Genomic DNA, 72,089 nt, shown 5'->3' on the forward strand with positions numbered 1-72,089 from the left:
CGACGACAGCAACAACGATGACGACGACGGCGATGATGAAAAGCCAATGGTCAGCAGCAAGAAGCATCCTCGCTAAGACGATGTCGCGGGGCTGTCCAATAATAAGTGAGAAGAATAAGGACTAAATTAAGCAGACTGTATATATCTCTATTTCTGTTCCCTCGTATTAATTCATTATCTCTGTTTCCTCTATCAATATCATTGCAGACGGTTGTTACGTCTCCAATGTATCTATAATTTAAGAAGTATTCATGCCATGTTTCCAACAATTTTATATAATTCTAGTATGATTTGAATGTAACTAACCTGGACTAACGTTGTTTTCAGCCGAACTACCATGGTGTTGTTTTTGTGCATAAATCAAAGTTCTCCAAATGCAGCGAAACTTTTTGACGATTTTTTGGAACAAAAAAGGCACTAGAAGCTTCATGGGAGTACCAGAAGGGGGAGGAGGTGGCCACTAGGCACCAGGGCACGCCAACCCCCTCTAGCGTGCCCTGGTGGGTAGTGGGCCCCTGAGGCCCATCTTCGTGTGAAACTGACGCCAAAAAATCTTATTAATACAGAAACCCCCATAAATAACCTTAGATCGAAAGTTCCACCGTAGCAGGCCTCTATATCCATGAAAAACAAATCTGAACCCTGTTCGGGCACCCTGGCGGAGGGGGAAATCATCACCGAAGGCCATCTTCATCATCCCGGCGGCCACCATCATGAGGAGGGAGTAGTGACTCTTTGTGTTTAATCATCCCGGTAGCTATGTGTTTAATCTCTCTCTCTCTCTTGTGTTCTTGAGTTAGCACAATCTTGATGTATCGCGAGCTTTGTTAATATAGTTGGAACATATGGTGTTTACCCCTCTCTATCTTGTTGTGATGAATTGAGTTTTCCCTTTGAGATTTCGTTATTACCGGATTGAATACTTTTATGGATTTGAGAACACTTGATGTATGTATTGCTATGAACACATGTGATGACAATGGGGTATCATATTGATTCACTTGATGTATGTTTTGGCACACAACTCATGGATTCCCGAGGTGACATTGGGGTAATCTATGCATAGGGGTTAATGCAGGTTTTCGTATTTGTTTCTCCGGTAGAAATCTTGGGGCACTCTTTGAAGTTCTTTGTGTTGAGTTGAGTATTATGAATCTGAAGTTATTTTGGTGTTATTTTAGTATGAACTCTAGGGTTGTTTGTGGCACTTATAGGAATAGCTCAATGGATTGATCGGAAAGAATAGCTTTGAGGTGGTTTCGTATCCTACAAATTATTTCATCTTATGTTCTCTGCTAGATAAGAACTTTGGAGTGACTCTTTGTCGCACATTGAGGGAATTGTTATATGATCGAATTATGTTAGCATTGTTGAGAGAGTGCACTAGTGAAAGTATGAACCCTAGGCCTTGGTTTTAAGCATTTCAATTCCATTTGTGCTCCAATTTATCATTTCCTACCTTGCTGTTTTTATAATTTCATATTACAAAAACCTATATCTACTATCCATATTACACTTGTATCACCATATCTTCGCCGAACTTGTGCACCTATACAATTTACCATTGTATTTGGTGTGTTAGGTACACAAGAGACTCTTTGTTATTTGGTTGCAAGGTTGTTTGAGAAAGAATATCTTCATCCTATGCCTCCCACGGATTGATAAACCTTAGGTCATCCACTTGAGGGAAAATTTGCTACTTTCCTACAAAACTCTGTGATTGGAGGCACAACATGAGTCTACAAGAATAAAGTTCCATAGTAGACATCAAGCTCTTTTCTGGAGCCGTTGCCGAGGATGTGAGTGCTTGAAGGTATATCTTTAGTTCTTGCAATTGAATCTTTTAGTTTCTTGTTTTATCATTAGTTTGGTCTATGAAAGAAAACTACAAAAAATAGAATTGAGGTTGCCTTGTATTATTCGTCTTTATCATGTCTTTATTGAAAATGATGGAAAGGAAAACAGTGCTCAATTGATAGAAGAAGAATTCGATAAAATGCTTGGCACAAAATCTTTGAACGATGAGCATGATTGCAATGTTGCTAGTACGAATTCTTTGAATTTCCATGATGTTAATGATATGAAAAGCCATAAGCTCGGGGATGCTATGTTTGATGAAAATGGTATTTTTATTCCCCCAAGTTTTGATGAGAAAATTTATTGTGATGATTGCATGCACTGGTACAGCGAGGTCCTATACAAACGGTTTTTAACCCCTTTCCACAACGGCATTCTAAATCGGCGCCGAGTGAGTGTGTGCCATAGGGGGTCCTTCCCAGACAACCCAGAAACCGTCGGGGATAGGCCCTCCTGGCACACACGCTCGGCAAAATGAGGCCGTGTGCGACGGGCGAGGGATCAAATACGGTTATACATACAGCTGTGCTAAAAAATACAATTATACAGGCCAAATCATTTCCGGTCGCAAGTACATCCCACACAGTCAATCCCGGCTAAACATTTCCATCCGTATGTACATTCCATGTAGTCAATCCAAGGAATACATTTTAGTTAGTATGTACATCCCACACAGTTAATCCAAGAAGTACGTTTCCATTCATATATACATCCCACACAGTCACTCCAAGGAAAATGTTTCCGTTCGCAGGTACATCACACACAATTTTCCCCATTAAATAGTTTGTGATAGCATTGCCATTGCAGACGATATTAACAATTTTATCGTTTGCGTTATTAAATGCAGCACACACGATGCATAGAAGAAACTGTGTGGCAAAGGTTGTCCATGACACACACTTTTTATGTGGTAAACGTTTGCGCAAGGTGGTCTAATGCAAACAGTTTTCAAGAGGATGTCATGTGTGATTGTTCATTGGTCCAACACGTTTTATTCCTACAAACTGTGTGCGTTGCCTGAGGTCATCACCCACGGTGTTTTCTCAATAACCATTTGCAATAGAAAAACCCAATTAGCAGGCTAATTGTCCTATTATTAATAATCCATTTATTAATCTAATTGACATTTCATATTAAGCACACAATATATTTTATTTTCATATTAAGGAAGCAGGATTTCATAATTGGAATACATCAAAGTACACCATCATATAGCTTAAGCACTCAGCTGCCCCATTACACAATTGCACCAGCACCAAATTTCACATGCAACATCCATAACCTTTCAAAATTAGCATCATAGACGGTACATAGACAGATGAATCTCTTCTAGAAAACTGCTGAAGCGGAAGGCGAATATTGAGCCTTCATCGATGTTGAAGGTCTTTGCAACTTTAGGCCAGTGCATGTGGATGATTGACTGTCCATCCTTCATTCTCTTCAGGAACACTTCATGTTGTAGGGTGAAACCCTAAGATGGATCTTTTCACACTTGGTGGGGGGAAAAGGAGATGAACAACAAGAACACAAAGAGGAAAATCACTCCAACAATACCCAATTACACATCCACTAGAATAGAAAACACAAGATCCACAAGTTCACAAACACAATCAAAGGAAAGATACAATGATAAGGTTCTTCCCACTCCTAGGAGATGAGGTCTTGAAGGTACTCTTCTCCTTGTAGAGATCTTGAAATCCACAAGGATTCTTCCCTAAGGGGTCTTGATCCACAAGAGGGAAGGTAGAAGGAGCAAAGCTCACAAATATCTCGTCTAATACTTTGCTAACCCTAAACATAACCCTAGGTACAGAATATATAGGCTTGGGGTCGAAGTGGATAGAGAGGGGCTTGAATAGGTAATCACAGTCATCCATCCTGGAGAGCCCATGCGCACGGGGGTCCCATGGGCACGACACACACCCGTGCGCACGGGGTGCCCCAGCGCCAATTCCCTAGATAGTCTGTGGGCACGGGGTCTCAGGGGCCCGTGCGCACGGGGTCGCCTGGGACCTCCAGTGTTGTTGCTGTTGCGCTCCGTCTTGCTCCGCGTGGCCTTGGGGTGGTCGTCGTCCTTGGGGATGCTCCTGAGCTTCTTGGTGTTGTTCCTCTTTGTACCTAATGGGACATAGAGTATTTTGGTGAGGTAGCAACCAAGTTCTGTTTCTGTCCATATGCATGTCAAGTAGGAAGGAGTTCACCTCGGTTTCCATTGCATGTGCTCTAGCTCTTGTCCACGTGGGGCTTGATGTGTTGATGTAGAGTCCGTGGGGATGATGGGTCGCATCATCCCCCCCCCCTTGGGAGAGATCCGTCCACAGATCGTGATATTCGTCACCATGGTACTTGGTCAAGTCTTTGACGTTGAAGATGTCGCTTACATTGTACTTGTTGGGTGGGATGTCAATCTTGTAAGCGTTGTCGTTGTAGCGTGCTAGCACCTTGGAGGTCCATCGACGCATGGTAGCTTTGACTTGCGCTCATTGGGGAAGCAGTCTTTGCGAAGATGGAGCCATGCAAGATCGCCTGGTTGGAACACCATTGGTGTCTTGTTGATGTTGAGCTTGGTGGCGATGCGGTGTACTTGACGCTCGATTGTTGCCCTTGTATCCTCGTGCATCTTCTTGAGAAAACTTGCCCTTGCACTAGCATCCATGTTTGCGTGTTCTTGGAGCGGAAGAGGTAGAATGTCCAATGGGAACAATGGGTTGAAGCCGTAGACAACCTTGAAGGGGGACTTGCCGGTAGTAGTGTGTCGACCTCGATTGTAGGCATACTCGGCGATGGGTAAGCACTCCTCCCACTCCTTGATGTTCTTCTTGATCAACATACATGGGAGAGTAGATAGCGTCCGGTTGGTGACTGTCGTTCGGCTATCGGTTTGAGGATGATATGCCGTTGAGAATAGAAGCTTGATGCTGAGCTTGGCGCAAATGGTCTTCCAAAAGTAGCTTAAGAACTTGACGTCGCGGTCTAACACAATGGTCCTTGGCACTCCATGCAACCTCAAGATTTCCCTACAAAAAAGATTAGCAACATGTGAAGCATCGTCTATCTTGTTGCATGGTATGAAATGTGCTATTTTTGAGAATCGGTCCACAACAACAAAGATGGAATCCTTTCCATTGCGAGTTCTAGGCAAATCAAGCATGAAATCCATACTAATATCCTCCCATGGTTGATATGGAATTGGAAGGGGCATATGTAAACCATGAGATTGGGCTTTGGACTTAGCTTTGCGACATGTAGAGCATTTGTTGGTGAAGCGTGCCACGTCGCGGAACATCTTTGGCCAAAAGTACTTGAAGGAGAGTGCGGCGAAGGTCTTGTCACGTCCAAAATGTCCCAAGAGGAACATCTCTGTGAGCCTCTTGCAAAAGCAACAAACAAAGAGAAGACTCGGGTATACAAAGCTTGTTAGCGCGCATAAGGTAGCCATCTTTGAGATAAAAGTTCTCCCAACAAGTATGATGAGGACATCAATACCATTGTTACACCCATAGCCCCTGCTGCTGTACATACTGGACCAATTACTAGAGATCGCGCACGCCAATTGAATTATCAGGTACTTTCGTTTCTTGGTAACGATTCTAATGTTCATGAGAATATGATGTTGCCTAAATTGGATACATTTGTCTTTCTTACAAATGAAGGGCCTAGCTTGGACAAGAAAGATGAACCTTGGAACAAGTTCAAGCGTGGAGATGATGGCATGCGCAAGGGGATAAAGAACGGAGTTACAAGTGATGATTTCAGGACTTTGAAGCCACCATAAGGAGTGCCTGAAGCCTTGGACGAAATATACAAGATGTCACTTTATAAATTTCGTCCAGAGGCTATTCTAGGTGATGCGTCACCTTATTATTGGGCCAGGCCCATGTATTTTCGAAATACTTAAGTATAGGCTGTTTTTAGAGTCCGTATGTGTGGGGAAACAAGAGTTAGGGTTGGTTTCGGACCCCTTCTCCAAGGGCCACGAAATTCCCCCCTCTTCCTCCATATATACAGCCCTTAGGGCGTCGTTTAGACTTTGGGTTTTGTTTAGATTAAAAGTTCACCATAGCTGCAACTTCTCGTACTTCGTTTGTGTCCAACGACCAGACCAAGACGTCACAGAACCCCACCTTGATCAATAAAGCTTTCATCTTATATTCGCAATATCCAGATTGCAATGTCAGTTTCTTGCTTGTTCTTCGTTTTCTTGCAGGAAACAGACCCTCGTGGTCAGGTTGATCATGCTCCGGCGTGGTCAATAACCCCTCGGAAGTTGGTTTAGCGATTGCTAAGGCGCGACGTCTCGCACGTTCGTAGTCGGATCATCAAGGTCGACTCCCACAGAAACGATAGCCACCATCTCATCGAAACATCGGGACACCTTTGCCTCTATCAAGTGGTATCATATTTTCAGGTTGCTCCGTGAGATTTTCCAGTTTTTCATAGTTTAGATTGAGTCTGTTCTTCATACCTACAGTCCACGAAAAAAGCCAAAAAAAATTAGGGTTAGTTCATCATATCTGAACCAATCTGAGCCTTTGCATAGTCTCGTTAGTATTTTGCTTTGTTGAATTTGCGGTTGCATCGTCGTGTCTAGTTGCTGGTCTTAGAGTCTAGTCTTTTAGAGTTTCGAGTTCTGGCCATCAGTTGTCACGCCGCCGCCGCACCATCATCATCGCTCCTGCCATATACCACCACTGCTTATCCGCCATCGATCTGTATCCATATACCACCACCAATCCGTCATCGTATACCACCACCAATCCGTATCCATATACCACCACCGCTGCCATATCCTACCATCATATATCCACTACCAATTCGAGTTCCTTTCATATTAGGTTTGTTTTCGAGGTCCGTCTAATTTCTGATTCGTGTTTCCTTGCCTGAGTAGGTCTCGAAAAAAAAGAGTCTAGAGACCCCCGGGCAGTTTTTAGGCCAAAATTTTCATAGGCAAATTTTTTTCCTATCCTATTTTTAGGCTTTTAAGAGTCTTTTGAGCCACGTGCCATCATAGTGATTTTTTGTCGCACTTTTTCATCGTCGCTGCCCTGATTTCCGAAAAAAAGTCAAAAAAAATTCCGTGCCCATCCTATCAGTTTGACGAGGGAAGTGTTTTGAGACACTCGCCATTATAGCGATTTTTTGCAAAAAAAAAAAAGAGGAGCGCAAAAAAAGAGCGAAAAAAGAAGTTCCAGAGTGTGCTTTTCCCTTGTTTACGTGCAGCGCCGTGATTTTGTTAGTGTTCTAGGCTCGCGTCTCTAGCACGGTCTAGCCTAGGACTAGCACAGTACCGTCATTGAGCGTTTATTCAACTTTGCATCTCTGAATTGATTATTGCTGCCCCTTTTGCTACCATATTATAAGCCTTCCAAGCTCCACATACATCTACATCGTGCGTTTGACTCTCCCTGGTAATCGCTCTATCCAAGCTTTGAGAGTTTTGACTAGGACGGTTGCGGATCACCGCCTGCTGCTGGGTAAGAACTGGTAAGAATCTGAGATTTGCTTGACGGATTTGTGACACCACCACCACCTCTTGTTAGTATTCTGTAGGATCGTATTCTTATGTGTTTCTATTGTTGCTAGCCATGGCAGGATCACAAGCCGACGAGACTGACTGGGAGAACATGACGAATAAGGAGTTGCATGATAAATTTCAGCAAATGATGAGTGTACAGGTGCAAGATATGCTAAACAGATTTGAAGAGGCCATGGAGAAGATAGATGACATGGAGAAGACGTTCGAAACAAAGCTCGATAACAGGTTTAATGAATTGCTCGCGCGTCTTCCACCACCACCGGCTGCCCCTAACGCACCTCTACAACAACAACAACAACAACGTCGCTTTCCAAATCAAGTGGGACGAGCACATCGCATTTGTTGGTGCTTCTGCCGCTCCTGCTGCTACTGCAGAGGTGGAGGACCATTACGAGGATGAGGTTGACCAAAATTAGAACTACGCGCAACTTCCAGCACCACCACCACCAGGTCGTCCTCATGCATATCATCGCAACGGTAGGGATGCACCACCACCTGAAGTACATGACCATCTTCCTAAACTAAAATTGAATATTTCACCATTTGAGGGTAGATATGTTCCTGATATATATCTTACTTGGGAATTATAAACTGAACAACGATTTACATGTTTACAATATCCTGAGGAGAGACGTGTTCCTGCTGCTGTTTGTGCTTTCACTAGCTTTGCATGTGTTTGGTGGTCTGAACATTGTAGATTATATCCTATTCCAGCTACTTGGGCTGCTTTGAAAACTGCTATGCGTACTCGTTTGGTTCCACCATATTATCAACGTGAATTACTTCAAAAATTGCAGCGTTTAAGACAAGGAAAAAATTTTGTAGAAGAATATTATCAGGAATTAAAAACTGGCATGATTAGATGTGGTATTGTTGAGGAGAATGAAGCTATGCTTGCACGTTTTATGGGTGGATTAAATAGAGAGATTCAGACCATTCTAGAGTATAAGGAGTATACTAATATCACTCGTTTATTCCATCTTGCTTGTAAAGCTGAACGTGAAGTGCATGATCGACAGGCATTGGCGCGAACTAACTTTTCTACAGGTCGATCTTCATCATGGACACCACGTGCATCCTCTACTTCCACTCCACCAGCACCTCCATTAGGTGCCACCTCCAGCCGTGATACAAGAAAGCAGGCACAACCACCACTATCTGCCAAGAGCACACCTGCCGGACCTGCGCAGAGCTCTTCTTCTTCCATGGCATCAACAGGGCACACAAGTGATATTATTTGTCGTCGTTGTAAGGGAAGAGGACATTTTGCGAGAGAATGCCAATCTCAGCGTGTGATGATTGCTACTGAGGATGGTGGGTATGAGTCCGCTAGTGACTATGATGAGGAGACTTTGGCACTTATTACACATGAAGAACATGGTGGAGAGCATTCTGATCATGAAACACAATACATGGCTGTTTAAGATGCTGACATGTATGAATGTTTAGTTGCTCAACGTGTTTTGAGTGTGCAGGTTGCACAAGTTGAGCAAAATCAGAGGCATAATCTGTTCCATACAAAGGGAGTTGTGAAGGAACGTTCTGTTCGCGTCATCATAGATGGAGGGAGCTGCAATAACTTGGCTAGCATGGAGATGGTGGAGAAGCTATCTCTCACCACAAGACCACATCCACATCCTTACTACATCCAATGGTTCAACAAAAGCGGCAAGGTTAAGGTAACACGTATTGTTCGTGTGCATTTTAGTATCTCTACATATGTTGATTATGTTGATTGTGATGTGGTACCTATGCAAGCATGTTCCTTATTACTTGGTAGACCATGGAAATTTGATAAAAATTCTATACACCATGGTAGAAACAATCAGTATACTCTTGTTCATAAGGATAAAATATTACTTTGCTTCCTATGACTCCTGATTCCATTTTGAAAGATGATATTAATAGAGCTAATAAAGCAAAACAGGAGAAAAATAAAAGTGAAAATCAGATTGTGGCAAAAGAATTTGAGCAACAAATGCAGCCTAATAATAAACCATCTAGTGTTTCTTCTGAAATTAAATTGAAAAGTGCATGTTTACTTGCCACCAAATCTGATATTGATGATTTAGATTTTAGCAAATCTGTTTGCTATGCTTTTGTGTGCAAAGAGGCATTATTTTCATTCGAGGACGTGCCTTCCTCTTTGCCTCCTACTGTCACTAACATTTTGCAGGAGTTCACTGACGTCTTTCCACAAGACGTACCACCGGGATTACCACCTATTCGAGGGATTGAGCATCAAATTGACTTAATTCCCGGTGCATCATTACCCAACCGTGCCCCATATCGTACCAATCTAGAGGAGATGAAGGAGATTATGCGTCAAGTACAAGAACTGCTCGACAAAGGTTATATACGTGAATCCCTTAGTCCTTGTGTTGTTCCTATCATTTTAGTGCCAAAAAAGGATGGTACGTCGCGTATGTGTGTTAATTGTAGAGGCATTAATAATATTACTATTCGTTATCGTCATCCTATTCCTAGGCTAGACGACATGCTTGATGAATTGAGTGGCTCTACAATATTCTCCAAAGTTAATTTGCGTAGTGGATACCATCAAATTCATATGAAATTGGGAGATGAATGGAAAACGGCATTTAAAACTAAGTTTGGTTTATATGAGTGTTTAGTCATGCCTTTTGGGTTAACTAATGCACCTAGTACTTGCATGAGACTAATGAACGAAGTTTTACGTGCTTTCATTGGAAGATTTGTGGTAGTCTATTTTGATGATATACTGATTTATAGCAAATCTTTGGAGGAACATTTGGAACATTTACGTGTTGTTCTTATTGCTCTACGTGATGCATGTTTGTTTGGTAACCTTGGAAAGTGCACCTTTTGCACCGACCGAGTATCTTTTCTTGGATATGTTGTTACTCCACAGGAAATTGAAGTTGATAAAGCCAAGATTGAAGCTATTGAGAGTTGGACGCAGCCCAAAACGGTCACACAAGTGAGGAGTTTCCTTGGCCTCGCTGGTTTCTATAGGCGTTTTGTGAGAGATTTCAGCACCATTGCTGCACCTCTCAACGAGCTTACAAAGAAGGATGTGCCTTTTGTTTGGGGTACCGCACAGGAAGAAGCCTTCACGGTATTGAAAGATAAGTTGACACATGCTCCTTTACTCCAACTTCCTGATTTCAATAAGACTTTTGAGCTTGAATGTGATGCTAGTGGAATTGGATTAGGTGGTGTGTTATTACAAGATGGCAAACATGTTGCATACTTTTCTGAAAAATTGAGTGGGCCTAGTCTGAACTATTCTACTTATGATAAAGAATTATATGCTCTTGTTCGGACCTTAGACACATGGCAACATTATTTATGGCCAAAGGAATTTGTTATACATTCTGATCATGAATATTTGAAACACATTAAAAGTCAAGCAAAACTGAACCGTAGACATGCTAAATGGGTTGAATTCATTGAGACTTTTCCTTATGTCATTAAACACAAGAAGGGTAAAGAAAATGTTATTGCTGATGCATTGTCTTGTCGTTATACTATGCTTTCACAACTTGACTTAAATTTGGTTTGGAGACCATCAAAGATCAATACGTGCATGATGCTGAATTTAAAGATGTATTGCAGAATTGTACTAAATTTCTTAGCCACTTTTGGAGATGTTTATGGGCTAAGTTGGGGACTAAACTGCTTTTTAGTACTACTTGTCACCCCCAAACTGATGGACAAACTGAAGTAGTCAATAGAACATTGTCTACTATGCTTAGGGCTATTTTGAAGAATAACAAGAAAATGTGGGAAGAATGCTTGCCTCATATTGAATTTGCTTATAATCGTTCAATGCATTCTACTACTAAGATGTGCCCTTTTGACATTGTGTATGGTTTCCTACCTCGTGCACCTATTGATTTGTTGCCTCTTCCATCTTCGGAGAAGGTTAATTTTGATGCTAAAGAACGTGCTGAATTGATTTTAAAAATGCATGAGTTAACTAAGGAAAACATTGAGCATATGAATGCTAAATATAAACTTGCTGGAGATAAGGGTAGAAAACATGTTGTGTTTGCACCTGGAGGTCTTGTTTGGTTACATTTGCGTAAGGATAGATTTCCTAATTTGCGCAAATCAAAGCTAATGCCACGTGCTGATGGTCCTTTTAAGGTGTTAGAGAAAATAAATGATAATGCATATAAACTTGAGCTGCCTGCAGATTTTGGGGTTAGTCCCACTTTTAACATTGCAGATTTGAAGCCTTATTTGGGTAAGGACGATGAACTTTCGTCGAGTACGACTTCATTTCAAGAAGGGGAGGATGATGAGGACATCAATACCATTGTTACACCCACAGCCCCTGCTGCTATACATACTGGACCAATTACTAGAGTTCCTGCACGCCAATTGAATTATCAGGTACTTTCGTTTCTTGGTAACGATTCTAATGTTCATGAGAATATGATGCTGCCTAAATTGGATACATTTGTCTTGCTTACAAATGAAGGGCCTAGCTTGGACAAAAAAGATGAACCTTGGAACAAGTTCAAGTGTGGAGGTGATGGCATGCGCAAGGGGATAAAGAACGGAGTTACAAGTGATGATTTCAGGACTTTGAAGCCACCATAAGGAGTGCCTGAAGCCTTGGACGAAATATACAAGATGTCACTTCATAAATTTCGTCCAGAGACTATTCTAGGTGCTGCATCACCTTATTATTGGGCCAGGCCCATGTATTTTCGAAATACTTAAGTATAGGCTGTTTTTAGAGTCCGTATGTGTGGGGAAACAAGAGTTAGGGTTGGTTTCGGACCCCTCCTCCAAGGGCCACGAAATTCCCCCCTCTTCCTCCATATATACAGCCCTTAGGGCGTCGTTTAGACTTTGGGTTTTGTTTAGATTAAAAGTTCGCCATAGCTGCAACTTCTCGTACTTCGTTTGTGTCCAACGACCAGACCAAGACGTCACAGAACCCCACCTTGATCAATAAAGCTTTATCGTATATTCGCAATATCCAGATTGCAATCTCAGTTTCTTGCTTGTTCTTTGTTTGCTTGCAGGAAACAGACCCTCGTGGTCAGGTTGATCGTGCTCTGGCGTGGTCAATAACCCCTCGGAAGTTGGTTTAGCGATTGCTAAGGCGCGACGTCTCGCACGTTCGTAGTCGGATCGTCAAGGTCGACTCCCACAGAAACGATAGCCACCATCTCATCGAAACATCGGGACACCTTTGCCTCTATCAAAGTATGAGTAAGACATTTGGCATAAGGAAGTGCAAAAGAAGGATAATTCGCATAAAGATCTTTAATATGCTCAAAGCCAATAACATTCAACTCTAGATGAGTAACAAGCATGCATATGTGGGAAAGAGCATCTGCCACAACATTTTCTTTGCCCTTAATGTACTTGATCACATAAGGAAAAGATTCAATAAATTCACTCCATTTAGCATGTCGTTTATTCAACTTGGTTTGGCCTTTTAGATACTTAAGTGTCTCATGATCGGTATGTATGAAAAATTCATGTGGGCGAAGATAATGCTCCAAAACATGCAATACTCGCACTAAAGTATACAATTCTTTGTCATATATAGGATAGTTAAGTTGAGCACCGAAAAGTTTTTCGCTAAAATATGGAACGGCTCGCTTTTCTTACATCAAAACTCCACCAATACCATGACCGCTAGCATCACAATGAACCTCAAAAGTTTTGTTGAAATCGGGTAAAGCAAGAATTGGGGCATGTGTAAGAAAAGATTTGAGTTCATCAAAAGCGGTAGATTGAGTTGGTCCCCAAACAAAAGGTGCATTTTTCTTACTCAAGGCATGCAATGGTGTGGCAATAGTGCTAAATTCCTTCACAAAGCGACGATTAAAACTCGTTAGACCAAGAAAACTATGCACTTGTTGCAAATTAGTGGGTTGAGGCCAAGTTTTAATTGCTTCAATTTTAGACACATCTACATGAACTCCCTTGGAAGACACAACAAAGCCCAAGAAAACAATCTTGTCAACACCAAAAGTGCATTTATCCATATTAGCATAAATACGTTCTTTTCAAAGCATTTTCAAAACGGCCTTAATATGATTGACATGCTCTTTGAGGGATTTGCTAAACACAAGAATGTCGTCAAATTAGACTACAACAAACACATCAATGTAAGGGCGAAGCACATAATGCATGAGACACATGAAGGTACAGGGTGCTTCTGATAAACCCATAGGCATAACTAACCACTCATACAACCCAAACTTAGTTTTGAAAGTGTTTTTCCATTCATCACCCTCTTGTATGTGGATTTTATAGTAACCACTTTTTCGATCATTTTTCTAGAAAATTGTGGCACCGCTAAGCTCATCTAGCATATCATCAAGGCGTGGAATGGGATGCCTGTATCAAATGGTGACAGCATTGATAGGTCTACAATCGGAACACATGCGAAAGCTACCGTCTCGTTTTGGCACAAGAATGACCGGTACGGCACAAGGACTCAAACTTTCATGCACATGTCCATGGTCTATGAGGTGTTGGACTTGCCTTTGTATTTCTTTGGTTTCTTAGGGGTTGACGCGCTATGGTAATTTGTTAGGAAGGGGTGCGTCGGGGATGAGGTCGATCCGATGTTCGAGGCCACATAGAGGAGGAAGAACGAGAGGTAGCTCATCAGGAAAGACATGCTCGAAGTCCTACAACAAATTAGACAACACTATAGGAAGAGGATTAGGAGTGTTAGTCTTTGCCACCTCATCTTTGTATAGTAGGACATAATGGATGACACTCGATGGGTTCTCACACACTTCTCTTATCTCTCTCTTTGTGGCTAGGAGGATTAAGTTTTTCTCTCTTGGCGAAGCGTGGCTCAATTTTGGCTTGTGGCGCTCACTTTCTTTTTGGTGGTTCACTCTCTCACTAGGCTCCCCTTGGTGTGTGGTTGCTTGCTTGCCGGCGACCACTTGGCTTGGAGACATAGGTTGTAGCATGTACTCCGTTCCCTTCATCTTGAAGCTATAATGGTTTGTTCTCCCATTGTGGATGACACTGCGGTTGAATTGCTAAGGTCTTCCCAATAGGAGATGGCACACGGTCATGGGAAGTATGTCACACTCAATGGTGGCCTCGTAGGCGCCAATATTGAATGAAACGTGCATGGTGTGCTCCACTTGAATTGTGCCGAAGTCGCTTAGCCATTGAACTTTGTAGGGGTGAGGGTGCTTCTTCTTGACCAATTGAAGCTTGCAACATAGCTCTCCGCTTGCCAAGTTATGGCAACTTCCTCTGTTGATGTTGACTTTCACGGAGTGCCCATTGATGCCGACCTTGGTGTGGAAGATGTGACACCGTTGGTATTTGTCTTGTTGGTGTTGAAGCGTCAAGATCTTGGAGACCACAAGAGCAAGACTTGAATCGTTGTCACAATAGACTTGAGCATCTTCTTTGTCGTTCACTTGGCGGTGCATGGAGACGTGCTCGATAGCTTCCATCTCGTCTTCCCTCATGGAGTCGTACGTGCCATCAATCATTGGTGATAATGGTTTGCTTGTTGATGCATTGGAAAGACTTGTGTCCACGGCCACCACATCTGAAGCACTTAATTGAACTTGTCTTGGCGAGATCGTCTGGTGGTGCCGAAGAAGAAATCTTGTTCTTGTAGTTGCTTGCCGGAGGACGAGATGAGGAAGGGGTCGCTTGCTTGAAACTTGACTTGTCGTCGTTACTTGGTGATGCTCTAGTCGAGGTAGGAGGTGTCGAAGCCAAAGTAGGTGTAGCTTGGTTTTGGCAGTGTCGATGTTCTTGCACTAGAAGTTTCTCATGAGGATTGATGTCGTGAAGAGGATTGCGGTTTTCTTGTCGGTCTTGGCGCGCGGCTCGTCGAAGAGTGTTAGATGTCGGAGTACTTGAGCCGGAGATGGTGTCGTCAGAGTGTCGACTCGATCGACCCCGTCTTGAGTAGGACGACGAAGTAGAAGAGCGGTTGACCAACAAGGCACGAATCTCGTTCATTCTTGCATTGATCTCTTGTTTTTGTTCGTCGATCTTTTTGTTGAAGTAGTCTCTTGTACATTGCTCGGAGAGGCGTAAGTCGGCGGCGAGATGGTCGAGCGGTCGCTCATTTCTTGTTGTTCTTGATGTAAAGCTCGTTGTGCACTAAATAGGTGTTGCTTGGTGACGTAGGAGGTCATGTCGTCATCTTGCTCGATGAAGAGTGGGTTGGTAGAGGAACTCAGCCTATCCATCATGTGAAAGTTGTGGTGAGTAGGAAAATGAGAGAACAAAACCAAAGTTAGCTTTTCCGAAGATTGTGGATGTAACAAGTACTATCGCACATGATGATATAATAGGATAATTGGTACCGGGTATTGTTTCTCACACCTACAAGTAAAAGGCTTATGGAGGGAGTCCTAGATTAGGGGGTGTCCGGATGGCCGGACTATACCTTCGGCCGGACTCCTGGACTATGAAGATACAAGATTGAAGACATCGTCCCGTGTCCGGAAGGGACTTTCCTTGGCGTGGAAGGCAAGCTTGGCGATATGGATATGTAGATCTCCTACCGTTGCAACCGACTCTGTGTAACCCTAGCCCTCTCCGTGTCTATATAAACCAGAGAGTTTTAGTCCGTAGGACGAACAACAATCATACCATAGGCTAGCTTCTAGCGTTTAGCCTCTCTGATCTCGTGGTAGATCTACTCTTGTACTACCCGTATCATCAATATTAATCAAGCAGGACGTAGGGTTTTACCTCCATCAAGAGGGCCCGAACCTGGGTAAAACATCGTGTCCCCTGCCTCATGTTACCATCCATCCTAGACGCACAGTTCGGGACCCCCTACCCGAGATCCGCCGGTTTTGACACCGACATTGGTGCTTTCATTGAGAGTTCCTCTGTGTCGTCACTTTTAGGCCCGATGGCTTCTCCGATCATCAACAGCGATGCAATCCAGGTGAGACTTTTCTCCCCGGACAGATCTTCGTATTCGGCGGCTTTGCACTGCAGGCCAATTCGCTTGGTCATCTGGAGCAGATCGAAAGCTACGTCCCTGGCCATCAGGTCAGATTTGGAAGTTTGAACTACACGGCCGACATCCGCGGAGACTTGATCTTCGACGGATTCGAGCCACAGCCGAGCGCGCCGCACTGTCACGATGGGCATGATTTAGCTCTGACGCCGAACAGTGCCCTAGAGGCCGCACCTGTGTCCGCTCCGACCCCTAGCTCGGAGCCAATCACACCAATCGAGGATGGGTGGTTAGACACCACCTCGGGGGCTGCAATCTCTATGGTGATCGAGCCGAACACCAGCCCTATTCTCTGCGAAGCCCGTGACTCCAAGGAGCCAGACTCCTCTCCAGACTTCGAGCCCTCCGCGCCCCGACCGATCGAACCCGATTGGGCGCCGATCATGGAGTTCACCGCCGCGGACATCTTTCAGCACTCGCCCTTTGGCGATATTCTGAATTCACTAAAGTCTCTCTCTTTATCAGGAGAGCCTTGGTCGGACTATGGTCAACAAGGTTGGGATGCGGATGATGAAGAAATTCAAAGCCCACCCACCACCCACTTCGTAGCCACAGTCGATAATTTAAACGACATGCTCGACTTTGACTCCAAAGACATCGATGGTATGGACGACGATGTAGGAGATGAACATGAACCAACGCATATAAGGCACTGGATAGCCACCTCATCTCATGATGTATACATGGTGGACACACCCAAAGGAAGCGACGACGAGGAACACATGGATGCAACGAGGGATCGTTCACTCGAAAAGCAATCAAAGCGGTGACGTAAGCGCCACTCCAAGCCCCGCCTCGACAAAGACAGCAGCCATACAGACCCAGCCATAGAGCAGGACGAGCCGGCGGAAGACGAACATGCCTTCGAGCAAGCGTCCGAACAGGAAAACTTGGATAAACAAACCGAACACCCCGTCCCCGGCGAAAACAACAGTCCGGACGACCTTACGCCGGATAAACTCATGGAGCAGAAGAACCTCCACAAAAGGCTCGTCACCACTGTGCATAGCCTGAAAAAGCAGAAGCGGAAGCTCAAACTGCGGAAGATGCACTCAGAATCAGATGGAGCAAAGTACGCAACACCGCAAACAAATATGCCGGCAGTCGCCGCACAAAAAGCTATCCAAAGCGAAAGCTACTGCCTGAATTTGACGAGGAGGCCTTAGAGCCCCCACAGTCAAAAAATAGGAAAGCCATCCGGTCGGATGGACGACCACATGGCCAGCATGGAGCGGCAAGCGGCGCCGCACACAAGCCGGCACGCGATCCACCAAAGGATCCGCATCAAAAAGATGGCCCAGCCAGATCTATATACAGGCCAAGAAAGCAAGCTCTAGTAAGCAATGCAACACAACAAATATCTGAACATCACAGCACACCCAAATACAGGGGTGCCGCACACCCCCTATGTTTCACCGATGAGGTGCTGGACCATGAATTTCCAGCGGGATTCAAGCCCGTAAACATAGAGGCGTACGACGGAACAACAGACCCTGGGGTCTGGATCGAGGATTATATCCTCCACATACACATGGCCAGAGGAGATGACCTCCACGCCATAAAATACTTACCCCTCAAGCTTAAAGGGCCAGCCCGGCATTGGCTCAAAAGCCTTCCCGAAAACACCATTGGAAGTTGGGAAGAGCTTGAGGATGCTTTCCGGGCAAATTTTCAAGGGACCTATGTCCGCCCTCCGGATGCAGACAATCTCAGTCACATAACTCAACAGCCCGGAGAGTCAGCCCAGAAATTCTGGAACAGATTTCTTACTAAAACGAATCAGATAGTCGACTGTCCGGATGCCGAAGCCCTAGCAGCTTTTAAGCACAACGTTCAAGACGAATGGCTCGCCAGACACCTCGGCCAAGAAAAGCCAAGAACAATGGCCGCATTAACAAGCCTCATGACCCGCTTTTGGGCAGGAGAGGACAGCTGGTTGGCAAGATGTAGCACCAGCGACCCAAGTACATCCGAAGTTAGGGATGGAAACGGAAAACCCCGACGCAGCAAGGACCAGCGCCGGAATAAGGGAAACAGCCCAAAGAGCACGGCGGTCAATGCCGGATTCAAAAGCTCGCGGCAGAATCAGAGAAAGCCGCCCTCAAGGATAACAGGGACGAGCTATCCAACTTAAACAAAATCTTGGACAAGATATGTCAAATACACAGTACTCCCGGGAAGCCTGTGAACCATACCCACAGAGATCGTTAGGTTTTCAAACAAGCCGGCAAACTCAACACCGAACACAAGGGGCTCGACACACCAAGTGAGGACGACGACGAACCCCACAAGCAGAGCACCAGAAAACAAAAGGATTTCCCACAAGAAGTCAAAACAGTACACTTACTTCACGTAATGAACAGAATGGCGCCACAAGAGATACGTGCCATACAGCCTATCCCAAAGGAGTCTCGCCAATGGTTGCTAAAACCGATCACCTTCGACCATCAGGATTACTCTAGAAGTATCCGGAACATAGGCTGGACTGCCTTAGTATTAGATCGAATAATCGGCGGACTCCATTTTACAAATGTCCAAATGGACGGCAGCAGTGGTCTAAACCTGTTATACCAGGACACAATCCGCAACATGGGGATAGACCCAACAAAAATTCGCCATAGCAAAACCTCCTTTCAAGGGGTAACGCCAGGCTCGGATGCCCGTTGCATGGGTTCTCTCCAGCTAGAAGTTATGTTCTGCTCCCTCGATAACTTCTGTGGCGAACAGCTAACTTTCCACATCGCCCCATTCTCAAGTAGCTATCAAGCACTGCTGGGACGCGAAGCTTTCGCCCGCTTTAACACAATACCGCATTATGCATCTCTTACGCTTAAGATGTCCGGTCCACGAGGCATCATCTCATTAAAGGGAAAACATTGAGTGTTCCTCCCGTGGGGAAAACAGTGCGGCTGCCTTGACAACCCCACAATAAAGCAGCTTCACCAGCCAAAGCATCTAAACAGGTCGTGAAGACCACGGACACGGCTAGACGAGTCCGGCATAAACATACAATTGATAAAGGCTTAGTAGCCGTACACCCCTGTACTAGGGGCTCTGCGCATATAAAACAAGAGACAACAAAGCTCAATTTTACCCATTTCGATTTATACTTTGTTTATTTAGTATAACTCATGTTCGGCATGATCTTTCTTTAACTAAGTTCCTCTCTTTTACAAATGAACACCGTGCTACGCCCGTCCAGGATACGGCACAACGGAGACACAGACGCAGACGTGCAGCAGGGACCCGTTCCAAGGATTCTTTTCAGATTAAGACCCTGCGTAAACCTTTTTTACTGTCTCTTGTTGATACACATCCCCTGGTTTCTTGGTATAACCAAGGAGGAGGCTGGCGTTTTGGCATGTGGCCATGTCAGAGTTTTGCACGTACCTGGACACTAGGGGCTTATTACTAAGGGCTTTATCTCGCCCGCCCTCATAAAGACTGAATACCTTAGGGAGTGTTCGGCGTCGCGAGTTTGGCCTTATATGCATCAGCTCCGAATCATGTCTTTGGTCAAATGTTGGGTTTTTCCGGCTCCTGTGTTTTGCTGCCTTACGTTCCACTCTATCGGCTAAGGCGGCACCAGGAGAACTACTGCGATTGTGCCCCGGTTCGGCCAGGCGAGCACCTCAGTAGAGAAAGCCGAAAACTGACTGTCCTGATATAGCGTGAGACTGGTCAACCACTCGATGACATACCGGAATCTTTAGGATTCCTCCGCATTAACGAAGGGACGTTTCCTGGCCAGGCACATACGCGCCCCGAGTTTGGGCGAGTGCAAGCGCCACCAGGGGCTATATAAGTAGCCTCAATGTCAAACTCCTATGGCTAAGTGAAAGTGATAAAGCATCATAGTCTGATTGCCTAGTTCGCTGCGCCATCACCTCCTTTGTAGGACCAAGACGTTGGATCAAGTGTGAAAATGCGCCTTCTGCGAGCACCCCCGCATTATGTGCGTGGGGGCTGAAGCCGACGACTGCCATCTTTCAGATTATATATATGTATATGTTAAACAGCCGCACAGGAGGTATTCCAATACTTGCAGGCACAAGTATAAAAAGCTTCTACAATTTATCAAAACATTGTTTTACAATAATACATGCTATTCGAATATAGTATCCTTCGAGCACTGCGTCTCTATTAAACGAGCGCCTTGCAGAACTTCCTGAAAATAGCGCTCGGCAGGTACTCGGCTTCCATCCGAGTCTGGGGATGCAACAGCGGTAGCTTCCATTTCCGCCCAGTATGTCTTGACACGGGCAAGAGCCATCCGCACACCCTCTATGCACGCTGACCTCTTCATCGCATTGATATGCGGCGCCGCACCAAGGAACTGCTGCACCAAGTTGAAATAACTTTTCGGCTCTGGCCTCTCTGGCCACTTTGGCCACAGATGACTCATGACATACTTCATGGCGAGTCCGGACAACCTATTTAGCTCGGCCCATTCGGCCAAACGATCGGCTAATGACAGTGGACGCTCTGGATTGTGGAACTGCGACCAGAAGAGCTTTTCCACTTCGCGATCTTCTTGATCTCGGAAGTGTTCGGCCGCATCTGCAGCACTCGCTGCTAAATCCAGATAGGTGTCCGTCGTACTCCACATCTGGTCTAACGGAGCATGTTTAAAGGGCTTTCCAGCCGCGATCTCTCCGGCCTGACGCAGCTCCTCCTTCATAGCTCTCATCGCAGAGCGAGCATCCTTGGCATCGGCAACGGCCTTCTTCAGGTCCGTCTGTTCCGCCCGATCTTCTTTTTCAAGAAGCTTGCAAAGGTCAGCAGCGTTCTTCAGCCTCACGGCCATCTCGGCCATTTCCTTCTTGCTTCGGCAGTGAGCAGCCTGTTCGGCTTTCAGCTCTTCAATTGCCTTTCCGGCAACCGCATCACTTTTCCTGGCTTGCTCCTTGGCTCGGGCATGTTCCGCCCAAAGATTCTCCATGGCAGCAGCACCATCTGCATCAAGCGCACACATTGTAAGATACTGTCATAAAGCTCCTCTTACCAGGCGCTGCCGAAGGAATTACATACCTTGTGCCTTGTCAAGCCGCTTGTTGACAAGCGCGATGTCGGCATCTGCAACGTTAAGTTGCCGATTTAGCTCGGCAAATCCATCGGTCCGACTGGCCACCAGACACTTCACCACCTACGTATAAAGGTGGCATATTAGACCTGGGATTATGATCCTCTGTGCGCCATCACTTTTGACAACACACAGAGTCTCAGGGGCTACTATCTACACAGGGCGCATCTTATTTATGCGCAACTGTCCAAAAAGGGTACATTATTTTGCGTACCTCAAAACCCGTCAGTAAACTCCTGACGGCCTCGTGCAATCTGCTCTTCGCGGATGAAATCCTCTCAATCACCGTACCCATAAATGCACGGTGCTCCTCTGAGATAGATGCTCGCCCTAGCAGATGCTTCAGCTCCTCCGACCGCGCACCAGATGGCGCCGGACTCGTCCGATGGCCCTTTTCGAAGGCCGGATGTGGAGGGCTTTGGGGGGCCATATGACTACCTTCCGGCCCCGCCGGATTCGGAGAAACCCTCCGCAACAATACCTCAGGATCGCCTGCCTCGCAAGGCGGTATGGCAGGGGGAGGCGTTCCGCTCTCCATCATCTCCGGAAGAAGATCCCCCAAAGACGAGCTTTGCTGAGAAGGGCTAAGGTCCGAGCTACAAGGTAAATTTTCGATTACTTTTCTCAGATATAAAGCAGGGATTTCTCCCGTTTCTTAAAAAGAAAACTCCTCTCTACTTACGGCTCGGTGGAGGGCTGATCCCCTTGAGGGCATAATTCGGCCGAAGTATCCCCCAGCACAGGACCCTCTGGCGAAGATTTCTTCCCCCGCTTTAAGGCCATGGTCTCCGGGTCTTCAGAGGCGGTCCTCTTCTTCCCCTGAGGAGAGGAATTTTCGATTCCTCCCTTCCGGACAACCTCCTTTGAGGAGGTTGTAGCTTCCTTGTCCCCTCCCTCGCTTCCCTTTGAAGGCACAACCTCCAACATCATGACTAGTACAGGACCCGGCGGAGGGGGGCCGGACACCTGATTAGCTTTGCTTTTGCTATCCACTCCTGTTTAAAGGACAGCTCTTTTAGGGGCAATTTTATGATAAATATACGGATAGCGAGTCCGGGCACAAGGCTACTTACTTGAGTATCCGGACGATTGCAGCTCAGACCTGCGTCCTCCGTAGAATCCGGACACACTACTTGTGGTCCAAAGAACAATTTGTACATCTCCACGGGCGTCATGCCAAGAAAATGTTGGAGAACTCGTGGTCCCTCCAGGTTGAACTCCCACAGACAGAGGGGGCGACATTTGCAAGGCAGAACTCGGTGAATTAACATAACCTGTGTCACCACGACCAGACTGATGTCTCTTTCTAGGAGATCTCGGATGTGGCCCTGCAACAGGGGCACGTCCTTTGCCGGCCCCCAGTCCAGCCCCGTATTGACCCATGACGCCATTCGTGGTGGGGGACCCGAGCGAAAGGCAGGTGGCGCCACCCACTTAGGGGCCCTGGGAGCGGTAATATAAAACCACTCTCGTTGCCATAAGCTGAACTCCTCTTGAAAAGAGCCCTCGGGCCATGGAGTACCAGCATTCTTGCTTATAAAAGCACCTCTGCACTCCGTGTGCCATCCCTCGATCATCTTCGGCTCTACTTTGAAGGTCTTGAGCCATAGTCCGAAGTGAGGAGTGATACGGAGGAAGGCTTCGCACACGATGATGAATGAGGAAATATGGAGGATGGACTCCGGGGCTAAGTCGTGAAATTTCGGCCCATAATAATACATGAGCCCCCTCACGAAGGGATCCGTCGGGAAGCCTAGCCCCCGAAGGAAGTGAGACATGAACACCACACTCTCACCAGGCTTGGGAGTGGGAATGACCTGCCCTTGAGCAGGCAGGCTATGCGAGATTTCGCCGGTCAAGAACTTGGCCTCTCTCAGCTTCAGCACGGACATCCATCGGCCTCGAAGGTCGAAACCGGACATTGTCGAAGGTCCGAAGCGCCTGAAATTTGGATCCTTGGGTGTTGGAACTCGAGGCGAAGGGCGAACTCGTTTGAGACTGAAAGAAAGGAGTAAGGCCTTGGTCTCTTTATAAGAGGTTGAATACCAAGGGCCTTCCCCGTGACCGTTTGGGATTCGCCTTTGATCGAGAAAATATACCAACGGGTACGGTTGGGTTACCCACGCCCGTATTGATGAGAATCTCGGAATAAGGGGACACGATCTCTGCTTTAACAAGACGTGCCAAGGAAACCACCTCGCTAAACGCGCTAAGGTGGGACAATAAAACGATTCGAATAAAGACTTGGTCGTGGTGTGATGTCATGATACGGAATACGTCAGCAGATTAGATTTGTGTAAATATTATTCTCTCTATGGCAATATGTGGAAACTTATTTTGCAGAGCCGGACACTACCTTTGTGTTCAAAATCTTCTATGAAGTACTTGGAGGAGGAACCCACCTTGCAATGCCGAAGACAATCTGCGCGCCAGACCTGTCGTCATTGAAGCTTGGTTCAGGGGCTACTGAGGGAGTCCTGGATTAGGGGGTGTCCGGATGGCCGGACTATACCTTCAACCGGACTCCTGGACTATGAAGATACAAGATTGAAGACTTCGTCCCGTGTCCGGAAGGGACTTTCCTTGGCGTGGAAGGCAAGCTTGGCGATACGGATATGTAGATCTCCTACCATTGTAACCGACTCTGTGTAACCCTAGCCCTCTTCGGTGTCTATATAAACCGGAGAGTTTTAGTCCGTAGGACGAACAACAATCATACCATAGGCTAGCTTCTAGGGTTTAGCCTCTCTGATCTTGTGGTAGATCTACTCTTGTACTACCCATATCATCAATATTAATCAAGCAGGACGTAGGGTTTTACCTCCATCAAGAGGGCCCGAACCTGGGTAAAACATCGTGTCCCCTGCCTCCTGTTACCATCCGGCCTAGATGCACAGTTCGGGACCCCCTACCCGAGATCCGTCGGTTTTGACACCGACACTTATGGAGGAGCTCGGTTAGGAGATGGCACAAATAATTCAAGCAAATGTTAGTCAAGATGTTGAAAAAGTTGAGAAGATTCACAAATGGCAAGTAAGACAAATAGATCAAACCCAAGATAACACTAGGAACACACACATGGAAGATAAATGGGATCCGCACAACCAAGGGGTGAGCTCTAATATGTGAAACCACGGATAATGCTCTTGTTGTACGGATACTAGAGACACACTAGCTCGATTGCTCCAATGGGCTAGATACGCTAGTGCGCCAACCTAAGAGAGAAACGGGTCGTCTCACTATCCCAACTATGCTTATGTGTGTATGAACCGAGATGATGAACTAGGTAAAGTGGCTGAATGCTATTTGTTACAAGCTCTTGCTTCTCTTCTCTTATGCTTAAAAGCTTTTCTTTCTTTCTTTTGTTTGACTATGCCACAATGCTTGATATGCGAGCCACAAAGCGAGATAACAAGTAGTATATGCATGGGAGAGACGTAACACAAATGGTGCACTAAGGCGTGGCCCGATAATACTCAACAAGCTAGTCTCGATGGGTAAGGTACGCAAAAGGGGCTCGAAGCTATCAAGGTAATGGCAAGGATAGCACAAAGGCGTCGTCGAGGTTACCGTCCTTGCTTACGGTTGATATGAGATGGAATGGTCGAAGTCGATGTGGAGTTCGAGTCGATGATGAGTGGCGGTGATCCTGACGTCCAATCGTGCCCAAGTAGCCGAAACACCTTGGGACACAAGGTAAACCGCAACCCAAACTCAAACAACCACGAGAAATATTGTGGAGGAACACAAGTGGTGGTAGGGAATCAAAATGATGCAAAACCAAACATAGTCGAAAGTATCTGGATGGTCCGTGCGCACGGGGTAAGTGAGGTCCGTGTGCACGGGGTCCCGATGGCCCGTGTGCACAGGGTCCTCAGGGAGCGGCAAACTGCTCTGGATCCATAGGTATTTTCTAATTTGAGGCCAAATTCGATGGAGGGATACGTGGGGAAGATGGTAGGGGGGTAGATCCACTTGCCAAACACCAAATTCTTGGATCAAAACAACCAAATCTCACAATATCAACAAATTGCAAGAAAAAAATTTGGGGCTATTTTTGGTGGGGATTTTCAGATTAAGACGAAAAACAACAGAATCAAGCTAGAAAGTGGAGGGTACGGACTCCAAGATGTGAATCAACCTTGCTCATTATACCAAGATGGTGTAGGGTGAAACCCTAAGATGGATCTTTTCACACTTGGAGGAGGAAAAGGAGATAAACAACAAGAACACAAAGAGGAAAATCACTCCAACAATACCCAATTACACATCCACTAGAATAGCAAACACAAGATCCACAAGTTCACAAACATAATCAAAGGAAAGATACAATGATAAGGTTCTTACCACTCCTAGGAGATGAGGTCTTGAAGGTAGTCTTCTCCTTGTGGAGATCTTGAAATCCACAAGGATTCTTCCCTAAGGGGTCTTGATCCACAAGAGGGAGGGTAGAAGGAGAAAAGCTCACAAATATCTCGTCTAATACTTTGCTAACCCTAAACATAACCCTAGGTATGGAATATATAGGCTTGGGATCAAAGTGGATGGAGTGGGGCTCGAACGGGTGATCACAGCCGTCCATCCTGGAGAGCCCGTGCGCACGGGGTTAGTTGGGCCCGTGCGCACGAGGCTCCCGTGGGCACGGTACACGCCCGTGCTCACAGGGTGCCCCAGTGCCAACTCCCTGGATAGTTCGTGGGCACGGGGTCTCGGGGGCCCGTGCGCATGGGGTCGCCTGGGACCTCCAGTGTTGCTGCTCTTGCGCTCTGTCTTGCTCTGCGTGGCCTTGGGGTGGTCCTCCTCCTCCTTGGGGATGCTCCTGAGCTTATTGGTGTTGTTCCTCTTTGTACCTAATGGGGCATAGAGTATTTTGGTGACGTAGCAAATAAGTTCTGTTTCTGTCCATATGCATGTCAAGTAGGAAGGAGTTCACCTCAGTTTCCATTGCACGTGCTCTGGCTCTTGTCATGGGTCCACGTGCGGCTTGATGTGTTGATGTAGAGTCCATGGGGATGATGGAAGGATGCTCTGCATCACTTCAATATTGAACCGTGGGTGTTGTATGAATACCTTCCTCGCCTCTTGACCATAATGGATACTAGGGAACAAATCTAACAAAACTAACTCGATTACATGATAAATCTGATCCAACCCATCACCGTCCAGCAAGCCTACGATGGAATTACTCACGCACGACGGTGTCAAATTGGTGATGGAGGAAGGTTGATGATGATGATGGCGATGGATTCCCCTCTCTGGAGCCCCGAACAGACTCCAGATCAGCCCTCCCGAGAGAGATTAGGGCTTGGCGGTGGCTCCGTATCGTAAAACGCGATGAATCCTTCTCTCTGATTTTCCTCCCCGAACGTGAATATATCGAGTTGGAGTTGAGGTTGGTGGAGCATCAAGGGGCCCACGAGACAGGGGGTGCGCCCCAAGGGGTGGACGCGCCCCCACCCTCGTGGACAGGGTGTGGACCCCCTGACGTTGATTCTTCCGCCAGTATTTTTATATATTCCAAAAATATTCTCCGTGAAGTTTCAGGTCATTCCGAGAACTTTTATTTCTGCACAAAAATAACACCATGGAAATTCTGCTAAAAACAGTGTCAGTCCGGGTTAGTTCCATTCAAATCATGCAAGTTAGAGTCCAAAACAAGGTCAAAAGTGTTTGGAAAAGTAGATACGATGGAGACGTATCAACTCCCCCAAGCTTAAACCTTTGCTTGTCCTCAAGCAATTCAGTTGACAAACTGAAAGTGATAAAGAAAAACGTTTACAAACTCTGTTTGATCTTATTGTTGTAAATATGTAGAGCCAGCATTCAAGTTTTCAGCAAAGATTACGAACTAACCATATTGACAATAACATCTAGGTCTCATGTTTACTCATATCAATGGCATAATCAACTAGCGAGCCATAATAATAAATCTCAGATGACAACAGTTCTCAAAACAATCATAATATGATATAATAAGATGGTATCTCACTAGCCCTTTCTGAGACCGCAAAACATAAATGTAGAGCACCTCTGAACTTCAAGGACTGACTAAACATTGTAATTCATGGTAAAAGAGATCCAGTCATACTCAATGTAAACTAATAGTAATGCATGCAAATGACAGTGGTGCTCCCCAACTGGTGCTTTTTAATAAGAGGGTGATGACTCAACATAAAAGTAAATAGATAGTCCCTTCGCAGAGGGAAGTAGGGATTTGTAGAGGTGCCAGAGCTCGATTTTGAAATAGAGATAAATAATATTTTGAGCAGCATACTTTCATTGTCAACATAACAACTGAGAGATCTCGATATCTTCCATGCTACACACATTATAGGCGGTTCCCAAACATAATGGTAAGTTTATACTCCCCCTACCACCAACAAACATCAATTCATGGCTTGTCTGAAACAACGGGTGCCACCAACTAACAACAATCCTGGGGGAGTTATGTTTGCAATTATTTTAATTTAAGCATGGGACTAGGCATCTCGGTTACCAGCCATTTTCTCGTGAATGAGGAGCGGAGTCCACTCCTCTTGAGAATAACCTGCCTACCATGGAAGATATAGACAGCCCTAGTTGATACATGAGCTATTCGAGCATACAAAACAGAATTTCATTTGAAGGTTTAGAGTTTGGCACATACAAATTTACTTGGAACGGTAGGTAGATACCGCATATAGGAAGGTATGGTGGACTCATGTGGAATAACTTTTGGGGTTTATGGAAGTGGATGCACAAGTAGTATTCCCGCTTAGTAAAAGTGAAGGCTAGAAAGAGACTGGGAAGCGACCAACTAGAGAGCGACAACATACATGAACATGCATTAAAATTAATCAACACTGAATGCAAGCATGAGTAGGATATAATTCACCATGAACATAAATATCGTGGAGGCTATGTTGATTTTGTTTCAACTACATGCGTGAACATGTGCCAAGTCAAGCCACTCGAATCGTTCAAAGGAGGATACCACCCTGTCATACCACATCACAACCATTTTAATAGCATGTTGGCACGCAAGGTAAACCATTATAAACTCCTAGCTAATTAAGCATGGCATGAGCAACTATAATCTCTAATTGTTATTGCAAACATGTTTCATTCATAATAGGCTGAATCAGGAACGATGAACTAATCATATTCAAAAAAACAAGATAGGTCGAGTTCATACCATCTTTTCTCATCTCAATCAGTTCATCATATATTGTCATTATTGCCTTTCACTTGCACGACCGAACGGTGTGGATAATAATAATAGTGCATGTGCATTGGACTAAGCTGGAATCTGCAAGCATTTAATACACAAGAGAAGACAAGGTAATATGGGCTCTCTGTTAGATCAACAATAATGCATATGAGAGCCACTCAACATTTTCATCAAGGTCTTCTCCTCTCGACCCCCAAAGAAAAGAAACAAAACTATTTACACGGGAAATCTCCCAACAAGTAAAAGAAGAACGAGAAATCTTTTTGGGTTTTTTTAAATTACTACTACTACAAGCATGGAAAGTAAACTGGCTAAAAGCTACAACTAATTTTTTTTGTTTTTCTTAAGGTTTTTCGAACACACAAGAAGAATGCTGGAAAAGAAAATAAACTAGCATGGATAGTACAATGAAAAAGTATGAGCACCGACAACTGGAATGAGTGTGTGGGCATGAATGTAATGTCGGTGAGAAATATGTACTCCCCAAGCTTAGGCTTTTGTCCTAAGTTGTTCTATGGCCACGGCTCAAAGCCGCCCTCTCCGGCGTGCGGAAGAGTGTCCTCTTGGTGCCACTGGTTGGCGATCTCCTCCGGATCCCACTGATAAACAGACTATCGATAAGGGTCAAGTGGTGGCTCCGGCTCTGGCTCTGGAACTTGTGTCAGGCTTCAGTACGCATAAATGGCTTCGGGTAAGATGAGGTACGTGCCTGAAAGTATGTTAAACAAAGAGGGTGCAGGCAAGGTAATAATCTCACAGTATTTTTTATCAAATATCAATTTGTACTTAAGCATCTTCTTCTTATCTTTAACAATAAAGTCATGTTCTACCAAACTCTTATAATCTAGAGAAATAGGGGGCAGCAACTTTTCCTCTTTCTCATAATGCCTAATAGGTATCTCAAAGTGTGCAGCAAGGCGCAAAGCAAAGATGCCTTCGAAGATGGGGCCCTTTGTTCGGTTCAGATTTAATCGTTTAGCAACAATAGCGCCTAAACTGAAAGTGGTATCACGAAACAAAGCATGGCACAAAATAACAATATCAGGAGCACTGAGATTTCCACTGTTCCCGCAACCAATTAAGCATCTACTAGCAAATATTGCAAAGTAACGTAGAATGGGAAAATGTATGCTAGTAATTCTTGCATCGGAAACTTTCCTCGTTTCCCGTATAGCAATCGTATCAATAAACCCCTCCACATCATTATGATGTGGTTCCTCTATGCTGCCTGCAAAGGGTATCTTACAGACCAGACAAAAAATCATATAGTGACATCTCCTTAACTTCATCATATAAGTGAAATTCCACAGAAGGTGGTGATTTCTTAGCATGAAAGTAAAAATTTTGCACGAAAATATTAGTGAGTAGGAGATATTGTTCGCGCTAGTCGCGAAGGAAATTGATGAGGCCTGCATTCTCAGCCAAATAATAAAAGTCCTCGTAAATCTCGGCTGCTCTCAAGAACTCATCACAAGGCCATTCGCACGGCCGAACCTCCGCAGTGCGAGGGAGATTATATTTGAGCTTCTTATTCTCTTCACTTTGCTTATCCTTCGAGCTTCGGCTCGAAGAGCCCCTCAACAATCTCTTCATCATTTTCTTTCTCTGAAAAATTTCTAAAAAATTTAGTGACTCAAAATAAAAGTGAACCAAACTCAACAAGATTGATAGCAACTACTCCCACAAGTGCCTAGAAGCCATATCATGCATTAAAACTACTTTTGACCATATAAATTTGACATGCAAGCTCAAGAACAGGGTCACCTAAGCAGCAAAAAATTGCAATAAATAAAGCACTAGAACAAAAACTAATTGGACCATTGGAGGAGTCACATACCAAAGAACAATCCCCCAAAGCAGTTTTGTGAATGGATCTTTGAGCTAGGAGATCGAAAATGGCAGCAAGATGAGCTAGAACTCGGGTTTGAGCTATGTGATGATTTTTTCTCTGGAGGAAGACCAAGTGTGTGGGTGCTGGAATAAGTGGAGGGGGTCCACGAGGCAGGAGGCGTGCCCTAGACCCTCGTGGCCAGGTGGTGTGGCCGCCTGGTGTGTTCTCAGTGCCAATAATTCTTAAATAATCTACAAAAAATCATATTTAATTTTCAGGACATTTGGAGAACTTCTATTTTTGGGGTATTTTTTATTGCAAGGATAATTCAGAAAACAAACAGAAAATACTATTTTTGCTTTATTTAATCTAAATAACAGAAAGAAAAAGGGGGATACAGAGAGTTGTGCTTTCTAATTTCATCCATCTCATGCTCATCAAAAGGAATCCACTAACAAGGTTGATAAAGTCTTGTTAACAAACTCTTTCCGAATAGCATAAAACCGGAGAATTTTCAAATAACACTAAGTTACCTCAATGGGGATATGCACGTCCCCAACAATAAGAATATCATATTTCTTCTTGACGGTAGGAAGAGGAAATTCAAAACCTCCAATAGTAATCGTTGACGTTTTTCCAATAGAATTGATACTGTGGACTTGAGGTTGTTTCCTCGGAAAGTGTATCATATGCTCATTACCATTAACATGAAAAGTGACATTGCCTTTGTTGCAATCAATAACAGCCCCTGAGTATTCAAAAAGGGTCTACCAATAATAATAGACATACTATCATCCTCGGGAATATCAAAAATAACAAAGTCTGTTAAAATAATAACATTTGCAACCACAACAGGCACATCATCACAAATACCGATAGGTATAGCAGATGATTTATCGGCCATTTGCAAAGATATTTCAGTAGGTGTCAGCTTATTCAAATCAAGTCTACGATATTGTAGGATCAAAAGTATGTCTAGAGGGGGTGATTAGACTACTTGACCAAATAAAAATCTAGCCTTTTCCCAATTTTATGTCTTGGCAGATTTTAACAACTTAGCACAAGTCAAGTAATTAACCTACACATGCAATTCTAAGAGTATAGCAGTGGAATGTAAAACAATTGCATATGAAGGTAAAGGAAGGAGTTTGAGGGAGCAAATTCAATGTAGACACGGAGATTTTTGGCGTGGTTCCGATAGGTGGTGCTATCGTACATCCACGTTGATGGAGACTTCAACCCACGAAGGGTAACGGTTGCGCGAGTCCATGGAGGGCTCCACCCATGAAGGGTCCATGAAGAACCAACCTTGTATATCCCACCGTGGCCATCGCCCACGAAGGACTTGCCTCACTAGGGTAGATCTTCATGAAGTAGGCGATCTCCTTGCCCGTACAAACTCCTTGGTTCAACTCCACAATCTTGATGGAGGCTCCCAAGTGACACCTAACCAATCTAGGAGACACCACTCTCCAAAAGGTAATAGATGGTGTGTTGATGATGAACTCCTTGCTCTTGTGCTTCAAATGATAGTCTCCCCAACACTCAACTCTCTCTCATAGGATTGGATTTGGTGGAAAGAGGGTTTGAGTGGAAAACAACTTGGGGAAGGCTAGAGATCAACATTTATGTGGTTGGAATGGAATATCTTGACCTCAACACAAGTGTAGGTGGTTCTCTCTCAGAAAATGTATGTTGGAAGTGTAGGCATGTTCTGATGGCTCTCTCCATGAATGAAGAGTGGGTGGAGGGGTATATATAGCCTCCACACAAAACCTAACTGTTACATGCAAATCACCAAACTCGGTGGGACCGAATCATGAAACTCGGTCAGACCGATTTAGTTCAAAATGTGAACGTTAGGATTTTCGGTGGGACCGACATGTCAACTTGGTGGGAACGATTCCATTAGGGTTAGGGCGTAACGTAATCTCGGTGAGACCGATTACACAAACTCGGTGGGACCGATTTTGGTAATAGGCAAACAGAGAGTTGGTCAGGCAAACTCGGTGGGACCGATTCGCTCATCTCGGTTAGACCGAAACGTTACGAAGGGGAAACAAAGAGTTTGCATTGCAATCTCGGTGGGACCGATCGCTCATCTCGGCTGGACCGAAACGTTACAAAGGGAAACTGAGAGGTTGCAATCTCATCTCGGTGAGACCAAGATCCCTATGAGTGAGACTAAAATGACTAGGATTTGTGGCAGTGGCTATGTCAAGTGAACTCGGTGGCGCCGGGTAGGAAATTTTGGTGGGCCGAGTTTGACTTTTGGTTTGGGACATATGTGGATATGAGAAAGTAGTTGAGGGTTTTGGAGCATATCACTAAGCATTTTGAGCAAGTAACTCATTAAGCAACACCTCATCCCCTTTTAATAGTATTGGCTTTTCCTATGGACTCAATGTGATCTTGGATCACTAAAAGTAAAATGTAGTGTCTTGAGCTTGAGCCAACATGTGTTCTTAGTATTTTGAGGGGTCCACTTTCTAATCCATTCCATGCCAGACATTGAGCTTTCCTGAAATATTTATCTTGAAATAGCATTATCTCAATGGGCTATATGTTGCTAGGAATTACCAAAACCACCCAGGGATAGTTGCACTTTAAATCTCCCCCTTTTTGGTAATTGATGACAACATATAGATCAAAACTTCAACAGGTGATAATAAGATTGAAAAACATCGTTGCTTTGAGAAGTATGTGATAAGCAAGAGCTCCCCCTAAATTTGTGCATTATCTAAAATTTGCTTTTGAATGCAAATGCATAATCGATTAGGATCACGTGTTACTCTTCCATTTCACATACATCTTGGTGGAGCGCTCAAAATGGTAGAAATTAAAAGCATGCACTCATCACCAAGCAAGTGAATGATCATATATGGATATAAAATATAGTATCATCTAAACAAGCATTAAGGTAGCAAATGATCAATCACATGATCACACAAGTATCTCACACAAGGATATAAAGTATCTCACACAATAAAAAGTTCAACCAAAGGCAAAGACGCAAAACACTCTCTCGAAGCCTATGATCTATACATATTTCCCCCCCTTTGGCAACAAGTTACCAAAAAGTTCAAATATGCATAGTGCTATGCGTCTCTCAGGCTTGGTCTTCGAGAGGTGGTGTAGAGAGAAATCCAAGGACGAAGGCATCTGTTGATGTAGTTGGAGCTGGTGGAGTGGCTGCTGGAGGTGGCACTGGAGCTGTAGCTGCTGGTGCTGATGTTGTAGCTCTAGAATTTGTCACTAGCATGGCAGCAGACCTCTGACTCCTTGGCACTCGCTGAAATGCATCTGTGGTTGCCTTACCTCTCTTCTCTTCTGCTTCCTCCTGAAGCTGCTCAACTGTTGTTTGAATCTCAGTTACCTTCAGATCAAGATCATAAAATTTAGTTTCTACAATCCTCTCCAAGCTCTCCTGGTTTTGAGTCAGGGTGACCAAGCCCTTCTCAGTCCTTAGTGTAGACTAGATCAGATATGCAAGTTGATCTTGCTTGCTCTTCAGGAAAACCTGAGATGCCTCTTCAACACTTGGCATCTTTCTCAGCCTTTGCTTTGGCTCTCTTCTCCTGTGCTTGAACTGGTGATGGTTCCTCCTCATTCATCACAACAGTATTATCTTCAAAATCAGGATATAGTGGTATGGCATCTTTCTCAGCCTTTGCTTTGGCTCTCTTCTCCTGTGCTTGAACTGGTGATGGTTCCTCCTCATTCATCACAACAGTATTATCTTCAAAATCAGGATACAGTGGTAGATGCTCCTTATCCAACAGATATGTTCATGTGCCCATCTTGGAGTTGATGAGCTCCTGAATGTGTGGAGCATACCCACAGCTTCTCTTCTGGTCAGCAGCAGTCCTCTTGATTGTCTCTATAATCAGACTCATGACCTTGAAATTCTGAGGGACATCAAAAAGTTGTAGCAGGTTGATAGAGTGCCCTCTGATCATCTTGTGATCTCCTGACTTGGGTAGCAGAGTGTGCCTTGGGATCTAGTTGATAGTAGGCAGACCAGACAGCAAGAAATTTACAGACCCAAGCTTGTGAGACTCCAAAGCTTTATCTGGGATCTCCTTGTACATGTTAGCCATAGTGTTGTGGTCATTCTTCTTCTTGGCATACACATCCAAGTCATCTTCATGTTCTTCTAGGGCATTTATCAATTTTGCCCATTCTTCAACTATGGATTGGTACCTAGTACCTTCTGACATCCATATGATCTTCCCATCTGGGTAAAAGTGAGCAGTGGAGTAAAACTGCATGATCAGCTCATCATTCCATTTTGTGAGCTTCTGTCCAACAAACTCATCTACTCCACATGCTTTGAAGTTGTCATAAACTCCTAGAAAGTGATCTTCATTCTCCTAGATGTATTCCCAATCAACCCATCTCATGTCACGGACAATGGGCTTCTTGTCAAGCAAAATAGTTTCATAAAAGTCTTGTTGTTCCTTTGTATGAAACCGGTAGTCAACTGCAGTCATCCTCCTCATGGCATAAGGATCAGACTCTCTCCACAATCTCAGTCCTGAATCTTTCCTGAAGAGCATGTTCTCAGCGACTGGATGAGCATCATTATGGTCCGGAATCTTGGGCTTCAATTTTCTCAAAATAAGAGACTCATCATCTTCTTCAGCCCGAGGCACTGGGGCCTTGTTATTTTCTTCAGCAGGTATACTTCTGGTGTTCCTCTTGGGCTTACTGGGCTTCTAAGCTGGAGCTTTGGGACCTGTCTTGGGCTTTTGATGGAGCAGCCCCTGACTTTATAGCATCTCCCATAAGCTTCTGAGCTTTGGGTGTTGGTGTAGCATCATCTTCCTCTTCTTCAGAGGGATCTCTCATCATGGAGGGCTTGCCAATGACTCTGGCAATAGTCTTCTTGACCCTCTCCTTCCTTTTCTTGCCTTCTCCACCTTCTTTGGGTTCAAGAGTGAACTCCATTATCTCTTGAGTAGAGGCTGGCTTTAGAAATAGGAATTCTCTTTGCAGGAGCCTTCTTATTCACTCCTGGCTTAACTGTAGCAGTTGTGCCATACTCCTTTTTCAGCACCTTCTTCTTGGAGCTTACTTCCTCCTCAGTGGCAACATAATCCTCATCCTCAGATTCGGAGGTTCTCTTCTTCCTAGATCTGGTGGTTGCCTTTGGCAAGTTGCTGGGAGTGCTCCTCCTGCCATCATCAGAAGTGCTCGAGGGATCTGAACCCTCACTCAACTGCACATGTTCCTCAGACCTGTTCTGACTGTCACTTTGATCAGACATCTATGCAAACTCACTAACAGCAGACCCTGTGAAAATATGTAGATGAGATAGAGTGGATGAGCATCACAAAGTGCAGAGTTTTTGTAAAACAGATGACTTAAAAACTTAGTTTCAGTTCTCCACAGAAAGCATTTCGGAGCTACCGATTTGTAAACTCGGTGATACCGAAGCAGCTTTTGGAACCTAAACTGGTGAACTCGGTCAGACCGAGTCACGGTTTGGTGGCACCGAGACTGCTAGGGTTTCACAGAGAATCGAACTCGGTCACACCAATTTGCAGTTTTCGGTCAGACCGAAAATTGCAAGTGCCATGGCCTAAGCCAAATCGGTGAGACCAATTTCTATAACTCGGTCGGTCTGAGATGAGTTCGGCGGAGACCTAACCCTAAATTTTCAAATCAAATCTAACCTAAAGGATGTTTTAAGTGGATAGAGTGTTTGCATACGTGGTAAGAATCATGGCAAAACAATGTGCTACGAATCAGAGGTAAAGGAATAGCACAAGGGTCGAAACCATACCCTAGTTCGGCGGGAGTTCGCTACGGCGACAACAACGGAGTAGATTTCCGTTGACGGTGATGGAAACCAGCGGCGGGAGGTCGCTGGCAGCGAGGAGACGATCCATAGACCCAAGGAGGCAGAGCAGGACACGCGCGCGGGCTGAGGAGTTTGAAGAAATTTCCAAAATCTCACCCGTGGGTATATATATCCCACCCTGTCAGTGTGACCTAGTGGAACAACTCGGTGGCACCGAGATGCAGTATCGCAAGCGGTTACTGCAACTCAGTGTGAGCAAAAAGTTCAAATCGGTTGCACCGAGATTGAAAACCTAGATCAACTTAGTGATCTCGGTGTGACCGAAATGGATGGCTCGGTCATACCGAAATGCACAAAGATGTTCTGGAAGTATAAGTCTATGACGAATCGGGGACTCCGAGTGCTCCTCACACAGAGTGGTTTGAATATGACTTGAGCAAACTTTGTGATGTAGCATGAATAGAGTTTGAGACGAGAAAAGCATAGATAGCTAGAGGAAGTCCTTAGGCATTCTTGTCCATCCATTTGGAAAAAGAGAAAAAGCCAAACTATCAAGGCAACAAATGGATGTCCTCGAATGAGTAAAATATGCAAGCAACATGCTCACACAATAAGATGGAAAATGAAATATGTGGCAAAGCATGCACAATCACTCTAGCATCTATCAAGCAATTTGGCGATGACTAGGTCATCTATATATGAGTATATTGATCGAGTAGTCAAATGAGAACATTTGATCATAGGTTATACTCATTGTTTAAGCACAAGTAGGGTTACCACTTTTACATAATGCATTGTTGTGTTCACATCGTTAGAGTTGCTTTAGCTCAATTGATTAGAGTAAAGGTCCCCCTAGATGTGATATTACCCCTAGGAGGGATGAACTAACCTTGGGTTTTGTCGATGATGACTTCATGTAGGTGTTGAAGATGTAGGTGCTCAAAGTTGATGTAGATCATTCAAAGCAATCCTTTGGAGTGGGTTGCACTTTCAATACCTACACGGGTTAGTCCCACAAGGAACAAACAAGGATATCCATAGACATAGAGTGATATTCACATGAGATGATGTCCATGAATGCATTAGGTTACCTTGTCCCTTGTCTTACCAACAAGAGGGTTTGTGACTCCTTGAACTAGTGCAATATATGGAAGTTGTTTGCACTTGTCCTTGCCAAAATGATATGAGTGAAGTATGTTAGCAGAGTCACCCTCAAGAACTCTCTAGTTCTTATTCTTCGGGATCCACACCATCTTGATGGGAATCCTTGAAGTTGTAGTAGCACTTGATGAAGTAGAACTTGATGTAGTCTTGGGAACCCACTTGACCAATGCCTTAGGGGCTTCTTCAAATGCATCAATCTCTTCTTGAAGCTTGTCCTTGCCCTTTAGCTTGTGGTCTTGTGGTGAAAGATCATCTTGAGCTTGTGTTCCTTGGAAATAAGTAGGATCATACTTCTCTTGTTGGGGAACAAACTTCATCTTGGGGTATTGATCTTCTTCCCACTCAACTCCATTGGCATTGAAGTTTCGTTCAAAATCAACACCTTGATTCTTCCAGTGTCTTCCTTGCTTGCGTACAATTTCCTCAAATTGCTTACTTCCGGCAAGACTCTTGTAAACAACTTTCTCATAATTCCCTTCAATAAGATATTTTCTTGCTCAAGTGTAACTTGGCTAAGAGAATCATTAGTGGAATCAAGAGAACTACTAGAAGAAACAACATTGGTTTTAGCATGATTATTGTTACTACTAGAAGAAGAATCTTTCTTGTTCTTGTTGCTAGATTTAACTTGTGGCATGTAAGTAGACAAGAGTAAACACTTGGCAATGTAATAAGAACTTTTCTTGCGAAGATCATCATTGATTGCCTTTAAGAACTCATGCTCTTGCTCAAGGTTGAGCTTTTCAAAGCGTAGCTTCTCATGAGTCTTTAAAAGTTCTCGATGATCTTCCAAGGTAGTTTCATGAGCTAACTTAAGAGTGTTTAGTTCTTTAGTTAGACGCTCAATCTCCTTCTTATCATTGTCATTCGTTTTATCTTGATTAGCATGATTAATAGAAAGTTCATCATAGTTTTCATAACTAGAGTTGTTAATAAGTAAATCATCATCACCTAGCAAATCATCTTCATCACTATTGAAATCAACATACTTGCGGTGTGATACCTTTGGGCCTTTAGCCATGAAGCATCTTCCAATTCCTTCATTTGGTGAGTCAAATATGTCATAGGAGTCAGTTGACACAAGTTCTAGACCAGCAACACCTTCATCTTGAGTGTATTCAGAGTTGGAGTGGTAACTTCTTTCGGAGTGATTGTCGGAGTCGGAGCCAGATACCCATTCACCAACATGAGCTTGATTTCTTTGTTTTGTGTAGCTCTTTGATGACTTGTCCTTCCTTTCCGAATCCTTGCTTCTCTGAGAGGGTCTTCGCTCATAACGAACATCTCTACTCCTTCTCTCTCTAGGTTGTGATTCTTATCTTCTACTTCTACTTTTGGGAGAATCTTCTCTTCTTTTGTAGGGAGCCATACACTCATTGGAGTAGTGTCCAGGTCTTCCATATTTGTAGAAATTACGTTCATGACTTGAAGATCTTTTGTCATTGTAGGACCTTAACTTGGAACTTCTTTCCTTGCTTCTTGTAGAACTTGTTGAAGTTCTTCACCATTAGGCTCAATTCTTCATTGAAGGTTTGTTTCTCACTTGATGGTGTGGGAGCATCACATGAGGCTCTGTAAGCACCACTTGACTTGTTATAGAGCTCTTCCTTATCCTTAAGTGACATCTCATGAGCAACAATTCTTCCAATGACTTCCATTGGCTTGAGATCTTTGTAATTGGGCATCATTTGGATCAATGTGCACACGGTATCATATTTTACATCCAAGGCTCTTAGGATCTTCTTGATGATGAATATGTTGGTCATCTCTTCACTTCCTAAGCCGGAAATCTCATTTGTGATGAGAGCAAGCCTAGAGTACATTTGAGCGACACCTTCACCATCCTTCATTTTGAACTTGTCAAGTTGACTTTGAAGCACATCCAATTTGGATTCCTTGACAGAGTCGGTACCTTCATGCATATCAATCAAAGTATCCCAAATTTCCTTTGCATTCTCAAGATGACTGATTTTGTTAAATTCTTCGGGGCACAATCCGTTGAAGAGAATATCACAAGCTTGAGCATTGTATTGCAGCATCTTCAACTCTTCCACATTGGCTTCACGGTTCAGTTCTCTCCCATCAAATAATTCACCTTGCAAGCCAATATACACAATAACCCAAACGATGGGGTTATGTCCAAGAATATGCATTTTCATCTTATGCTTCCAACTAGCAAAATTAGTACCATCAAAGTAAGGACCTCTACGGTGGTAATTTCCCTCGCTAGACGTCATACTCTCCTAGGTTGTGAAACCAAGGCTATGATCACCAAAAACTATGGAAATCAAATCAAATGGAGATCAACGCTCTGATACCACTTGTAGGATCGAAAGTATGTCTAGAGGGGGGTGATTAGACTACTTGACCAAATAAAAATCTAGCCTTTTCCCAATTTTAAGTCTTGGCAGATTTTAACAACATAGCATGAGTCAAGTAATTAACCTACACGTGCAAGTCTAACAGTATAGCAGTGGAAAGTAAAACAATTGCATATGAAGGTAAAGGAAGGAGTTTGAGGGAGCAAACGCAATGTAGACACGGAGATTTTTGGCATGGTTCTGATAGGTGGTGCTATCGTACATCCACGTTGATGGGGACTTCAACCCATCAAGGATAACAGTTGCGCGAGTCCATGGAGGGCTCCACCCACGAAGGGTCCACTAAGAAGCAACCTTGTCTATCCCACCATGGCCATCGCCCATGAAGGACTTGCCTCGCTAGGGTAGATCTTCATGAAGTAGGCGATCTCCTTGCCTGTACAAACTCCTTGTTTCAACTCCACAATCTTGACGGCGGCTCCCAAGTGACACCTAACCAATCTAGGAGACACCACTCTCCAAAATGTAATAGATGGTGTGTTGATGATGAACTCCTTGCTCTTGTGCTTCAAATGATAGTCTCCCCAACACTCAGCTCTCTCTCATAGGATTGGATTTGGTGGAAAGAGGGTTTGAGTGGAAAGCAACTTCGGGAAGGCTAGAGGTCAAGATTTATGTGGTTGGAATGGAATATCTTGACCTCAACACAAGTGTAGGTGGTTCTCTCTCAGAAAATGTATGTTGGAAGTGTAGGCATGTTCTTATGGCTCTCTCCACGAATGAAGAGTGGGTGGAGGAGTATATATAGCATCCACACAAAATCTAACCATTACACACAAATCACCAAACTCGGTGGGACCAAATCATGAAACTCGTTCAGACCGATTTAGTTCAAAATGTGAACGTTAGGACTTTCGGTGGGACCAACATGTCAACTTGGTGGGACTGATTCCATTAGGGTTAGGGCATAACGTAATCTCGGTGAGACCGATTACACAAACTCGGTGGGACCGATTTTGGTAATAGGCAAACAGAGTGTTGGTCAGGCAAACTTGGTGGGAACGATTCGCTAATCTCGGTTAGACCGAAACGTTCCGAAGGGGAAATAGAGAGTTTGCATTGCAATCTCGGTGGGACCGATCGCTCATCTCGGTTGGACCGAAGCATTACGAAGGGAAACAGAGAGGTTGCAATTCCATCTTGGTGAGACCGAGATCCCTATCGATGAGACCGAAATGACTAGGGTTTGTGGCAGTGGCTATGTCAAGTGAACTTGGTGGCGCTGGGTAGGAAATTTCGGTGGGGCCGAGTTTGACTTTTGGTTTGGGACATATGTGGATATGAGAAAGTATTTGAGGGTTTTGGAGCATATCACTAAGCCTTTTGAGAAAGTATCTAAGTGTAAATTATAGGATCAGAACAAGATTTTCTTTGATTGTCGTTATAGGAAGTGAGCAAGCAAGCTAGACACGAAAACTCGGGATAGACGCGCTACTCTTCTAGCTTTGGTTAAGGTAAGTATATATTGGCACTTCTGGTTTCATGGAATTTCCAGCATAGGGCAAAAGTATTGGTTGGAAAAATTGGATATTTGGTATTGAATTGGGTCTTGGTTGTGGTGGTGGAGGTGCAGGATTAGGTCTAATATTATCATGTTTTGAGTTGTGAGGAAGGCCATAGGTGGCTGGAAACAAGTGTTCATGCCAAGGTTTTGAGGGGGATAGAGGGGGTTATTTTTTTGATTGGGTCTTTTAGTTGCTTTGCTACTAGAGGTCTAGGTGGTCAGGGGTTAAGGTCTGGAATAGGTGTGAGTGGTGGTCGTATTCAGTACCAATGATACGGTAATTGGAGGTTCAGGCGGTTCAGGCCTAGGATAAGAGCTAGAGGCTTGTTGAGGGGTAGCCATGGTTTCAGCTTCCCTGGCAACAGCTGGTAGGGACATTTGTTGTGGTGTTCTAGGAAAATGAACCATATTGCCCCTAGTTGTGTTAATCAAGCTATGCTCTTCTTCAACGCTCTGCGCCTTCAAAAAAGTAGTTTTGTTGCTTGCGCTTTAGTTTAGGAGTTTCAACTTAACTAGCATATGTGCATTTGGGTTGTTGGCATATGTCGGCTACATACTGGATGTTTTTCCATCATTGTTCGACTTGCACAGAAACAATGGGTCCCTTCTGGTTTATTTTTCTCCCTCCAAGTTTGTTCTTCACTGTAATGTGTGTCAACTCAACAAGAGTGAGCACACCCTTCCTGCTGGTCTTCTTCAACCTTTATCTGTTCCATTACAACCTGGGTCTTCTATTTCAATGGATTTTCTTGAGGCACTCCCCAAGTTTTATGGTTATAGCTCAATACTTGTGGTCGTGGACCGTTTCACTGGCTCATTTCATTCCTCTATCTCACCCTTTTAGCTGTATACCCTATCTTGTATCCGTAGTAAGTCTACTCTTCTTACCCCCTCTCCTCTACCTTTTGTAGCCCATCTATTAGCTTTTTGACCATCTTTGAGTCATAGCAAGACAGCTCTATCTCTTTTCACAAGTACAGCCGTAAGTACAGTTTCAGGCGTCAACGATCAGCAGTACTGAGCTACGGAAACTCTATCGAATTATAGCTACGGAAAGTCTATTGAAAGGACCTAATCAAAGGCTACTACAGCTATAACTGACCCGCCTATGGAATATATTGGCTCGGCTGAACTGACATGAAATGAAAGAGAGGAAGGCGGAAGCTATTGGCAAATAGAGGGGGATGTTCTCCGTGTCTTTTAGCCCTCACTAGATGACAACTTGCTTACTTTTCACTTCTTCTTAAGCTTGGCAGACTAGTTCCTGACTGACTTGATAGTGCGATGAGCTTACTTGCTCTAGTTCTATCCTCAGGATTTACTTACCTGAGTACCTAGCACCAAGGATCGATGTAATTTACTCTCAAAAAGATGTTGTTGATGCTAACACGCATATAAATAGATGTTCCCCACTGCTTGCTCCTCTTACCCGAATGGGGTTATATGCCTTAGTGAAACTTAGGGTAAAGTGGCAGAGGTATGACCTCGGGAAGAAAGAAAGATTGGGCGGGGAAAACGGGGTTCGAACCCGCGACTTCTGGCATGACAGACCAGCACTCTAACCAACTGAGCTATTTCCCCCTTTCGTAACTACTGTCAATTCAACAGTCACCTACCGGTTACCTTTGTAACTATACCAAAGTAGTTGTACAACAGAATGCCCTTCGCCTTTAGTACTTTTCTTATATATATTATGTTATATACTAAATGTGTCAAAGCAATAGAACTTATTGAAAAAAAACAAGCCCATCCTTCTCAAAAAGGAAGAGAGGGTGTGCCCCCCCCCCCCAGAGAGAACCCCATTCTTTCAATAAAGTTCTAATTAATTATGTAGAAAAAGAAATAAGGAAAATAGGAGTAAGTGAGTAGGGTCAACAAGATTCTAAACGAATACCACAAGTGACGGAACCAACGATGATGAAGAGATAAGGGGCGAAGGATATTTTTTCTATTATTCCAATACTTATTTATTGATTATCTAATTTATTTAGATCCATATTCATTTTCATTTGCAAATACAAACTCTCTTTCATTTTCTTTTTACTTTTGCGCTAAGGATAAGGGAACTGAGAAAAAAAGAGGTGGCTTGGCTGGTACATCAAGCATATGACATATTGCTTGTTCGGTGTGGTACACATATCTGTCAATGTCAATCAAGTAAGAAAATGAATTCCCACTGTCTAAGGAAAAGATGAAGAATTGCAATTTATTGAGCTTGTAAGGCCCACTGAAGTCCCCGAGAAAGGACATAAATAGGGCTATAAGTAGGCCGTTTGCTATTGCAATAAGGGATGCTCGCCTTTCCTTTTGACGGCTTGGCTTCCTATCGCTCCTATGTAGTGGTCGGCCTTAAAAGGAGTCTTCCTATCATACCATCATGCATGCCTATGTTATAGTGCGTTAAGCTTCGCCAGAAGCAAGCAAGATGATGAAGCGAAGCTTCGTAGACAAGGCTCGTTCCGTGCTTGACTTACGAGCTCGTGTAGTAAGGCCTCACCCTACTTCAATAAGGGCTTATGCACTCCACTCGTAAACGAGCATTAGAGCTTTTTGAGTGAGCGAGCGAAGCCTTCCTGGAGCTTCCCCCTTCCCTCACCCGAGAATTGCATTTCCGCTTCAGCTTCCTCGGTTTAGTTGGTTTGGAGGATTAATGATTAGATACCCAATCCGCATAATCTTTCAAAGTCACTGCTTCTACGACGATAGGCGTAAAGGCATGATTAGTTCCACGAATCTCACTGCACTGACCATAGTAAAATCCTTCTCGTTGTACTGAGATGGAGGTAAGATATGAACAATCAGGTACAACATCACATTTAACACCTGAGGAAGGTACAGCCCAACTATGAGGTACATCAGCGGGTGTTACAATCATACATAGATGAGTTTTGGCTGGTACAACCAATCTATTGTCAACTTCTAATAAAAGTGATTGACCCAATTCTGGATCATCTTCTGGAATCGTATAACTGTCAAAAGTGAGTGACTGTTCATCAGAACTGTTATAGTCCGAATACTCATAAGGTTGGGTCGACGCCCGCCTCCCCCCAAACTTGACTTGCAAGTTTCCCCGCAAGAAGCTCTCCACTCTTACTCTTATTTATAAAGAGCACTATTGTTCTTTAGTTAGGTAGTTCTCCCCCCTCTATGAGACCGTAAGACCCCGGTGGAATCGAAGGCCCGCTTACTGATAGGCAAGAGGGGACCCTTTCTCGCCCAGCCCTACCTACATCAGTGAAGCTGGAACCGAGGAAGACAATGTTCAACACACAAGAGACAAAATGAAGGTATGGGACGACCAGTTCACCACGGAAAGGGATGCTAGTCGGCTTTGGCGAAGTTGCAGGCCCCAATAGATCAGATCTCAAGAGTGATTCCTCACCTATCCTGCCAGGGGCCAAGTCGAAGGCTCGAGTATAGATTCCCTATGCTCATGTGAACGGCCGGCCCGTAAATCTAAAAGGAACCATAAAAAAGACCGGAAAGTATGTTTGTCCACGAAAAAAAACTCGTTCATGAGACCTTGAATTCCCATGTTCCAGCCTGCATTATGCCAGCAGGTCCCACCCCAATTTCTTGAGTCACCCTTATCTAAAAAAAGGACGGAGTCTATCTAGATCATAGGATCACTGTATTCAAAGGTCAATTCTCTTTCTTTGACCTCCCACCGTTCACGACATCCCTTGCTTCTCGCAAGAACGGCTCCTCGGTGGAGGAGTAGAAGCACTGGTCCCATTCGGTCAAGTGCTTATGCGTGCTCTTACCTACCGTGGGACCTCCGTCCCCGAAGCGAAGAAGGAGGAGCAGGAACAATAGGTTGTCCTCTCTTGGCCCAGTAGTTCTGCAACTACTACCGTGGTTGTTGCCAACGGGGATCCCCCATTCCGAAAGGTAACGGGACCAGCCCTTAGGTCCAAAGTTGTATGCCACTATTGTGGTGTCTATAGATTCACTACTGAAGCCCCGTTATCGGACATTGCAGGCTTAGCATCTATTTTTCGTATATCGCTCCACCACAGTGAGAAGAGGTATGTGTACCTCCAGCAATAACAAGAATGGAACCATAGGCTCCTATGCTGGGAGGATTTCGGGGTATAGGTCTAACCACCTCAACTCCCCGTTTCTGGCATGCTATAGTTCTTTTAGTCTCTCGACGACGGGAATGGGAGATGACCGGTAAGCCAGATGCTTCGCGAACCACCGGTACATTTCATTGCACTTAAATCACCCTCGTTAAGAGGCACACTCCGATACCATTGATGTCCAATAGCTTTGATAGTAATGGCTGGATCTACTAATACCTCGTCCATTGAGTATAACAGAGCAAATGATGGTATAGCAATGAACAAAAGAATGACACTTGGAAATATGGTCCGAATAATTTCAATAGTAGTTCCATGAACAATCCTTTGTGGGATTGGATTAGTTTGCTCATGGAAATGCCATAAAGCGCAAACCAACATCCGTGATACGAAAACCAAAATAAGAATGAGGAAGAAAAAGATATCGTGATGTAAGTCAATGATTCCTTGCATCATAGGTGTCGGTGTCAAAACCGGTGGATCTTGGGTAGGGGGTCCCAAACTGTGCGTCAAGGCCGGATGGTAACAGGAGGCAGGGAACACTTTGTTTTACCCAGGTTCGGGCCCTCTCGATGGAGGTAATACCCTACTCCTGCTTGATTAATATTGATGATATGGGTAGTACAAGAGTAGATCTACCACGAGATCAAAGAGGCTAAACCCTAGAAGCTAGCCTATGGTATGATTGTTGTGTATGGAGTTGATTGCCTACGGATTACAACCCTCCAGTTTATATAGACATCGGATAGGGTTAGGGTTACATAAAGTCGGTTACAATGGTAGGAGATCTTGAATATCCGCATCACCAAGCTTGCCTTCCACGCCAAGGAAAGTCCCATCCGGACACGGGACGAAGTCTTCAATCTTGTATCTTCATAGTCCAGGAGTCCGGCTGAAGGTATAGTCCGGCTACCCGAACACCGCCTAATCCAGGACTCCCTCAGTAGCCCCTGAACCAGGCTTCAATGATGACGAGTCCGGCGTGCAAATTGTCTTCGGCATTGCAAGGCGGGTTCCTCCTCCAAGTCTTTCATAGAAGATTGTAAACACCAAGAGTAGTGTCCGGCTCTGCAAAATAGGCTTCCACATATTGCCATAGAAAGAATGATATAAACACAAATCAAATCTGCTGACGTATTCCGCAGTGCGCCATCACACTAAGGCCAAGTCCTTTACTCAAGTCATTTCTACCTTTCCACCTCAGCATGTTTTGCGAGGCGGTTTCCTTGGCACGTCTTGTCAAAGCAGAGATCATGTACCCCCTTTACGGGATTCTCATCAATACGAACGTGGGTAACCCTAACCGCGCCATTTATCACGGCGCTTGGGAGACAAGCGAGTTTTACTAGGCTGGTGGGGACGCACAACCGCATCTGCCCATATAAGGGGATAAGGATCCACCTTTTTACCTACGCCTTCTTCCTCCTTTGCCTATCCATCTCCTGCGCACTCGAGCTTCAGTGCCCAAGCCCGCACTTCCCACCTCAACCTTCTCCAGCAATGTCCGGAGTGGGAGGCAAGTGGATGGTCTCCTCCGTCACGGAGGGCCAAGTCAAAAAGCTAAGGAAGGCCGGATACTTGTCCAAAGACATCGCGCACCGGCTTCCCGAGGAGGGGCGGCTTCTCCCCACCCCAAGGCCCCATGAGAGGGTAGTATTCCTTCCCCACTTCCTCCGCGGACTGGGTTTTCCACTCCACCCATTTGTCCGGGGGCTCATGTTTTACTACGGCCTGGATTTCCACGATCTGGCCCCGAACTTCGTCCTCAACATCTCGGCGTTTATCGTCGTGTGTGAGGCTTTCCTCCGCATCCGCCCCCATTTTGGCCTCTGGCTCAAGACCTTTAACGTCAAGCCCAAGGTGGTGCGCGGCAGCCAGGCGGAGTGCGGAGGCGCCATGGCAGGCAAGATGGCTAACGTCCTATGGCTCGAGGGCTCCTTCGTGGAGACCCTGAAGGGGTGGCAATCGTGGTGGTTTTACATCACCGAGCCGCGCGGTCCGAAATGGATCGCAACCCCTGAATTCCGATCCGTACCCCCCACGCGGCTTATGTCCTGGAAAGAGACGGGCCTGTCGTGGGGTGACGAAAAAGAGGTGACCGGATTGCAAACATGCATCCAGTCCCTGGTGAACAAGCCGATCAAACTTGTCAATGTAGTCCAGGTTATGCTCGTCCGCCGGATCCTCCCGTGTCAACAATGGGGCTTTAATCTGTGGGAGTTCAACCCGGTGCAGCACCAAACGCTTAACAGGCTCTTCGACATGACGTATGAAGATGTCTGGAAGGCGCTAACCAAAGGCGCCGAGGCTCCCACATCCGCTTCCGAGGACCGCGGATACAGCTCGCAGCGTCACGCTAGCGAGGTAAGCTATTTTCACCTTTTACAGGATGTTAAGTTTTTTCATAGTCTGACTCTATACGGGATCTAAACTCCCTTACCTTTGACAGGCTTGGCGAGCGAAGTCCGGATCAATTAACTGTCCGGCTCCCTTGCCCGAAGACCCAGCCCCCGCTCTACTAGCGAAGCTGCTGGTTCCGGCACCTTATGTGGTGCCGGAGAAGAAGGCCAAGAAGAAGAAGGCCATGGGGACTCGAAAGAGTTCCCGGCATATGGTGGTGTCGAACTCGTCGTCCGACGAGTCCAAGATGCACTCCTCCCGTGAAGACGAGGAGGAGGAGGAAGAAACCTCTCCCCCCCCCCCAGCGGGAGGAGGAGAGAAGAGGAAGGCCGCCCCAATGGGGGAGGCCGAGGGGTCTAGGAAAAGGAAGACCCCTCCGCCGGACTACGCCCCCAACGCCGAAGAGGGCAAAGAGGAGTGGCCAAACAGGGCCAAGCGTGCGGCGAAATCGTAAGTTCGGATATCAGAATAACTCATGATGTTCCTTTGTTGCACAGCTTTCCCTAATGTCGAACATAATTATGCAGCCCGCCCCGGGCCGAACTCAATGAGTCGTCGAGCGGCTCCCTGGATTCATCGGACGTGAACTCAGTTCCACCCGATGTCTCCCCCCGCACTGCGGACGATGCCGAAGTGGCGTCGCAACGAGCTCCGGGGCAGGAGGAGGTGGTCCTGGAGGAGCCGCAAGGCGACCTCCCAGACCCCAGGAGTAAAGGGGACAAGACCCCCCAGGGCTCCAAGTCCGGCTTTGTGCCGGACACCGCGCCGGAATCTTCCACAGTTCCGGACCGCGGTAGGCGAACTCCTTCCAAGAGGAGCAAGCCTTCTGAGCCGGCGGCCTCCGTCCAACCGGAGGTGCCGGACAATCTGCTGGAGGTGCTTGACGGCGTCTCCATCGACGAGGGGCACCGTACTATTATGAGTACGGTGATCCAGAAGGTTCAGTCCGCCAAGAGCGGACTGACTGAAGCTTGTGCTAGCCTTCTAACAGGCTTCGAGGTAAGTAAAAATATGTAAAAATAGTACCGCATAGACAGTAGCCCCTGATGCTCTGTTTGGTGTTCGGAAAGAAAAGCCGAATAGAGGATCTAGTCAATTTCGCAGGAGTCTAACAATAAAGAGTCAATATGCGTGTGCAGGCTTCGCTGCTATCCACCGCCGCACTGACTGCGGAGGTGGGTGTCCTGAAACAGGACCTCGAGCAGACCAAGCAAGAGCTCGGCCTTGCCAAGCGGCGGCTCGAGGAGAAAGAAGGTAAGAAATACCTTATAGAAAAAGTGCCTATAGAGAGGCGTGATTGCAAAAAATAACAGGATTGCACTACTTATTATAGGGGCCACGACTGAGGTGGCGACCCTCAAGCAGGCGCTGTCCGAGGCCGAAAAGAAAACGTCCGCGGAGCGCACCGAGCGAGAGAAACTTGGGGCTCAGGTCGGCGAGGTGCAGCAAGAGCTTCAGGCTCTCATGAAAAAACATGAGAGTTTGGAGCTTGAGTCAAAGACCCAAGCGTCCGAGCTCGCGGCGGCCCTTGAGACTGCCAAGTCTGCCAAGGCCGAAGCCCAAAAGGCCCTCCAAGAGTTGGAGGAGATTAAGAAGATAGCAGCGGGTAAGGCATTCTTTATGCAAAGTAGAAATATAAAAGTAAACTACTTGTTACTTACCCGAATCTGGAGTTCACCAGGGGCATTTGCAGATCTTTCCCGCAGCGTATCCGACGCCACCGCATTCTACCGAGCTGAAGAGGGCAGCTCGACGGAGAAGGTGTTCTGGTCTCAATATGCTGAGGCCGGACACCCTGTGCCCTTGAGCGACCAGCTGAAACAGCTGGTCGAGCTCCACAAGGCGGCCGAATAGGCCATAAAGGGCTTCATAGTTCGGCTATGGCCCGGAGAGGCCCTGCTTGGGAGCTACTTCGGGCTGGTGCGGCGGCTGGTGGAGGCCTGTCCAAGGCTCGAGGTCATCAAGCGCTCCGTCTGCATCGAAGGTGCCCGTCGGGCCCTTGCCCGTGCAAAGGTGCACTGGGGTAAGCTGGACGGTGAGAAGCTTGTGAAGGACGGGCCGCCGCCGGGGAAGGAGCATCGCAAGCCCGAGAACTATTACAAGGATGTTCTTGCGGGTGCCCGCCTTGTGGCGGATGAATGTACCAAGGATGTAATTTTTGAATAAACTCGCTCGTTTTTATCCTGTGCGCTGAAAACTTGTTCATAGGCGCTTAAGCAATGCTTGTTGAATTTAAAATATTATTTTCTGTGCGGCCGTTTATCAAAAAATTGAGAGATGGCCAGTTGTCGACTTCTTCCCCCATGCCACTAGTGCTGGGGTGTTCGGGATAAACCTGAGCACTCTTTTTCCCATAGTTGGGTCCTTCGAGGGAGGCGCCCAGCACAACGAACCAGGCAATCGGACTATAATGCTTGAACACTCTCACTTAGCCATAGAACTTTATAATTTTAAATTTCGGCGAAGCCCCTAGTTCGGAAGACCGAGTTCGGGGCGCTATCCACGCCTTGGCCGGACAAATCCGACTCCTCGCTCGAAGCGGCATAAGTCTTTAGGGACTCGAAAAACCTCTCGAACAGCGACCGGTCTCTCGCCTCATCATGACAGTCAGTTTTAGCTTTCTCCACTGAGGTGCTTAACCCAGCTCAACCGGGGCACAAACGCAGTGGTTCTCCTAGTGCTACCTTAGCCAATATAGTGGAACGTAAGGCACCAAAACATAGGAGCCGGGCAGACCCAACTATTGACCCAAATCATGATTCGGAGCCGATGCATATAGTGCTATAAGTTCGGGGTGCCGCACTTGTGAAAGTGTACGGACTTCTCACACCATATTAAAGGGTACTGAAGCCCCTGGCGTACTTGTCGTACCACAGTGTACGGGTGAAACATGTCATTAATGAACATATATAAAAGAGAGTAATGCAGAAAATAGACAAAAGCTATGCATTGTTTATAGAGAGGCTATTTATCAAAGCCGAACGATACAAATAGTGCGGTAAGCAAAAGATATTGGACTATTCAGTATGTCCTGACCAGGGGCAGGCCGCGGAATTGTATTTAAAACAGGTATACCGCTCGTAACAGAGACCACCTGGGAGTTCCATAATGCGGCATGGCTTGTCTGCCTCCCTGGATCTAGCATCATTAGTGCGGCAGTCGAATTGCCGAACAGGTTGTCCGAAGTATGGAGTCCTGAAAGTAAGAAAAAATTAAAAAAAGAATCCGACAGCCCCTAGTACGTTTTAAGCCGTATTCTGGGCGTGCCGTTATTGTGCCCCTTCCCCTGTGCCCATGGTATTTCAAGGGCGTAGTTATGTACGCGAGGTACTGGTTTCTTTATGTTGCGAAAGCTGGGGTTGGGGCCGCATTGCTACGCTTGCTTAGAGTGTGCCAGGCAGTCCTGCTGTGGGTTACTCCGAGCGCGCTTGGCAGTGTCTGGCTTTTTAATGGCCGGACTGGAGAATTGCCTGACAAGGCTACTTTGTACCTCCGCTGCGAGAGCCGCCGTATGCTCCTCTGTACAGAGGGAGCGTTCGGTGTTTCCGTTGACCGTAATTACTCCTCGAGGGCCTGGCATCTTGAGCTTGAGATATGCGTAGTGCAGCACCTCTTTGAACTTTGCGAATGCGGTTTGTCCGAGCAGAGCGTGATAGCCACTGCGAAACGGGACTATATCGAAGATTAACTCTTCGCTTCAGAAATTGTCCGGGGATCCGAAGACCACGTCAAGTGTTACTGAGCCTGTACAGTTGGCTTCTACACCTGGTATAACGCCTTTAAAGGTCGTTCTTGTGGGCTTAATCCTTGAGGGATCTATGCCCATTTTCCGCACTTTATCCTGATAAAGCAGGTTCAGGCTACTGCCGCCGTCCATGAGGACTCTTGTGAGATGAAATCCATCGATGATTGGGTCGAGAACCAATGCGGCGAAGCCGCCATGACGGATGCTAGTGGGATGGTCCCTTCGATCAAAAGTGATCGGGCAGGAGGACCATGGGTTGAACTTTGGGGCGACTGGCTCTATCGCGTATACGTCCCGTAGCGCACGCTTCCGCTCCCGCTTGGGAATGTGGGTTGTGTATATCATGTTCACCATCCGCACTTGTGGGGGAAAGCCCTTCTGTCCATTGTTGTCCGGCGGCTTGGGCTCCTTGTCGTTGCTGTGCAGCCCTTTGTCTCTGTTTTCGGCCCTTAACTTGCCTGCCTGCTTGAACACCCAACAATCCCTGTTAGTGTGATTGGCTGGCCTTTCGGGGGTGCCATGTATCTGGCACAAGCGATCGAGTATTCGGTCCAAACTGGACGGGCCCTGAGTATTCTTTTTGAATGGCTTTTTCCGCTGACCGGATTTATAGCCTTTGAATCCGGCATTGACTGCCGTGTCTTCATTGTTGTCACTGTTAACGCGGCGTTTTTGCTTATTCCGACGTGTCCTGCCACTTTTGTCCTTGGTATCCGAATTACCAGGGTTCTTTGATAAGTTGTTACTGCGAGCTAGCCAGCTGTCTTCTCCCGTGCAAAAGCGGGTCATGAGTGTCTTGAGGGCTGCCATGGATTTCGGCTTTTCCTGTCCCAGGTGCCGGGCAAGCCACTCGTCGCGGATGTTATGCTTGAAGGCTGCTAGGGCCTCTGCGTCCGGACAGTCGACTATCTGGTTTTTCTTTGTTAGGAACCGTGTCCAGAATTGTTTGGCCGATTCTTCTGGCTGCTGAATTATGTAGCTTAAGTCGTCGGCATCCGGCGGTCGCACGTAAGTGCCCTGGAAATTGTCGAGGAATGCGGCTTCCAGGTCCTCCCAAGAACCGATTGAGTCTGCTGGCAAGCTGTTAATCCAATGTCGGGCCGGTCCTTTAAGTTTGAGCGGGAGGTATTTGATGGCGTGTAGATCATCGCCGCGTGCCATGTGGATGTGAAGGAGATAATCCTCGATCCATACCGCCGGATCAGTTGTGCCATCGTATGATTCGATGTTTACGGGTTTGAAACCCTCTGGGATTTTATGATCCATTACTTCATTCGTGAAGCATAGCGGGTGTGCGGCGCCTCTGTACCGGGCTATATCACGACGCAATTCAGAAGAGCTATGTCTGTTGTGTTTGGCCCGGCCGGATTTGTTGTATCCGGCGTGAAGATCATTGTCACATGCCGTAGGGCACCTGCGCGATCCGTAGATCGATCTTGTTTGTCTTGCCTTATCCTCCAGTATGTCTCGCAGGTCGGGCGCATTTTCCCGTGCCTTAGTTGAGCGGCGGCGGGGCATGGCTTGGGTGGAGGGCCGAGAGGCCTCTCTATCGCGGCCGCGAGGTGGCCGGTCTGCCATGTCATGCATTGGTGATGTAGGTGCTTCCTCCTCTGATCGAGGTAGCGGCTGAAAGATGTCGCCAAAAGGCGAATGCTGAAAGATGTCTGCAGTGGTGAACTCCATTATCGGTGCCCAATCGGATTCGATTGGCGGGGGCGCGGGGGGTTCGGAGTCCGGGGAGGAGTCCGGATCCTCGGAGTCACGGGTCGTGCAGAGTGCGGGGCTAGCGTTCGGCTCGATCGCTGTTGAAATCACAGCCCCCGAGGTGATGTCCAACCGCTCATCCTCGATTGGCGCAATAGGCTCCGAATTAAGGTCAGAACCGGTGCGTGTGCGGCCTCCAGGATACTGTTCGGAGGCAGAGCTAAATCGTGCCCCTTGAGACAGTGCGGCGCGCTTGGCAGTGGCTCGAATCCGTCGAAGATCAAGTCCCCGCAGATGTCAGCCGTGTAGTTTAAGCTTCCAAACCTGACCTGATGGCCAGGGGCGTAGCTTTCGATCTGCTCCAGGTGGCCGAGCGAATTGGCCCGCAGAGTGAAGCCGCCGAAGACGAAGATCTGTCCGGGGAGAAAAGTCTCACCCTGGACCGTATCGTTATTGATGATCAAAGGAGCCATCGGGCCTAAAGGCGACGACACAGAGGAACCCTCAATGAAAGAACCAATGTCGGTGTCAAAACCGGCGGATCTCGGGTAGGGGGTCCCGAACTGTGCGTCAAGGCCGGATGGTAACAGGAGGCAGGGAACACTTTGTTTTACCCAGGTTCGGGCCCTCTCGATGGAGGTAATACCCTACTCCTGCTTGATTAATATTGATGATATGGGTAGTACAAGAGTAGATCTACCACGAGATCAAGGAGGCTAAACCCTAGAAGCTAGCCTATGGTATGATTGTTGTGTATGGAGTTGATTGCCTACGGACTACAACCCTCCGGTTTATATAGACACCGGATAGGGTTAGGGTTACATAAAGTCGGTTACAATGGTAGGAGATCTTGAATATCCGCATCGCCAAGCTTGCCTTCCACGCCAAGGAAAGTCCCATCCGGACACGGGACGAAGTCTTCATCTTGTATCTTCATAGTCCAGGAGTCCGGCTGAAGGTATAGTCTGGCTACCCGAACACCCCCTAATCCAGGACTCCCTCAATAGGTGTTGCTGGGTCTTGAGATCCTAATTTCCATGGTTCCGCAGCATCACAAAGAGCGATTGTGAGGAATCGACATGATAATGAACAAAGAATCATTGCAATTTCCCATCTTTTTCAGCTCTGCTCCCGAAAAGAGAAAGGAAAGGAGACTGATCTTGACGTCGGTGTTGGTTTTTCCAACGAAAAACAAGAACATTCTTTCACGAACTTCCATGACAAAATGCTAGTTGCCTCATAACGCATACACTCGAGCGTTTGTCCCATCGACGAAGACTACTTACTATACGCGTTTTTTGAAGAGCAACAACAGAAAAAAATAGGTGAACCTGGATACCATACTATTAAAGAGAAAGATAAAGACTAACAAGAAACCAAGGACCTCATGAGTACTACTTAGGCAGTCGGCCTCATCAATTAGTCATGCCAATGAGATACCAAGCCCTCGATTCCAACGGGGCTACGGACAAGAAAGGTCCTTTCGAGATTCTATTTCCCCTTGGGTCTATCAAGCTGAACAGTTCATGGGGATATAAGAAGATAACACTTAGACAGCTGTCTACACTACCTCTTTAATGATCCGGATTCCATGACGCATAATTCATCTGTCCATATATATTCCTAATTTCATATTCATCACCATTTCAAATCGGGCAAGGAGAAGTCATCGTGTTGGTTCTAGGATGGAATGATCTTTTGATCCAAAGATGTCAGTGCTAAAACCTCTTGTGCCTCTTTTAATAGGACCGCGAAGGAAAGAGCATTGAGGAAGCAAGGATTCTCCCATAACTAATTAATGCGGGTAAAAACAAGATTTCATTGAAAAAAGGTGCCTAACCCCGGGATTTTTCGATATTTTTCCTGAAATTGACTCGATTTGGAAGAAAATGCACTCAACCTAACAAATCATGATCAATTCAAGTGGTTAGTTTAAGGGGGTACATGGGGCTGACGCCGAAGGAGATAGGAATGAAGTAGGGCGGGCAGCTACCCAGAGATTGGAATGCCCTATCGACAGGGAATGCTGGTACCACCTATGGTGCTTGATAGTCTTCAATCCAGACGGTCTCGAGAGTACCTTGACCCATAGCATAGGGCCTGATGTGGCTTTGGGGCTTCCCAAAAGGTAATAGAATAGGTAGTTCAGGCACCATCATCAATATGTTGCTGCTATTGAATCCGGTTTTGAATCAAGCAGCAAGAGTCCGACCTCAGGGTCCACCATAGGAAGGCATTCCTCAGTCCTAGAATAGCAGGCATACGGGAGCCATATTCCAATCATGTGAGCAGACTCTTTTGATAAGCAAGCAGTTATTCGCGTAGGCCCGGATATAGAGGAAAGGGAGGGGAAGGTATATAAATCTATCAAAAGAGCACCTTAACGGTGATGCCTGGAAGGAGTCCCTCTTATTTTAGTATATAGGACTTCTTATCCGCGGGACCTAACTAACTACCCGATCAATGGAAAATAAGGGCAAGTCAATACCAGATCGCACTCAACAAAGTAAAACGGGATGAATTCAATCGCCAAGACCTGCCACTGGCTGATTCCATAAGCACGGAAAGAAGGGTTTACCAATAAAAAAAGCTGCTCATTAGGGTCTCTTTTCATATCCGGCTATGTGAAAACCCACGTACTCTTCTCTAAAATAGCCTACCTACCTTTTGCTTTTTCAGATAAGTAAATAAGAGGACCTCCTTTCCAGAGATCAAGTTTCTACTGGACTAACCACGGGTCTTGATCACAAAGTTCTAAGGTCAATTCTCTAATGAGAACAGACTCTGTCCACAAGGGCCATCAAGCCAACTATATGGAAGGACCCAGTCCCACATTCCCGCTCGTCTTCCGCATTAAGCAACACCTCATCCCCTTTTAATAGTATTGGCTTTTCCTATGGACTCAATGTGATCTTGGATCACTAAAAGTAAAACGTAGAGTCTTGAGCTTGAGCCAACATGTGTTCTTAGTATTTTGAGGGGTCCACTTTCTAATCCATGCCATGCTAAGCATTGAGCTTTCCTGAAATATTTATCTTGAAATAGCATTAGCTCAATGGACTATATGTTGTTAGGACTGAGGAATGCCTTCCTATGGTGGACCCTGAGATTGACTGCTCCGGCTCCAAGACCAGGGATAGTTGCACTTTCAGATATAAAGAGAGATGCATAACACTAACACCGGCTCCAAGATCACATAAAGCAGTTTTAACATAGTTTCTCTTAATGGAGCATGGTATAGTTGGTACTCTGGGATCTCCTAGTTTCTTTGGTATTCACCCTTAAAAGTATAATTAGCAAGCATGGTGGAAATTTCAGCTTCCGGTATCTTTCTTTTATTTGTGACAATATATTTCATGTACTTAGCATAAGGATTCATTTTAAGCATATCAGTCAACCGCATACGCAAAAAGATAGGTCTAATCATTTCAGCAAAGCGCTCAAAATCCTCATCATCCTTTTTCTTGGATGGTTTAGGAGGAAAAGGCATGGGTTTCGGAACCCATAGTTCTCTTTCTTTACCGTGCTTCCTAGCAACAAAGTCTCTCTTATCATAACGTTGATTCCTTGATTGTGGGTTATCAAGATCAACAGCAGGTTCAATCTCTACATCATTGTTATTACTAGGTTGAGCATTAACATGAACATCATCATTAACATTATCACTGGGTTCATGTTCATTACCAGGTTGTGTTTCAGCATCAGAAATAGAAATATCATTGGGATTTTTAGGTGTGTCAACAACAGGTTCACTAGAAGCATGCAAAGTCCTATCATTTTTCTTTTTCTTCTTTTTAGAAGGACTAGGTGCATCAACATTAGTTCTCTGAGAATCTTGCTCAATTTTCTTAGGGTGGCCCTCAGGATACAAAGGTTCCTGAGTCATTCTAACCCCTCTAGTCACAACTCTAACAACATTATCATTTTTCTTATTATTTAATTCATTGAGCAAATCATCTTGAGCTTTAAGCACTTGTTCTACTTGAGTGGTAACCATAGAAGCATGTTTACTAATAAGTTTAAGCTCACCTTTAACTCTAGACATATAATCACTCAAGTGTTCAATCATATAAGCATTACGTTTCAATTGTCTACCAACATAAGCATTGAAGTCTTCTTGTTTAACAATAAAATTATCAAACTCATCCAAGCATTTGCTAGCAAACTTAATAGATGGGATTTCACCCTTATCAAATCTATAGAGTGAATTTACCTTTACTACATGTGTAGGGTTATCAAGACCATGTATCTCTTCAATAGGTGGTAAATTCTTAACATCTTCAGCTTTAATACCTTTTTCTTTCATAGATTTCTTTGCCTCTTACATATCTTTAGGACTGAGAAATAGAATACCCCTTTTCTTCAGAGTCGGCTTAGGAGTTGGTTCAGGAAGTGTCCAATCATTATCATTACTCAACATATTATTCAATAGCAATTCAGCTTGCTCAATAGTTCTTTCCCTGAAAACGCAACCAACACAACTATCCAGGTGGTATCTGGAAGCATCGGTTAGTCCATTATAAAAGATATCAAGTATTTCATTTTTCTTGAGAGGATGATCAGGCGAAGCATTAAGCAATCGGAGAAGCCTCCCCCAAGCTTGTGGGAGACACTCTTCTTCAATTTGCACAAAATTATATATTTCCCTTAAGGCAGCTTGTTTCTTACGAGCGTGGAAATATTTAGCAGAGAAGTAATAAATCATATCCTGGGGACTACGCACACAACCAGGATCAAGAGAATTAAACCATATTTTAGCATCACCCTTTAATGAGAACACAAATAACTTAAGGATATAGTAGTAACAAATTTTTTCCTCATTAGTGAATAGGGTGGCTATATCATTCAATTTTGTAATATGTGCGTAACACCCACAATGCGGCTATATCTCTCACGTGTCGGGGCACAACTTAGAGTCATAGCCGCATGGTAGGCTTGTCGCAAGAGGGGTAATCTTCACACATCCCATGTACTGAATAAGAGAGGGATAAAGAGTTGGCTTACAATCGCCACTTCACATAATACATAAATGATCCATACACATCATCCAAGGTACAATCAAAGGTCTGACTACGGAACCAAAATAAAGGAAGACAACCCCAAATGCTAGATCCCCGATCGTCCCAACTGGGCTCCACTACTGATCATCAGGAAAAGAAACATAGTAACAGCCTGAATCCTCGTCGAACTCCCACTTGAGTCTGGTAGCATCACTTGCACTGGTATCCTCGGCATCTACAACTGTTTGGAAGTATCTGTGAGTCACGAGGACTCAGCAATCTCACACCCGCGAGATCAAGACTATTTAAGCTTATGGGTAGGAAAGGGTAGTGAGGTGGAGCTGCAACAAGCACTAAGCATATATGGTGGCTAACATGCGCAAATGAGAGCGAGAAGAGAAGCAACGCAATGGTCGAGAAGCTAGAAGTGATCCAGAAGCTACTTACGTTCAAGCATAACACAAGGGCGTGTTCACTTCTCGGACTCCACCGAAAAGAGACCATCGCGGCTACACACGCAGTTGATTCATTTTAATTAAGTTAAGTGTCAAGTTCTCTATAACCGGATATTAATAAATTCCCATCTACCACATAACCACGGGCATGACTCTCGAAAGTTTGTCCCAACTTAGCCCATCACAAGATCTCACGGTCAACGAAGGATATTCCTTCTCCCAGGAAGACCCGATCAGTCTCGAATCCCGATTACAAGACATTTCGATAGTGGTAAAACAAGACCAGCAAGACCACCCGACTGTGCCGACAAATCCTGATAGGAGCTGCACATATCTCGTTCTCATGGCACACCGGATGAGCAATCCGTACAACTAAAAACCAACCCTCAAGTTTCCCCGAGGTGGCGCTGCAAGGGGCTCTAGTTTGGACCAACACTCAGAGGAGCACTGGCCCGGAACAAAACACCAGGCATAAGGCCGAGCCTTCCACCCTTTACAAGAATGATGCAAAACTATGATTAACAGCACGATGGCACTTAGAATGCAACAAGAAACTAAGTTACTGCACTCCAACATAGCAACAAAGCATATTGTAGTGATGTGCAAGAGATGCTTGCCAAAACATGAACACTTAGCTACAGCTAAATCACACTAGAACAGGTTCAAACAAGCATGGCAAAAGTGCAAAAGATATCAGCTTCACAGACTTGGTGAAAATACTAACATGTCAAAAACAACATCAGAAACATGTCAAAAACAACATCATAAAGCAATGTTTAGAGCAAGCAAACAACATGCTACCGGAATATATCATAGCAAAACAAGGCATGACATGATTCTACTAAAAGCACAGATCAAAAGACCCTTAATGATCATGAGCCAAAAAGGCACAGAAGATATGATGGCACCCATGTGAACATAGCAAGTTTTATTAACAGTTCCAGACTTAGCAGAAAAACAGAGCATAGAATAAACAGATTCATGATAGCAACTTTGCGAGCTCATGCCACTCACCACAAAGCATTGCATGACAATGTAAGCATACCAACAGTAAGAAGACATGTTTATGAAGCTAACCATGGCAAGATCAAGTTCATAGGATGCATAGATCACTAGCAACAACCATGGCAATATTGATTAACATGTTAACATTCCGCCAGGAACATTTTATAGCATACGTAGAGCAAGAAAAGGACATGCTAGACAACTCCATAATTGCAAATAGGGGCATGCATGGACAGAGCATAACCACATGTTCAAAACATCCTTACTGAAGCATCTCAAAATAAGCATGGAACTCACTGTAGCATCAAATTTACATGGCATCAAAATAATAGCAGGAAAAGACTTAGCAAAATCCTAAGTCCCTGAAAACAACAACATCACAAAGACTAGTTTGCATGCTTTTGCTAGTCACCACAAAGATCAAAAAAATACAAGACAAGCACCCCTGTAAAATGGCATGTTGTAGTTCAAAACACATGTAGACCTCATGCTCAAAGGATGCTCACATCAAATGTAACAAAAATGACAAATCACCAGGATATGATAAGTACCAGCAGCTAACATTTTATAGCACTATTGCATCAAAGAAAATGGCATCATAAGTTACAGTAACATGCATGTAAATGCTTCTACCACGAAGAGCTCAATGAGACGAACAATTTGATATATCATATGCATGAATCGGAGTCACGGTCACCGAGATATGATGTGATGAAGGAGGCATAAAAATGTAAGGGGATCTCGGGACTTTGAGAAAATCATCACCTCCGGAACAGAACTAGGGTTTCGGCACGTGGATCAAGGTTCGTCGGAGTCATTGCCGGACTTGGCGGGGAAGAAGAGGATGGCGGCCGGCGGCGTGGGGGCTCGCCGGAGAGGTCGGGGCCAGCAGAGGACGAGGGATCTGGTGAGGAGGATCTCTACTCCGGTCGGATCCGGCATGGCCGAGGCGGAGGGAGGCGGCGACGCACGTGCGGTGGCGCGGTGGCACGGCTCAACATCGGCGAGGCGGCGCAGCTGCGGCGGCGGCGGCGGGGCGCTCGGGCGGCGCGGCGAGCGTTGACCCGGCGCGGGCGGCACTCAGGCTTCGGGGGCCCGCCCCAGGCCGAGCGGGCCGGTGCGGAGGGAAGGTGGCGGCGGCCACGTGGCATCTCGGCACTGGTTGCAGGGCGGCGGCGATCTCGTCCGGTGAGGCCGGACGTGTCCGGTGGCGGCGGGGGATGTTTCTAGGGTTTGGACTGAGCGAAAAATTCGGAGGGGATCACATATTTATAGGTAGAGGGAGTTTGGAGTGTCCAAATGAGGTGTGGTTTTCGCCCACACGATCGTGATTCGATGACGGAGGACATGGAGATGGTTTAGATGGGTTATTGGGCTGGTTTGGAGAGGTGTTGGACTGCAACACACAATGGGCTTTAGCGGTTAGCCGGTTAGCCGTTTGAGCATCAAACGGCCTCCAAATGGAACGAAATTTGATAGGAGGTCTACCGGTGGTATACCAAGGCCACTTGGCAAATCTCAGTCCATTCCGAGAACGTTAAACTCCCGCTCGCGAAAAGAGACAAGAGGGTGCACCAGGTGCATGTGGGAGTGTCGGATTGCGAAACGGACAACGGGGAAAATGACCGGATGCATGAGACGAACACGAATGCAAATGAGATGCACATGATGACATGATATGAAAAGCATGGCATGAAGCAAATGTAAAACAAATACAAAAAACCCAACCACGAAGAGAATAACATATCACATCTCCGAAAAAGGCAAGAGTCGGAGTTACAAATATGGCAAGTTACATCCGGGGCGTTACAATGAGCCACAACAATTTTAGATTCATAGCCATAAAAAGAATCAGATTCAACCAAAGTAATTATCTCACGATTGACAGAAAAATCATAATCCTTATCAGAAATATAGATAGGTGAAGTAGCAAAAGCAGGGTCATATTTCATTCTAGCATTCAAAGATTTTTCTTTCAGCTTAGCTAACGATTTCTTAAAATCATATCTATCTTTGCAAGCTAAAAGATCTCTAGCAGTCTCTTCATCCATAACATAACCCTCAGGCACAACAGGCAATTCATATCTAGGGGGAGAATCTTCATCATCACTTTCATCAATATTATCAGTTTCAATAATTTCATTCTCTCTAACCCTAGCAAGTTGTTCATCGAGAAATTCACCTAATGGCACAGTATTATCAAGCATAGAAGTAGTTTCATCATAAGCATCATGCATAGCAGAAGTGGCATCATCTATAACATGCGACATATCAGAATCAATAGCAGGTGTAGGTGTTGCAAGTTTACTCAAAACAGAAATTGAATCAAGTGCAGAGCTAGATGGCAGTTCCTTACCTCCCCTCATAGTTGAGGGAAAAATATTGGTTCTTTCATCTTTCAAGTTCCTCATAGTGATCAACAGATATAAATACCAAGTGACTCAAAGAATAGAGCTATGCTCCCCGGCAACGGCACGAGATAATAGTCTTGATAACCCACAAGTATAGGGGATCACAACAGTTTTCGAGGGTATAGTATTCAACCAAAATTTATTGATTCGACAAAAGGGGAGCCAAAGAATATTCTCAAGTATTAACAGTTGAGTTGTCAATTCAACCGCACCTGAAAGACTTAATATCTGCAGCAAAGTATTTAGTAGCAAACTAATTGGAAGTAGCGGTAATGGTGGCAAAAGTAATAGTAGTAGTTTTGTAATGATTGTAGCAGTGGCAATGGAAAAGTAACTGAGCAAAGATCAATATGTGAAAAGCTCATAGGCAATGGATTAGTGATGGATAATTATGTCGGATGTGATCCCTCATGCAACAGTTATAACATAGGGTGACACAGAACTAGCTCTAGTTCATCAATGTAATGTAGGCATGTATTCCGAATATAGTCATACGTGCTTATGGAAAAGAACTTGCATGACATATTTTGTCCTACCCTCCCGTGGCAGTGGGGTCCTATTGGAAACTAAGGGATATTAAGGCCTCCTTTTAATAGAGTATCGGACCAAAGCATTAACACTTAGTGAATACATGAACTCCTCAAACTATAGTCATCACTGGGAGTGGTCCCGATTATTGTCACTTCGGGGTTACCGGATCATAACACATAGTAGGTGACTATTGACTTGCAAGATAGGATCAAGAACTCACATATATTCATGAAAACATAATAGGTTCAGATCTAAAATCATGACACTCGTGCCCTAGTGACAAGCATTAAGCATAGCAAAGTGATAGCAACATCAATCTCAGAACATAATGGATACTAGGGATCAAACCCTAACAAAACTAACTCGATTGCATGATAAATCTCATCCAACCCATCACCATCCAGCAAGCCTATGATGGAATTACTCACGCACGGCGGTGAGCATCATGAAATTGGTGATGAATGATGGTTGATGATGACGACGGCGACGGATTCACCTCTACAGTGCCCCGAACGGACTCCAGATCAGCCCTCCCGAGAGAGATTAGGGCTTGGCGGTGGCTCCGTATCGTAAAACGCAATGAATCCTTCTGTCTGATTTTTTCTCCCCGAACGTGAATATATAGAGTTGGAGTTGAGGTTGGTGGAGTCTCAGGGGGCCCACGAGGCAGGGGGCGCGCCCCAGGGGGGTGGGCGCGCCCTCCACCCTCGTGGACAGGGTGTGGGGCCCTGGTATTGATTCTTTCGCCAGTATTTTTTATAAATTCCAAAAATATTCTCCGTGAAGTTTCAGGTCATTCCGAGAACTTCTATTTTTGCACAAAAATAATACCATGGAAATTCTGCTGAAAACAGCGTCAGTCCGGGTTAGTTCCATTCAAATCATGCAAGTTATAGTCCAAAACAAGGGCAAAAGTGTTTGGAAAAGTATATACGTTGGAGACGTATCACCCCCCCCCCCCCCACACACACACACACTTTGAGTCGGTGGGAGGGGGCATCTCACCAAGGCGTATTGTAAGACTGACCAAGAAGAATCACCACCTTGGTCGTATAACCTCTCTTGTTTTGGGGTCAAAGTCATGCATGGACGTCCACAAATAGGCTAGCTTGTCGCCGATAACCACGCGAGGGAGTGCCTGAAGACAACCACTGCATGCATGTGGCCCTAACATATGTATGACTTGTCATGTGGTGTTTGAATATACCCAAATGCACAACTTTGATGTGGCAGCGTGCTTTTGGAACCAGAAAGTCCCCACACGGAGCGAGGGTTCACGTCGAGTAGGGCCCTGAAAGTGGGAATGGGCGCGAGCTCGATCGCACACGAGACGTACCCAGGTTCGGGGCTCTCCGGGGATATAACACCCCTAGTCCTACTCTACGGGGGTCTCCGCATGATGACTATGATCAGATGGTGGCTACAAGGTTGCTCCTTGAGCTGTATTGCTAGAGGAGGAAGAAGGGCAAGGCTAGCTCTCTTGCTTCTCCTAGCTATGGTGTGTGTGTGAGAGTGGCGTGTGTGTTGAACCCTTTGCATGAGTGAGCCTAGGGGTTTATATAGGCCTACTGAAAGTGCAACTATCCCTGGGTGGTTTTGGTAATTCCTAACAACATATAGTTCATTGAGCTAATGCTATTTCAAGATAAACATTTCAGGAAAGCTCAATGATTGGCATGGCATGGATGAGAAAAGTGGATCCTTCAAAATGCTAAGGATAAAAGATTGGCTCAAGCTCAAAGCACAAGACTCCACAATTTCTATTTTAGTGATCCAAGATCACATTGAGTGTATAGGAAAAACCAATACTATTAAGAAGGGATGAGGTGTTGCTTAATGAGGTGCTTGCTCAAAGTGCTTAGTGATATGCTCCAAAACCCTCAACTACTTTCTCACATCCACATATGTCCCAAACCAAGTCAAACTCGGCCCCACCGATTCTTTCTATCCGGCGCCACCGAGTTCAGTTGACATAGCCACTGCCAAAAACCCTAGTATTTTCGGTCTCACCGATAGGGGTCTCGGTCTCACCGAGATGGGATTGTAATCTCTCTGTTTCCCTTCGTAACGTTTCGGTCAAACCGAGATGAGCGATCGGTCCCACCAAGATTGCAATGTACACTCTTTATTTCCCTTTCGTAACACTCCGATCCAACCGAGATGAGCGAATCGGTCCCACTGAGTTTGCCTGGCCAACTCTCTGTTAGTCCATTACCAAAATTGGTCTCACCGAGTTTGTGTAATCGGTCTCACCGAGATTACGTTATGCCCTAAACCTAACGAAATCGGTCCCACCGAGTTGACGTGTCGGTCCCACCGAGAATCCTCACGTTCACATATTGAACTAAATCGGTCTGACCGAGTTTCATGATTCGGTCCCACCGAGTTTGGTGATTTGTGTGTAACAGTTAGATTTTGTGTGGAGGCTATTTATACCCCTCCACCCACTCTTCATTCGTGGAGAGACCCATCAAAACATGCCTACACTTCCAATACATATTTTTTGAGAGATAACCATCTACACTTGTGTTGAGGTCAAGATATTCCATTCCAACCACATAAATCTTGATCTCTAGCCTTCCCCAAGTAGCTTTCCACTCAATTATCCTTTCTACCAAATCTGATCCTATGAGAGAGATTAGGGTGTTGGGGAGACTATCATTTTGAAGCACAAGAGCAATGAGTTCATCATCAACACACCATTTGTTACTTCTTGGAGAGTGGTGTCTCCTAGATTGGCTAGGTGTCACTTGGGAGCCTCCGACAAGATTGTGGAGTTGAACCAAGGAGTTTGTAAGGGAAAGGAGATTGCCTAATTTGTGAAGATCTACCCAAGTGAAGCAAGTCCTTCGTGGGCGACAACCATGGTAGGATAGACAAGGTTGCTTCTTCATGGACCCTTCATGGGTGGAGCCCTCCGTGGACTCGCACAACTGTTACCCTTCATGGGTTGAAGTCTCCATCAACGTGGATGTACGATAGCACCACCTATCAGAACCACGGATAAAAAATCTCCGTGTTAATATTGCATTTGCTACCTCAAACTCATCCATTTACCTTCATATGCAATTGTTTTACATGCTGCTGCTATACTCTCAGAATTGCATGTGTAGGTTGATTGCTTGACTTGTGCTATGTTGCTAAAATCTGCCAAGAACTAAATTGGGAAAAGGCTAGATTTTTATTTGGTCAAGTAGTCTAATCACCCCCCCCCCTCTAGACATACTTTCGATTCTACAAGTGGTATCAGAGCTTTGGTCTCCATTTGCTTTGATTTCCATAGCTTTTGGTGGTCATAGCCTTGGTTTCACAACCTAGGAGAGTATGGCGTCTAGCGAGGGAAATTACCACCGTAGAGGTCCTTACTTTGATGGTACAAATTTTGCTAGTTGGAAGCATAAGATGAAAATGCATATTCTCGGACATAACCCCACCGTTTGGGCTATTGTGTGTATTGGCTTGCAAGGTGAATTATTTGACGGGATAGAACCAAACCGTGAAGCTACCGCGGAAGAGTTGAAGATGCTACAATACAATGCTCAAGCTTGTGATATTCTCTTCAATGGATTGTGCCCCGAAGAATTCAACAAAATCAGCCATCTTGAGAATGCAAAGGAAATTTGGGATACTTTGATTGATATGCACGAAGGTACCGACTCCGTCAAGGAATCCAAATTGGATGTGCTTCAAAGTCAACTTGACAAGTTCAAAATGAAGGATGGTGAAGGTGTCGCTGAAATGTATTCTATGCTTGCTCTCATCACAAATGAGATTGCCGGCTTAGGAAGTGAAGAGATGACCGACAAATTTATCATCAAGAAGATCCTAAGAGCCTTGGATGGAAAATATGATACCATGTGCACATTGATCCAAATGATGCCCAATTACAAAGATCTCAAGCCAACAGAAGTCATTGGAAGAATTGTTGCTCATGAGATGTCACTCAAGGATAAGGAAGAGCTTCACAAAAAGTCAAGTGGTGCTTACAAAGCCTCATGTGATGCTCCCACATCATCAAGCGAGAAACAAACCTTCAATGAAGAATTGAGCCTAATGGTAAAGAACTTCAACAAGTTCTACAAGAGTAGAAGCAAAGGAAGAAGTTCCAAGTCAAGGTCCTACAATGACAAAAGATCTTCTAGTCGTGAGCGTAATTGCTACAATTGTGGAAGACCCAGACACTACTCCAATGAGTGTATGGCTCCCTACAAAAGAAGAGAAGATTCTCCCAAAAGAAGAAGTAGAAGAGAAGAATCGCCACCAAGAGAAAGGAGGAGTAGAGATGATCGTTATGAACGAAAACCCTCTCGGAGAAGCAAGGATTCGGAAAGGAAAGAAAAGCCATCAAGGAGCTACACAAAAAGAAGACATCAAGCTCATGTTGGTGAATGGGTATCCGGCTCCGACTCCGACAATCACTCTGAAAGAAGTTATCACTCCGACTCCGAATATACTCAAGATGAAGGTGTTGCCGGTCTAGCACTTGTGTCAACCAACTCCTACGACATATTTGACTCACCAAATGAAGGAATTGGAAGGTGCTTCATGGCCAAAGGTAACACATCCCCAGTATGTTGATTTCAATAGTGATGAAGATGATTTGCTAGGTGATGATGATTTACTTGTTGACAACTCTAGTGATGAAAACTATGATGAAACGTCAATTAATCATGCTAATCAAGATAAAACGAATGATTATGATAAGAAGGAGATTGAGCGTCTAACTAAAGAACTAAACACTCTTAATTTAGCTCATGAAACTACCTTGGAAAATCATCGAGAACTTTTAAAGACTCATGATAAGCTACGCTTTGAAAAGCTCAACCTTGAGCAAGAGCATGAGTTTTTAAAGGCAATCAATGATGATCTCCGCAAGAAAAGTTCTTATTACATTGCCAAGTGTTTACTCTTGTCTACTTACATGCCACAAGTTAAAACTAGCAACAAGAGCAAGAAAGATTCTTCATCTAGTAGTAACAACAATCATGCTAAATCCAATATTGTTGCTTCTAGTAGTTATCTTGATTCCAATAATCATTCTCTTAGCCAAGTTACACTTGAGCAAGAAAATAGCTTATTGAAGGGAATTATAGAGAAAGGTGTTTACAAGAGCCTTGCCAGGAGTAAGCAATTTGAGGGAATTGTACGCAAGCAAGGAAGACACCGGAAGAATCAAGGTGTTGGTTTTGAACGAAAGTTCAATGCCAATGGAGTTGAGTGGGAAGAAGATCAATACCCCAAGACGAAGTTTGTTCCTCAACAAGAGAAGTATGATCCTACTTGTTTCAAAGGGACACAATCTCAAAATGATCCTCCACCACAAGACCACAAGCAAAAAGGCAAGGACAAGCTTCAAGAGGAGATTGATGCATTTGAAGAAGCACCCAAGGCCTTGGTCAAGTGGGTTCCCAAGACCACATCAAGTTCTACTTCATCAAGTACAACCACAACTCCAAGGGTTCCCATCAAGATGGTGTGGATCCAGAAGAAGAAGAACTAGAGAGTTCTTGAGGGTGACTCCGCCAACATACTTCACTCTTATCATTTTAGCGAGGACAAGTGCAAACAACTTCCATATCTTGCACTAGTTCAAGGAGTCACAAACCCTCTTGTTGGTAAGACAAGGGACAAGGTAACCTAATGCTTTCATGGACATCATCTTGTGTATGCATCACTCTATGTCTATGGATATCCTTGTTTTGTTCCTTGTGGGACTAACCCGTGTAGGTATTGAAAGTGCAACTCACTCCAAAGGATTGCTCCAAATGATCTACATCAACATTGAGCATCTACATCTTCAACACCTACATGAAGTCATCATCGGCAAAACCCAAGGTTAGTTCATCCCTCTTAGGGGGGATATCACATCTAGGGGGAGCTTTACTCTAACAAATTGAGCCAAAGCAACTCTAATGGTGTGAACACAACAATGCTTTATGTAAAAGTGGTAACCCCACTTGTGCTTAAGTGATGAGTATGACCTATGATCAAATGTTCTCATTTGACTCCTAAGTCAATATACTCATATATAGATGACCTAGTCATCGCCAAATTGCTTGATAGATGCTAGAGTGTTTGCGCATGCTTTGTCACATATTTCATTTGCCATTTTATTGTGTGAGCATGTTGGTTGCATATTTTACTCATTCGAGGACATCCATTTGTTGTTATTGTTTGGCTCTTTCTCTTTTGCCAAATAGATGGACAAGCATGCCTAAGAACTCCCTCTAGCTATCTATGATTTTCTCGTCTCAAACTCTATTCATGCTACATCACAAAGTTTGAACAAGTCAGATTCGAACCACTCTGTGTGAGGAGCACTCGGAGTTCCCGATTCGTCATAGACTTAAACTTCCAAAACCTCTTTGTGTATCTCATCATTTTTGGTCCTACCGAGATCACTTAGTTGATCTAGGTTTTCAATCTCAGTGCAACCGATTAGAACCTTTCGGCCACACCGAGTTGCAGTAACTGCCTGCAGTTTTGCATCTCAGTGCCACCGAGTTGTTCCACTCAGTCACACCGACAGGGTCAGGTTATATATACCAACAGGCCAAAATTTGGAAATTTTTTCAAACTTCCTTGCCCACGCATAACCTACTCTGCCTCCTCGGGTCTCCGGATCGTCCTCTCGTCGCCAGCGACCTCCCGGCGCTGGTCTCCGCCGCCGTCAACAGAAATCTTCACTGCCGTTGCCGTCGTAGCAAGTTCGTCGTCGAACTAGGGTACGAACTTGATCTTTGTGCTAATCCATAACTCCGATTCTTAGCACATTGCTTTGCCATGATTGAAATCATCCTGTCCAGCGAAAACATCCCGTAAATTAGTTTTGATTTGAAAATTTAGGGTTAGGTCTCCGCCGAATTCATCTTGGACCGACCGAGTTGTAGAAATCGGTCTCACCGATTTTGGCTTAGGCCAGAGCACACGCGTTTTCGGTCTGACCGAAAATTGCAAATCGGTGTGACCGGGTTCAATTCTTTGTGAGACCCTAGCAGTCTCGGTGCCACCGAACTGTGACTCAGTCTGACTGAGTTCACTAGTTTAGGTTCCAAAAACTGCTTCGGTATCACCGAGTTTACAAATCGGTAGATCAGAAATGCTTTCTATGAAGAACTAAAACTAAGTTTTTAAGTCATCCTTTTTGCAAAACTTCTATACTTTGTGATGCTCATCTACTCTACCTCATCTATAATCTATTCACAGGGTCTGCTGACAGTTTGTCTGCACGATGTCTGACCAAAGTGGTAGCCAGAACAAGTCGGAGGAGCAGGTTGAACTGAGTGAGGGCACTAGTCCCTCCAGTTCATCTGATGATGGCAGCAGGAGCACACCAAGTAACTTGCCAAAGGCAGCCACCAGAACAAGAAAGAAGAAGACCTCAGATTCAGAGATGAGGATTATGTGGCTGTTGAGGAAGAAGTCAACTCCAAGAAAAAGGTGTTGAAAAAGGAGTATGGCTCAGCTGCTACAGTCAAGCCAGGGATGCATAAGAAGGCACCAGCAAAGAGAGTCCCCATGTCTAAGGCCAGAGCATCCACTGTTGAAACCTCCAAGCCATCTGAAGAGGCAGTTGGAGAAGGCAAGAAAAGGAAGGAAAGGGTCAAGAAGACCACTGCCAGAGTGCTTGGCACATCATCAATTACGAGAGATGATGATGAAGAGGAAGAGGATGCTGCACCAGCACCGAAAGCTCAAAATCTCATGGGAGATGCAATCAGATCAGGGGCTGCTCCATCTAAGCCGAAAGCTGCTCCCAAGGCAGCTGCTCCAGCTCAGAAGCCCAAGAGAAGCACTAGAAACATTTCTGCTAAGGAAAAGAATAAGGCCCAAGTGCGTGAAGCTGCTGAAGAAGATGAAACTCAAGTGCTAAGGAAGCTAAAACCCAATATCCCTGACCATAATGATGCACATCCAGTTGCAGAAAACATGAAAATCAGGAAGGATGCAGGATTGAGACTATGGAGAGAGTCTGATCCATATGCTATCAAGAGAAGAACTGCTGTGGACTACAGGTTTCACACTAAGTAACAACAGGACTTCTATGAGACAGTGTTGCTTGACAAGAAGCCCATTGTGTGTGATATGTCATGGGTAGACTGGGAGTACATCCAAAAGAATGAAGATCACTATCCTGGAGTGTATGACAGTTTTAAGACATGTGGAGTTGATGAATTCATTGCACAAAAGCTCACCAAGTGGAATGATGAGCTGATCATGCAGTTCTACTCCACTGCCCATTTCTATCCACATGGGAAGATCGTTTGGATGTCTGAGGGTACCAGGTACCAGTTGTCTGTTGATGAATGGGCTCAGTTGATTAATGCCCCAGAAGAAAGTGAGGATGACTTGGATGTATATGCTGAGAAGAAGAAAGACCACAACACAATGGCCAACATGTATAAAGAGATCCCATATGCTGCTTTGGATACACACAAGTTTGGATCTGTCCACTACTTGTTATCTGGTTTGCCTACCATAAATTGGATTCTGAGGCACACTGCTACCCAAGTCAGGTGATCACAAGATGATCAGAGGACATGCTATAAACTTGCTGCACATATTTGATGTTCCACAGAAGTTCAAGGTTATGAGCCTGGTTATTGAGACAATCAAGAGGACTGTTGTTGACCAGAAGAGAAGTTGTGGGTATGCCCCACAAATTTAGGAGCTCATTAACTCAAAGATGGGCACAGACACATACCTTTTGGACAAGGAGCACCTGCCCATCTATCCTGAATTTGAAGATAATACAGTAGTGATGGATGAAAATGAACCATCTTCAGCTCAAGCACATGAAAAGAGAGAGAAGGCTAAGGCAGAGAAGGCTGCAAAGATGCCAACAGTAGAGGAGGCATCTCAGGTATTCTTGAAGAGCAAGCAAGACCAGCTTGGATATCTGATCCAATCCACCGTGAGGATTGAGAAGGGCTTGGCCACTCTGACCAAGAACCAGGAGAGCTTGGAGAGGATTGTTGAGCAGAAGTTCTATGATCTGGATGTCAAGGTAACTAAGATCCAAACTGCAGTTGAGCAACTTCAGGAGGAAGCAGAGGAGAAGAAGGGCAAGTCCACTACTGATGCTTTCAAGAGAGTGCTACGAGGTCCAAGGTCTGCTGCAGTGCATGTGATAGATACTCGAGCTTCAGTGTCAGCACCCGCAACCACAGCTCCAGTGTCACCTCCAGCACCCACTCCATAAGCTCCAACTACTTCATCGGAAGCCTTCGTCCTTGGAGTTCTCTCTACACCACCTCCCGAAGATCAAGCCTGAGAGTCGTTTAGCACTATGCATTTTTGAACTTTTTGGTAACTTGTTGCCAAAGGGGGAGAAAATGTATAGATCATAGGCTTCGAGAGAGTGTTGTTCTTTTTATCTCTCTTACTATTTTGGTTGAACTTCT

The 72,089-nt window shown here is 45.2% G+C and overlaps 1 protein-coding gene and 1 non-coding gene across 2 annotated transcripts; both read right to left on the minus strand.

The window, feature by feature from the left end:
* Positions 1–42,859: 42,859 nt before the first annotated feature.
* TRNAD-GUC lies at positions 42,860–42,933 on the minus strand. Its single transcript has one exon. It is a non-coding gene; the product is annotated as a tRNA-Asp (tRNA).
* A 1,066-nt stretch (positions 42,934–43,999) lies between these two features.
* On the minus strand, positions 44,000–54,384 carry LOC119315160 (cytochrome c oxidase subunit 2-like). Its single transcript, XM_037589828.1, has 3 exons — positions 54,297–54,384; positions 45,599–45,898; positions 44,000–44,376 (listed from the first exon to the last, which is right to left on the minus strand). Exons 1-3 carry the CDS (start codon positions 54,382–54,384, stop codon positions 44,000–44,002), a joined length of 765 nt encoding a protein of 254 aa, XP_037445725.1.
* Between the last annotated feature and the right edge of the window lie 17,705 nt (positions 54,385–72,089).

This window comes from Triticum dicoccoides, chromosome 6A (assembly GCF_002162155.2).
Source record: "Triticum dicoccoides isolate Atlit2015 ecotype Zavitan chromosome 6A, WEW_v2.0, whole genome shotgun sequence".
NCBI lineage: Eukaryota > Viridiplantae > Streptophyta > Magnoliopsida > Poales > Poaceae > Triticum > Triticum dicoccoides.

Bases quoted from the DNA above. Each gene is read 5' to 3' on its own strand.
- LOC119315160 (XM_037589828.1), bottom strand. From the start codon at position 54,384: ATGATTCTTTGTTCATTATCATGTCGATTCCTCACAATCGCTCTTTGT. The intron at 45,899-54,296 runs CAACACCTATTG...CGGTTTTGACAC, and splicing joins ATTAGGATCTCAAGACCCAG to CGACACCTATGATGCAAGGA. The intron at 44,377-45,598 runs GTGTGCCTCTTA...CGTCGACCCAAC, and splicing joins TGGACATCAATGGTATCGGA to CTTATGAGTATTCGGACTAT.